The sequence below is a fragment of the Vanessa cardui genome, chromosome W (genome assembly GCF_905220365.1).
Source record: "Vanessa cardui chromosome W, ilVanCard2.1, whole genome shotgun sequence".
Classification (NCBI taxonomy): Eukaryota; Metazoa; Arthropoda; class Insecta; order Lepidoptera; family Nymphalidae; genus Vanessa; species Vanessa cardui.
In genome coordinates this window covers 1684618-1756706 of record NC_061153.1, presented here as the reverse complement: position 1 = coordinate 1756706, position 72089 = coordinate 1684618, and the positions used below count along the sequence as shown (strand labels likewise).

The 72089-nt window shown below is 33.6% G+C and overlaps 2 protein-coding genes and 3 pseudogenes across 6 annotated transcripts in view; 2 read left to right on the top strand and 3 right to left on the bottom strand.

The window, feature by feature from the left end:
- Positions 1-24650: 24650 nt before the first annotated feature.
- On the bottom strand, positions 24651-26195 carry LOC124542761 (annotated as a pseudogene).
- LOC124542763 lies at positions 25434-27397 on the bottom strand (annotated as a pseudogene).
- A 4525-nt stretch (positions 27398-31922) lies between these two features.
- On the bottom strand, positions 31923-34306 carry LOC124542378 (annotated as a pseudogene).
- Positions 34307-36859: 2553 nt separating this feature from the next.
- LOC124542379 (NADH-ubiquinone oxidoreductase chain 5-like) lies at positions 36860-37962 on the top strand. Its single transcript, XM_047120344.1, has one exon. It carries the CDS (start codon positions 37254-37256, stop codon positions 37950-37952), a length of 699 nt encoding a protein of 232 aa, XP_046976300.1. The 5' UTR covers positions 36860-37253; the 3' UTR covers positions 37953-37962.
- Positions 37963-66922: 28960 nt separating this feature from the next.
- The window catches only part of LOC124542830, an 8051-nt gene continuing 2884 nt past the window's right edge, over positions 66923-72089 (top strand). For 2 of the 5 annotated variants that reach the window (XR_006967395.1, XR_006967392.1), the window contains exons 1-2: positions 66923-67251; positions 68211-68281. Coding sequence is in view for 1 of the 5 variants with exons in the window: in XM_047120713.1 (XP_046976669.1) it covers positions 70128-70181 (54 nt within the window). In the remaining 4 variants the exon portion in view is untranslated. Of the gene's footprint in view, positions 67252-68210; positions 68282-70008; positions 70182-72089 lie in introns of those variants that run through there. The other 3 variants (XR_006967394.1, XR_006967393.1, XM_047120713.1) reach the window with 3 other exon arrangements.

Here is a 72089-nt window from a genome sequence, read left to right as displayed (position 1 = left end):
GTCAAATATTGACATCGACATAAAGAAGAGGGCTTCTCTCCTACACTTTGGCGGGTTAGGACTACAGGAAGTATTCTATAATATCCCTGGAGCAAATATCAAACCAAGCGAAAATGTAGATGTTTTCGAAGTAGCGATAGCCAAACTAGATGCTTATTTTGCACCTAAGCAAAGCAAATTATATGAAAGACATATATTTAGGCTTCTGAAGCAAGAACCCGACGAAAAATTTGAAAAATTTATATTAAGATTGCGACAACAAGCTAACAAATGTCAATTTTTACGGATAAGGACGAAAATATAATTGATCAGGTAACAGAAAAATGCTTTCTACCTGAATTACGGATACGGATATTATGCATTGGTGATGAAATTACACTCGATAGAATAATTACAGAAGCAAATACATTAGAGGCCGCAAATAAACAACTAGAAGAATTCAAAAATCCTACTAAAACTAATAAAAATATAGAAGTAAATAAACTTGAAACTAAGAGTAGAAGAAATTATAATAACCAAAAGAATGTGAAATCTGGATGTGGAAGATGTGGTAATCCTAGACATGCTGCTTATGATGTTAGATGCCCTGCTAGAGATAAGGATTGCTTAAAATGTGGTCTCAGAGGACATTTTAGACAATTTTGCAAAACAAAACAAGCTTTTAAAAGAAAGGAAGGAAAAGAACATAATTTTGAACAAAAGAATAGTCGATTTGATAAAGGTAAAACTGAAGTTAACCAAGTTATTGAAAAAATAACAAAAGTGAATGATATTGAATATGTTTTTCACTTTGATGATGATGTCGAAATAAATTGTACCATTGGAGGAGTGCAAACAAAGATGTTAATAGATTCTAGTTGCAAGCAGAATTTAATTACGGCAGCAACCTGGGAATCATTGAAGAGAAATAAAGTTAATCTGTATAATCAACAGGCAAAACCTAATGTAACTTTTATGGCTTACGGTAGTTCCACACCACTTAAGATAAAAGGATCATTTGAAGCTATAATAAAGATAGGACAGAGGTCGGAGAGATCAACTTTTTATGTTATCATAGATGGTTACGAGAAACCTTTTAGGGAAGACTACAACAATATCATTAGGAGTTTTGAGAATTGGATCAAGCTTAGGGGTAAATCAAGTAGAGACAGGAAAATTTCCCAAATTTAAAGATGTGCTTGTCCATTTAGCAATTGACGATTCCATTCCACCCGTATCACAGCCATACAGGAGGATTCCTATACCTTTAGAATCTAAAATTGAACAAAAAATCGAAGAACTTAAACAAAGGGACATAATAGAACCAGTCTTAGGTTCTTCTAGATGGGTATCAATAGATTTTTTCGCGGAATAGATTTTTTCGCGGGTAGGAGTGAAACTGACAACACAGCTGTTTTTGACACTCGTATTTATTTTTAAAAATTTAATTAATTTAATGCATAAATTACTTATGTGCATATAATCTTGCACCTTACTACCTACCAGCAAGTGTTTTCCTTTTGATTTACACTTTAATTCACAATAAAAGTTATTACCAACTAAAACCACCACATCACTCACAACAATGGACGCCATGAAGGACTCAATTTCTGCACTGTCAGACATGTTTAACGCCAGAATGTCTGAATTCCAAAGGGAGTTAAACAAAGGAAATTCACCAGCTTCCACTGCAACACTATCCTCAGATTTTTCAGCTTTTAAAACCTTTATCGTCACGGCACTGAACACACTTCAGCGTCAGGTTGAATTTCTTGGCAGAGAAATTGATCGGCTAGAGATGAGACGCAGAAGGAAGATGTTGTTACTCCATGGGCTGCCGGAAGACAAATCTGAGGACACTTCGGCTCGTGTTACCACCGTTGTAGCGGACCATCTCAACCTTGGAAATTTCTCTAGCAATAGCATCAAGGCATCTTATAGGTTGGGTCGCCCACTGGAAAATAAGCCTGGACCTATAGTAATAAAATTCACTGACGCTGCTAGTCGAGATAAGGTCTGGTTCGCCAAATCCAAACTTAAGGGTACTGGATTTACACAGTCAGAATTCTTGACAAAAATCCGACACCGAGTGTTCTTAGAGGCAAGACAGCGTTTCGGCGTAAGCAATTTCTGGACATGGGATGACTGCATCCACATTGTAATGGATGGTGTGCACCACAGGGCTGAGTGCATACCCGATCTTGATTGCATCTCCAATTCGTCATCCTCTCAAAAATCTCCACCACCAGTGAAGACTGCAGCATCCAGAGTTGATCAAAAAGTGATTGCTCCTCGTACCAAGCGAGTGGTAAAAAAATAAGTGATTACCATTTTATTTTAATCAGTTCTTATTTTAATTCTTATTAGTCGTTCCTCATGTATTCTTCATTTGTGATGGCACCTTATTAATTATTTGCCGATTACAACAATATTAATTAATTTCACAACGTACCCACATTTACTTTCTTAATATGTATGTTTTTGTTTTAATATAACTTTTTATTAGGTACATTATGCGAGAACATTGTTTATATCTTTGACAATGATAGCCTGACATGCAGAACGGGTTGCCAGTTGCTATACGTTCGGAAATAACTTACTTAGTATAAATAATAGATAGTTATTTAATTAGATTGTCTCATATTTATTTATTTATTTAATTAGATATCTATCTAGATATTTAATTAGATATTAGATTTTTTACATTAGATTTTATTATAGTGCAATTAATAATTATTCGGTTGCTTTTTTGACGTAGTGATTTTACTTTTTACTTTATGATTAGTTATTATCATTTTTTTTTTCTCAAAAATCAAAATCAAAATAAACTTTATTCAAGTAGGCTTTTATAAGCACTTTTGAATCGTCATTTTACAATTAAGTGAAGCTACCACCGGTTCGGAAAGTAGATTCTACCGAGAAGAACCGGCAAGAAACTCAGTAGTTACTCTTTTTTAACATTTAAAAAATACAACGTCATGTTAATTAAATACAATTATTTCAATTAATGTATCCTGCTTGGAAGTCAACAGGTATTAACTCCACGCTTTTTTATCATCCACAAAATCTTGTATCGAATAGTATGCTTTTTCTATCAATGTATTTTTAATAAACGATTTGAATTTACTAAACGGCAAAGTTAAAAATTTCTGCGGAATTTTATTATAGAAACGGATACCTTGCCCCAAGAAGGATCTATTGACTTTGCGGAGTCGGAAACTTGGCGTTATAAGTTTATCCTTACTTCTAGTGCATATACAATGATTATCACTGATTTTATCAAAGTGATCAATGTTACTGTGAATATACATGATATTGTTGTAAATATATTGCGACGCAACAGTAAGTATTCCTACTCTGTTAAAAACATCCCGAAGAGAGTCTCTAGCTCCAAGATTATAAATAAACCGAATTGCTCTCTTTTGTAAAATAAAGACAGATTCAATATCTGCAGCGTTACCCCAAAGTAATATGCCATATGACATAATACTGTGAAAATAACCAAAATAAACTAAACGAGCGGTATCAATATCAGTTAGTTGTCTAACTTTTCTAACCGCGTATGTTGCGGAGCTGAGTCTTCCTGTTAGGGATGATAAATGAGAAGTCCACTGAAGTCTGGAATCCAATTCTATTCCTAAAAACACCGTAGTATCAGCTACTTCAAGACCTTCACCACATTTTGTTTTTTGAGCATTCAAAACTAAATTATTTACTGTAAACCAATTGTGTATCTGTGATAATGCACCGTTCACATCGTCATAGTAATTTTTTTTCCTGTCAACCTTAAAAATCAGCGAAGTATCGTCAGCAAACAACACTATATCACAAATACCCTTAACATAGAAAGGAAGATCATTTATATATACTAGGAATAGAAAGGGACCCAAAATTGAACCTTGTGGAACTCCCATTTTTAACGTAGATCCAGAAGACTTTATTCCATTAATGAAAACTTGCTGGATTCTTTGACTTAAATATGAAGCGATGAGATCAAGAGCTTTACCTTTAACACCGTAATATTTGAGCTTATAAAGAAGCGTTTCGTGTTCTACACAATCGAATGCTTTAGTTAAATCACAGAATACTCCAATAGCGTTCTGTGATTTCTCCCAAGCATCGTAAATATGTTTGAGAAGCGCAATTCCCGCATCAGTTGTCGAGCGACCTCTTCTAAAACCGAATTGCCCACCATGAAAAATAGCATTTGTACCGAAATGGACGAGAAGTTGATTTAAAATAATTTTTTCGAAAATTTTACTTAAGGATGGGAGTATTGAAATAGGCCTGTAATTACCGGGATCGCTTCTGTTTCCAATTTTAAAAAGTGGTAAAACTTTACTACATTTTAACAAGTTAGGAAATGAACCCGTGTCCAAACTCTTGTTAAAAATTACTGCTATATACGGAGCAATATCGTATATCATGTTATTAAAAAATTTTACCGAAATGCCCCATATGTCGTTAGTTTTTTTAATATTTATAGTTTTAAATACTTTTATGACATCTATTGCAGAAACCGTTTCAAATGAAAAATCAATAACGCATTTAGAAACACTATTATTTAATAACCTAGCTGCATTTGATGTAGATGATTTTAAATGAAATGTTATTTTATGGGGTACTTTATCAAAAAATGATTCAAATAAATTAGCAACCTCTAATTCAGAACTCGTGTATCTACTACCTGTGTTCAATTCTATTGGTATCATTTCCTTTTTGGGTTTTCCACTAACACTACTAATAACATCCCATGTGGCTTTAATTCTATTATCAGAATTCAGGATTTTTTTCTTTAAATATAAGGACTTAGCAGAAATGCATACTTTTTTAAAAATTTTGGAATATTTAATGACGTATTCTAAAAAGGCTACGCTTCGATTCCACCGCCTCATATCATATAAGTCGTATAATTTATTTCTACTTTTATAAATACCAACAGTAGCCCAGTCACTAAACTTTAATTTTGTGTTACTATAACATGATTTCATTTTAAATATATTGTTAAATTCTTTTAGTATTACTTCAAAAAATGAATTATAAAGCTCATTTGGATCCTGTGTCGTAAGATCTAGATTAGACAATTTATACGCCACAATATCTTTAAAACAATGTAATTTGTTAGCCGTTATTGGCCTGTATGTTATTTTTTTTAAATGATTTATTTCTTTGTGTTTTAATGAAAACTTCTGACCACAATGGTCAGAAGTTAAATTATTTATAATTATCTCGTTGTAAGATTTTTGTAAGCTGTATTTGCTGTCATTGTCTTATTATAAATTGTTGGTTTTTTAGGGTATAAAGTGTAAAGCTTTCTTTTTTCATACGCTGGCGGGTGTATGGACGACATATAGATAAGACCTCATTTATATTAATCTTAGTTTATTTTCGTTTTAATTACATTTATATTTATTTATTCATTTTTTATTTTTTACATACATATTATATACTTTTATTTATATATATATATATATATATATATATATATATATATATATATATATATATATATATTTATATTTATTATGACAAGCGACAATAACGACATCTATCATTCTTTTTCTTCTTCGACTGGTGTGATCAGTGATGATTTAAGTTTTCACAGTATTCCTTCTCTCTCCGAAACTCTTGATTCCCAATTCCATGATCTACCAAAAACCTTTAACATCATCCATATCAATGCGCAAAGTATCCCTGCTCATTATCCCGATATGTTATCTTCATTCCATAATAAAAACATTCACGCTATTTTAGTATCAGAATCTTGGCTGAAACCTTGTCTACCCTCAACTTCCTACTCTCTTCCTGGTTTCCATCTTATCCGCAATGATCGTATTGGCCGAACAGGGGGTGGTGTTGCAATTTACTTGCGACCCCATATCCCCTTTACCATTATTAACACTTCCGTCTCATGTGACGGTCATGGCCCCGAACATCTTTTCATTGAGATCATATTCTCTCACACAAAACTTTTATTAGGTGTTTATTATAGCCCATCACTAACTGTTGACTATTTTGGTTCGTTTGAAAATCTTCTGGAATTATATACTCCCCAATATAGTCATACAGTGTTGATGGGCGATTTTAATACTTGCCTGCTCAAGCAAGACAGCAGGTCTTCACGCCTCTGCTCTCTTGTAAACTCGGCCAATATGCATATCCTCCCCCTAAATGCTACGCATTCCTTTCCTAACTCGACTCCTTCCCTTCTTGACCTTATTCTTGTTTCCTCGCCCGAACACGTTGAGAAACATGGACAATGTTCTGCCGATGCTTTTTCATATCACGACTTAATTTTCCTTTCTTACAAAATTAGACCCCCAAAAGCAAAGTCAAGAATTCTTCTGCAGCGCAATTTTGGTGGCATGGATCTGAACCGCTTACGTGATGATGCGGCTAAGATTGACTGGTCAGTGGTGTTTAGCACGTCTGCGGTGGATGAAAAGGTAGCTATATTTAATTCGCTTTTGACACAGCTATTTGATAAACATGCTCCGATACGACCTGTGCGTGTTAAGCATTTGCCTGCTCCTTGGCTAACCGCTGATATCAAGTTGTTACAAGACCTAAAAAATAAAGCTCGAGCAAAGTACAAACGAGATCCGACTTCAAGTAATAGGGAGATTTATAAAAAAATTCGGAATCGCTGCAACAAGGCATGTAGAGATGCACAACGACGCCATATTCACAAATCTGTCACTGAGGAAGAAGATTCCGCTAAAGTGTGGAAATTCCTTAAGTCTTTGGGAGTTGGCAAGGTTAAACAGAACCTTAATCTAAGCACGTTCGACCTTAACGAACTCAATAAATATTTCAACTCATCATCTACTATTGATAATACTACAAAATCTAATACTCTTAGTTTTCTTTCAGCCATAAATACTCCTATGACATATTCCCCTTTTAATTTCTCTCAATTATCTGAATGTGATGTTAAGAAGAACTTACTTGCTGTCAATTCTAATGCAGTGGGCTGTGACTGCCTCAGTCGTAACATGATCGTTCCCATTTGTGATCTTATTATTCCTATTCTAACCCACATTTTTAATCATTCCTTCTCATCCGGTACTTTTCCCTCCTGTTGGAAAGACGCCCAAATTATTCCTCTCCCTAAGAAGTCTAATCCATTAGCCTTTACTGATCTTCGTCCTATTTCAATTCTTCCTTTCCTGTCCAAAGTACTGGAGCGTCTTGTCCATCAACAATTATCCTTGTTCCTTTCATCGAATAATCTCCTAAATCCACTCCAATCCGGCTTCCGCAAGGGTCATAGTACGACCACTGCTCTTGTTAAAATTTCAGATGACATTAGACTTGCAATGGATAATCAAAGGCTTACGGTGTTAACATTGCTTGACTTTAGCAATGCCTTTAACACAGTGGACATTGATATTCTCTTGGCCATCCTACGTTCTCTTAACATATCTCCATCAGTAATTGATTGGTTTCGTAGTTACTTGTACGGGCGCCGGCAGCGGTTGCGTGTCCAGGATTCATATTCAAACTGGTCTTACGTAACTGCTGGCGTCCCACAAGGTGGCGTGTTGTCTCCCCTCCTGTTTTCTATTTTTATCAATTCAATAAGTCAACATATCTCTTCTCTCTACCACTTGTATGCAGACGATCTCCAAATTTACTCCCACACAAAACTAACTGACTTACCAACGGCCATAACAAATTTAAACAATGACTTGCAAGGCATTTACAAATGGAGTATCTCCTTTGGTTTAAATATCAACCCATCAAAAAGTCAAGTCACAATAATTGGAAGTCCCAAAATGGTCTGTCGTATAGATTGGTCACTTGTTCCACCAGTTAGATTTAACAACACGACTATTAATTTTAGCGATAAGGTAAAAAACCTTGGCGTCGTCTTTGACCGGTATCTCTCTTGGTCGCCGCAGGTAGGCGAGCTTAGTAGGAAAATATTTGCAGCCATGGGCTCTCTTCGCCGGCTGCAGTATTTTCTTCCATTGCCTACTAAAATTGCATTGGCACAAACTCTCCTATTACCCATTCTTGACTATGCTGATACTTGCTTTCTCGATCTTAAAGAGGAGCAATTAAATAAACTTGAGCGCCTTCAAAATCTTTGCATTCGGTTCATATTTGGTCTTCGCAAATATGACCACATCTCCGAACTTCGTAATAAGCTCAAGTGGCTTCCAATTCGCTTTCGCAGGAATACGCATATCCTTTCCTTACTTTACTGTGTACTTTTTCATCCTGACACACCTTTTTACCTTAAAGAGCGCTTTGAGTTCCTCTGTGATACCCACGAACGTTCCCTCCGATCCAACAATACCCTTACCTTAAAAACCCCCTCTCACTCATCTTCCTTCTATTCCAATTCCTTCACAGTAAAAGCAGTACGCCTTTGGAACTCCCTTCCTATTAGCATTAGAAAAGCGCAATCCCACACTCGTTTCAAAAAATACCTAAAAGAACATTACTTGTCGCTTAATACGTCATAACTTATTTTACACTTTTGTTAATATGTATGTATATGTATGTGTATATGTATATGTATGTATATATTTCATTTATATCTATTATTATATATTTATATATTCTTTCCATATTGATATATATTGATTTGTATGTAATATATTTTAGTCAATTAATTTATAACTTTTGTACGCCTCCAAACCGCTTCCATTTATTTTTTCAGTCCTATGCCCAAAGGTTGTCTGGAAGAAATTGCTACCGTAGCGATAAGACCGCCTTTGTACATCTACTCAACATGTTACCCATTTGCCTTGTTTTTTATTATTGGTGTACAATAAAGAGTATTTATTATTATTATTATTATTATGTAACATTTGTTATTTGTTTCATTTGTACCCCCATTTTGATAATTTTTTTAAAGTCTTTGTGTTTTTATAGAAAAATAGCTTGATTTTACTTAAAGTGAATAGTTTGAGTAATAAAACTTATAAATATTATGTAAACATAGTTTCCTTTTATAGCTCTAATTTAATAAAATCTCACACGTGCGTTAATTGTGCATAGTGTTTCTTTTGTGTTGTGTTCGTCAGCTGACATTACGCAGGTTACGCACTAACTTTTGAAAAAGTTTTCATGTTCGACTACTTCTTATCCCTTTAACTCACTTTAGAAACTCTTTTTAACATTTTTACATACTAAATACTATTAACCGATTGATCACACTGCTTACTTTCATATTATTGATCATATAACTTTTATTATTTAATCAAACATGATGACCCGTAGTATCAAGGCACGTCAGGCGGAGGAACAATTCCAGCTGACGCTCCAGGAACTAAAGGCATCCAGGACACAGTGTGATTTACTATTAAAAGAAAGGGATGATAACGAACAAGAATTTTTGTAAATTCTTAATAGAAATAATAGTCTAAAAACTGAGCTTTCTCAGTTACACTTGCAATACTTAGATATGGAAGAACAAAGAAATAATCTGCAACAAATAGTCAGTGGGTTTGATAATTGTAGAGTTGAGTATGAGCAAGCCCTCATGCTCACCAATGAGTCAAAAATTAAATTACATAAGGCCCAACTATATATATCTGAATTGGAAGATAATAGCTTTAACCTAAAGGCCTCTCAAACCCAGTGTCTATTTGATGAACTGGTGGGAAATACAGCCTCCTTAGTGGCCCCAATCACCAATACCATTGACATCACAACAATTGATCTGACTGGTGATGACTCGGGCTCTTCCAGTCTAGTAGTAGGTAAAAATAAATAAAATATATATGTTAAAATTAATAAATATATTAAGAAAACTCAAAAATTAATAAAATCAAGAAATAAGTGCTTAAATTATGAAAAAAATTATAAAGAAAGAAACACACTCAGACTAAAAATTATTGAATATTCTAAGAATGTTAAAGTGATGAGACAAGGTTATGAGGCTGACGTGAATGCTCTTCAGGCTGAGATAACATATTTACATAACTCCTTAGATATAATGTCAAAAAGAAATATCTAGTCATATTGCTGCCGTGAACAATCTACTAGACTTGAGTAAATACAATTCTGAATGCTTTGACTCTCTTATAAAAAACTATACTTGTGATTGGCAGGGCCGTTCTGTCTCTGGAGATGGTTCAGGGCTGCTCAATGATGTAGTGTCCTCGTCTCAGTCATCAGCTCATGACAGCGCCATATCCAACATAACACATCATGTTCCTACCAAAAATGTACTAAAATCTATAGTGATGAATTGGGAAGAAACATGGGTGTTTTGCTCAATGACATGTGTAAGGGACAATCAGTATCAAATTATTGTATGCCGGGTGCAAGTTATTCCCATATTATAAACAGTATTTTGAATAGTACTCATTGTCCCAATACTACACTAATTATATTAGTTGGGAGAAGGGGAAATGTGAGCAAAAAAAATCTTGAAAATTATTATTCTAAATTATCAAATTTAAATGTGGATAGATTATTAATGTTCACATTTCCTTATATTAAAGATGTGCCACAGGAAAATTCTATTAGATTTAAATTAAATAACATGTTACATATCATGTCAAATACTTATTATGTAACAAAAAAATGATATTTGTAATAAAATAAAACTAATTGACATTAATAACATAATTAATAATAATTCTTGTTTATTGACATGTGATAGGTTTAACCTATCTAATTTTTTCAAGAGACAGATAGCTAGTTTGCTATCATATTTTATTATTACAAAATGAACCAATTGTTTGGTTGACCAGACAACTGCTTCTATTGAGCAGTATATATATATATAATCTAAGACAATAGAGGTAGTCTCTGGCAATGATAATAACTATACTTGTGAAAAATTAGTCATTAAAGAAGCCAATAAAAATAATAAGAAAATATAGGATTTTAAATTAACATGGTTATTTTTATTATTAAAGTTATTAATTTCGGGATATTTACCATGTTTTTTAATTTTGTTCGATGGAGCTCGATATTTCGACATTGTCTACGAATGTCTTGTTCACGAGACTGAACTGACTGACTCGTGAACAAGACATTCGTAGACAATGTCGAAATATCGAGCTCCACCGAACAAAATTAAAAAACATGGTAAATATCCCGAAATTAATAACTTTAAAAATAAGAAAATAGTTAACAATACAATTGTAAATCTGGTGCACCAAAATATTCAAGGAATGTTAGGGAAAGACTTAGAAATTGAATTATTTTTGACCTGTAATGGCATTGATATTTTGTGTGTAACTGAACATTGGCTTCAAAATTTTCAGGTTATGTTTAACTTTAGTGGGCACCAGATTGCTAGTCTGTTCAGTAGAAATAAAGCTATACGTGGTGGCTTTAATACTTATGAGTAAAAATATTAAATTTAAAGAACGTAAAGATATTGTGAGCCTTTCTATTGAGCAAACTATTGAAATAGCCTGTGCAGAGCTTGAGCGTGTCATTGTTGTATGCGTATACAGGCCCCCCAGTGGATTATATGAATTATTTGAAAATATGTTGGACAATGTTTTATCGAAATTATCTGGATCTAATAAAGAAATTATAGTTTGTAGGGATTTTAATATAAATTTATTGCATAATTCAACCACAAGTATTAGATTCAGATCTTTGCTAAGTTCATATAATCTGGTAAATCTCTTCTTAGAGCCAACTAGAATAACAGATTCCACAGCAACTTGCATAGATAATATATTTGCTACCTACATTCCACAACACAAAATTATTATTAATAACTTAAGTTCAGATCATTGTGGACAACAAGCGTTATTTAATTTTCAAGTTAAAAAAGTAAGTACTTCTGAAAAGATAATATTTGTTCCTTTGACCACAAGTCGTATTGAGAAGTTTAGAAGTAATATTATGGCTAATCTCCCTAACCTATCTTTTAATGACAATCCTAATGTCTTGTATAACAATTTATTCAAATTAATTAGAAACAATTTTAAATCCATATTCACTTCTAAAACAGTTAATAAAAAAAACTTTTTAAAATTCAATGATTGGGCGACTATTGGAATACATAAAAGTAGGCAACGAATGTATGAGCTTTACAATGAAAGGACGTACAATCATAGTGCCACTTTTGCCAATTATGTAAGTAACTATTCAAAATTATTTAAAAAAGTGTGCTTTTTGGCAAAATCTTTAACTATAAAAAATAAAATTAAGAATGCACATGACAAGATAACAATGACCTGGAAAATTATTAATTGTGAAACTGGTAGAGTTGGCAGTTACAACTCCGAATTGAGCCTGAATTATAATAGTAAAGTAGTAAATAGTCAAAAGGAAGTTGCTACAGTTTTTGAAAAATTTTTTGCTGACATACCAGTTTTCACGACTAAGTTACTTATTTCTTCTCCTGATGTTGCCGAGTCATTGATGAAAGAAAATGTAAGAGCTTGCAAATCTAACTCTAACTTTACCCTTGTAAGCCCAACGACATAATACGCGCCTTTAAGTCACTAGACATCAAGAAAACGGCTGATTTATGGGGTATTTCTCTAAAGGTGATAAATTCGATTATTGATGTGATTGCACCTTATCTTGCTTTAATATTTAATAGTTGTGTCCAACGTGGCCACAACGTGGCAATATTTCCTGACCTCATGAAACATAGTAAAGTTATTCCAATATTTAAATCTGGTAGTTCTTCAGACCCCAACAACTATAGGCCAATTTCAATTCTACCTACCCTGAGCAAAATATTTAAGAAAATAATTCTAATTCAATTATTAGAACACTTTAACAAACATAATCTGCTTCAACATGAGACTTTGGCCAGGAAACTTTATCACTATGGAATTAGAGAATGTGCGCTCGACCTTCTGACTTCTTATCTTAACAATAGAATTCAGAGGGTTGACGTTAAAGGAAAAAGGTCTCTTGGGGTCTCAGTTGGTATGGGGTCCCTCAGGGATCAATTCTTGGACCTTTTCTGTTTCTCACATATATAAATTTTCTTTCTTGTTGGGAACAAACATGATATAGTATTGTTTGCTGATGACATCTCCTTAGTTTTTAAAATTAATAGAAAACAGGTACAGTACGACGACGTAAACAATGCTATAGCTGATATAGTACATTGGTTTAGCGTAAATAATCTTAGACTAAATGATAATAAAACTAAAATTGTGAAATTTAGTACACCAAATGTACAAAATGTAAAAGCCGATGTACTCATCAACGGGGAATCGATGGATCCAATTGATTCTGCTGAGTTTCTTGGCCTTACTGTTGATGCCAAGTTGCAATAGAGCCCCCATATTAACGGATTGACGAGTAGACTGAGTTCTGCGGCATTCGCGGTCAAAAAAATTAGATTATGTACCGATGTTGATACAGATCGCTTAGTATATTTCAGTTACTTTCATAGTATAATGTCATACGGTATTGTGCTGTGGGGCAATGCAGCCGCTATCCATACCATATTTGTGCTACAGAAGAGGGCTATTCGCGCAATCTATAACCTAGGAGCTAAAGAATCGTTAAGGAATAAATTTAAAGAAATCAAGATATTGACTGTTGTTTCTCAATATATATTCTCTAATGTTATGTATGTACGAAAAAATATTAATGATTTCATGAGAAAATGTGATACTCATAACATTGGTACAAGGAACAAACAGAAACTTGTTACTCCTGTTACTCGACTGCGTAGAGTCAGTAACTCATTTGTGGGGCAATGTATACGGTTTTACAACAGGATCCCAGAAAGCGTTCAAAATGCCTCTGTTGCCAAATTTAAAAAAATTATTAAGGAAGGCTTGTGTGCAAAAGGTTATTATACAATTAATGAGTTTATGATCGATAGCACACCTTGGGAATGAAACAATCGCCTCCTGGCTATTTCATCTCATATTAAATTGTTTATTTATATAATTCATAAGACAAACAAAAAAAAAAAAAACCCGCTGAGTTTCTTTCGCCGGTTCTTCTCAGGTCAGGGTATTTTCTTTCCGAACCGGTGGTAGTGTTTCAATTGACCATCAATAAGAAAGTGTAATGCTTCTATATTGAATAAAGTTATTTGAGTTTGAGTTTGAGTTTACATAGAGGCCAAACAAAGAGAAGTATCGGTACCAGGGTCAAGGAACATATAGGAGATGTCAAAAATAGGCGTTCTTCAAAGTCTGCAGTCTGTGAACATGCTCTGGATAAACCTAACTATTTTATTCGATTTGATAAACCACAGATCCTCGCTAAAGAACACAGATTCATTCCTAGAATGATACGCGATTGAAATTCAAAAACATCCGAACTTCAATAGAGAAGATGGTTGGAGACTTTCTAACACCTGGGATCCACTTAATAAAAATTTAAAATCCCAAATCCAACAGACTGCAAGACCTAAAGATACAGTCAGTGCCTTCTGCGTGCAAACGGAACGTTACTCAAGATACCAATTGAGAAATCGTTGGCGGTAGTTGTAAATAATATTTCTTTTGTTCTCCAATTAGACAAATGCCAACGCTGTAAAGTGCTCGAAACGTCGGGATGCCAAAAATAATTAATATACGTGATTCAAATCCGTTATAACTAGCTTTATTTAAATGCGTAATCGCGAAAATTTAAGACAAAACACATTTAGTCTTTTTGACATTTAGTACTAAATTATTTATGTTAAACCAACCGAGAACCCGCGACAGAGCACTGCTTACAACGTCATAGTTGTTTATTTTTCTGTCAAGTTTAAAAATAAGGGATGTGTCATCTGCAAACAGTACAATATCGCAAGTATTTTTTACAAAATAATATCTTGAAAAACTTGGAGTTGGTAAATCTCGTAATACCCCGATAAATATAGATACTGAACTCTTGAATAAACATTTATCTTCTTCTTGTACAACTGCAAATTTTAATAAACATTCTAGACTGAATTTTCTTTCATCGTTACCAACTTCTAACTTCCCTCTGTTTACCTTCTCCAATTTCACTGAATGTGATGTTAAAAGGGTCATATTGTCCGTGTCCTCAAATGCCCCTGTATAACCCGTAACATGATCATACCCATCCTAGATATTATTATCCATATCTTAGTCCATATTCTTAATTACTCCATCACCTGTAAAAAATTCCCGGACACATGGACAAATGCTCTAATCATCCCAATCCCGAAGAAGTCGAATGCAATTAACTATTGTGATTTCCAACTGATTTCCATCCTACCATTCCTATCTAAAGTCCTTGAAAAGCTAGTATTCCATCAATTAAACCTCTTCCTTAATCAACATTCACCTCTTAATCCTTCACAATCCAGCTTCCGTGCAGGTCATAGTACGGTCTCTGCTCTCATTAAAGTTACTGACGATATTCGGTTAGACATGGACAAAAAACAACTCACTATTTTAACACTTTTAGATTTTAGCAACGCATTCAACTGTGTTGATCATGATATTTTACTGAGTTTGTTAAGTTTCTTTAACATATCTTCATCAGTGATTGAGTGGTTTCTCAGTTACCTCAAAGGCCGCCAACAACCTATACGCCTTAATGAGACGTTTTCCTCATGGTGTAATATCCAGGCAGGGGTACCTCAAGGTGGCGTCTTATCTTCCTTGCTCTTTGCTATTGTCATTAATTCCATTTCTCAGTATATTTCTTCCTCCTACCATATGTATGCAGATGATATTCAAATTTATCGCCAAACTACGACCTACAGAAAATTCACCAATGGAGTAAACTGTACGGACTTAATGCTATAAACCCCGGTAAATCCCAAGTCATTATTATTGGTAGTCCGGGCATGGTCTCTAAGGCTAATTACACTGATATACCGTCTATTGAGTACAATGGTACTTGTTTACCTTACTGTTCCGTAGTGAAAAATCTAGGGGTGTATTTAGACCAAACATTATCTTGGTCAGATCACTTGAAAGAACTGAGCAGAAGAACCTACGCTTCACTGAACTTGCTACGACGGCTTCGATCCCTTCTACCAATTCCTACCAAAATTATGTTAGCAAATTCTCTCCTTCTACCTGTTCTTGATTATGCCGATGCAAGCTATACTAATCTGACCGAGGACCAACTTAATAGGCTTGAGCGACTTCAAAATCTCGCCATCAATAAAAACATGCGAATATTGGTTCCGACGTTTTAAAAATGGTGACTTTGACATCAGTGACAAAGAACGCGAAGGACGGCCAGTAAAGTTTGTAGGTGCTGAGTTAGAAGCATTACTGGACCAAGATTCATGCCAAACTCAAGAGGAACTTGCTAAAACCTTGGGAGTGACTCAACAAACGGTCTCAAGCCGGCTCAAGGCATTAGGTATGGTGCAAAAAGAAGGACATTGGGTTCCCCGCACGAACTCAAATCGAGAGACGTCGAACGCCATTTTTTCACGTGCGAACAACTGCTCCAAAAGCAAAACCGGAAGAGTTTTTTGCATCGAATAGTGACAGGAGACGAAAAGTGGATCAAGTAAGACAATCCAAAGCGCAGAAAATCCAGAGGTGAGCCCGGCCATACCTCAACATTAACGGCCAAACCCAATATTCATGGCAAGAAGATAATGCTGTGCATCTGGTGGGATCAACTTGGAGTTATCTACTATGAGCTACTCCAGCCTAACGAAACTATCACAGGGGAACGTAATCGACAGCAATTGATGCAATTGAGTCGAACATTAAAACTGAAACGCCCCCAATATGACAAAAGACATGACAAAGTCATCTTTCAGCACGATAACGCTCGGCCACATGTTGCTAAAGTTGTCAAGGAAACTTTAGAGGCACTGAACTGGGATGTCCTACCACACCCGCCATATTCGCCAGACATTGCTCCTTCGGATTACCACTTGTTCCGGTCCATGGCTCATGCACTGTCTGAGCAGCACTTTACTTCTCACGAAGATTTGAAAACTTGGCTTGATTATTGGATCGCCTCAAAAGATGAGGATTTTTTTTAGACGCGGTATCCGTATGCTGCCTGAAAGATGGGCAAATGTAATACAAAGCGACGGGCAATATTTTGAATAATATACACTGTACAAGTTCTTATAAATAAAAATTCAAAATTAAAAAAAAAAAACCCTTAAAACTTATTTGTACACATAATATAATACACATACACAATACACACAAACATTATATATTCATATATTTACTTTTATATCACATTAAATATTAATTCACAGGCATACTCGGGCGAAACCCGTAGTATGCGGCGGATCGACCGAGCGACGCATTTATTCCGCGTCTACCCGCCACCGCGATATAATTTTGTAAGCCGCGTACAAAATACGTACGAAGTTAGTCGATACCTCACACTCGATGCGATTTGTTTACTTTTTGCTAGCTGTACTGTCTAATCGTTTTCGTGTTTAGTTTTCGTAATTGATGTTAATACTTCTTCTATTAGAACTGTAAATTTCTTCCGTACTTTATTACCTTTTGACTTTTCTTGTTTTTGTGTGAGTGATATCTCAAATTGTGGACTTAGTTATTTTTACCACGTACACACCACGACGAAGATACCTATAGCGTGTAAATTAGCTTATTTAGATCTAACGACACAAGATCCAAATGAACTTTATATTTCATTTTTTTAATTAAAATTAATAGAATTTAATAAAATATTCAAAATGAAATCATTTTATAATAATACAAAATTGAAGTTTAGTGACTGGGCTACTATTGGTATATATAAAAGCAGAAATAAATTATACGACCTATATGGTATGAAGCAGTGGAATCAAAACGAAGCCTTTCTAGGATATGTCAATAAATATTCCAAAATATGTATGCTAAGTCTTTATACATAAAGAACAAAATTTTGACTTCCGATAATAGAATAAAGGCCACTTGGGACATTATTGGAAGTGTTAGTGGAAAACCTAAAAAGGAAAGTAAACCGATCAAATTAAACACAGGCAGTAAATACACAAATTCTGAATTGGAAGCTGCAAATTTATTTGAAATAGTTTTTGATAACATACCTAATAAAATAACATCTCATTTAAAATCATCTACATTAGATGCAGCTAGATTATTAAATAAACATGTTTCTAAATGCGTTATTGATTTTTCTTTTAAAATAGTTTCTGCAATAAAAGTATTTAAAACACTCAATATTAAAAAACTAACGACGTATGGGGCATTTCGGTAAAATTCATAAATAACACTCTTTTTAACAAGAGTTTGGACATGGGTTCTTTTCCTAACTTGTTAAAATGTAGTAAAGTCTTACCACTTTTTAAGAATGAAAATAGGAGCGATCCCAGTAATTACAGGCATATTTCAATACTCTCATCTTTAAGTAAAATTTTCGAAAAAAATATTTAAAAAATCAACTTCTTATCCATTTTGGTACAAATACATATTTCATAGTGAGCAATTTAGTTTTACAAGAGGTTAATCAACAACTGATGCGGGAATTGAATTGCTAAGCATATTTACAATGCTTGGGAGAAATCACAGAATGCTATTGGAGTATTCTGTGATTTATCTAAAGCATTTGATTGTGTAGAACACGAGACGCTTCTTTATAAGTTCAAATATCACGGCGTTAAAGGTAGGGCTCTTGATCTCATTGCTTCATACTTAAGTCAAAGAATCCAGCAAGTTTTCATTAAAGGAATAAAGTCTACTGGATCTACGCTAAAAATGGGTGTTCCACAAGGTTCCATTTTGGGTCCCTTTCCATTTCTAGTATATATAAATGACTTTTAGTATATATAAATGTCAAACGCGTTCATTGCCTATCGTACCTCGAGCATTTCGGTGGTCTGTCATAAATCATGTCCATGAGTCAATTATGCACTTAGGATGGGATAAAACTCTCGAAAAGGTTTACGAACATTATTGGTTTGATAAAATGGCTAAATATGTCCGAAAATTCGTAGAAAATTGTTTCACATGTAAGGTTTCCAAGTCTCATTCTGGAAGAGTTCAAGCAGAACTACATCCTATTTATTTATTTATTTTATTTGGTTCTTCAACAATGTGTACACTGTTTATAATAATAAAATATAACAAAAATAACATTATATTCTAAGTGTCACAATTACTTAAAGAAAGTAATTCCCAAAGTTAACATACCTTGGCACACAGTACATGTTGATTTCACAGGAAAGCTTAGTGGAAAGAGTGATCTTAAGGAGTATGTCATTGTTTTGATAGATTCTTTTACCAAATATGTCTTATATTTATGTATGTATATTATGTATCATAGCCTACAAATAGACTCATCAAGTTGCATTGAAGCCTTGATATCTAGTGTTTCCTTATTTGGTACACTTTTAAAAGTAATTGCTGATCAAGTTGCTAGTAAAAACTTCAAAGACTTTTGTGATCATTTGATAGCAACAGGCTCTTGCAGAGCCAATGGTCAGGTCGAACGGGTTATGCGAACTTAAAAAAGCATGCTTACTGCCATTGAAACCAGTGATCGTTCATGGCAAGACGCAATTGAGGAAGTTCAACTATCTCTTAATTGTACAACTCACCGCGTTACTAAGGCTAGTCCTTTAGAATTGATGATAGGGCGAGTAGCGAGACCTTTATCCTTAATGGCTGTAGAAGACGCTGAAATTCAAATTGATCTAACTACTGTGAAGACATGCTGCCCAGGCTATGAAAGAAAGTGCCGATTGTGATAAAGCTCGTTTTGACCAGTCTAAGGCTTTTCCAAATAAATTTAATGTTGGTGACTTTGTTCTTATTAAAAATGAAGAAAGAAACCAGACTAAATTAGATCCCAAATATAAAGGCCCATTTAAGATTGTAACTTTATTAGATGGTGACAGGTACATGTTGAAATCTCTTACTGGTAATAGAATTTACAAATATGCCCATGACCGTGTAAGAAAAATGCCCCAATGCCCCGTTGATTTAAATTATGATGATGATAGTGATGACAGCTGTTCCATCACAGACACGCAGTTGCCACATGACTAGATGTCTATTTTGACTCCTGGATATCTATTAGAATCTTACGCGGGATATCGATTTTGATTCCAATGCGAGATGTCTATCTTGACTCCTGGATGTCTATTTTGACTCTTGGATGTCTATCTTGACTCCTGGATGTCTATTTTGACTCTTGGATGTCTATCTTGACTCCTAGATGTCTATTTTGACTCCTGTATGTCTATTAGAATCTTATGCGGGATATCTATCTTTATTCCAATGCGAGATGTCTATCTTGACTACTGGATGTCTATTTTGACTCTTGGATGTCTATCTTGACTCCTAGATATCTATTTTGACTCCTGTATGTCAATTAGAATCTTATGCGGGATATCTATCTTGATTCCAATGCGAGATGTCTATCTTGACTACTGGATGTCTATTTTGACTCTTGGATGTCTATTTTTGACTCCTAGGTGTCTATTTGACTTTTTGTGATATATTGAGTGTCTGTGGCCAGCTGTACTACACTGTTTACTGTGTTGTTTTTGGGCAGGAGCAATGATGTTATAGTAAACAGATATGTTATTAACGCGCAAAAAGTGAAGACTAGAAAACGTCCTAATTGGGACGTTTGCCTTTAGTTGTTTTACGCAGTAATACGTTATAAGACATCATAATTACGTAGTAATACGTTTTGCGTAATTAAAACATCTAGTTATCTTTTACTTATTGTTTTTATCAAGCTATCCTTTTTACTTTTAACGAAATGTAAAAATAAACTAAAATAAACGGTCCCCGGCGCGGCACACTTTTTTCTGTTGCTTAGTATGGATATAACATATCTGTTTATTAGAATATCATTGGGCAGGAGTATATTTTCAGTCATGTTGTCATTTATTGGTCAGGAAGGCCGAACAATGTTTTACTTGGTCATATTTTGTTACAGAACTACACGAGGACGTGTGAATCGTCAGTTCTGTCCGTGTCGGAGTCAGCCGTCACATCAACGCAAAGATAAAAGTACCCAACTTGACTTGATTGATTTGTTGTTTACTCAATGATAATTACAATTAGCTAGATTTTTAATGCAAATCTTTTACGAAAATTCCTAATTATATCTGGTATGATTTACTAGCTACCTGCGATTGACTTATGACAACTAGTTTCGATTTCGGTAATTGTTAATAGCGTTACGAAACATTATAAACAATTATTTAATTCGTGTCACATAGAAATAACTCCAAATTGACTGTTCTTGATTAACGATAATTCATATTGCAATATTTTATGACTAAAAGTCATAAAAGCAGATTTAATTACTTTGTATTTTCATTTTGGTAAACACGTGGCTGGCGTTTCGCGCCACGGACAGAGTCGGACGTTCTGTTGGGAGTAGGGGCTAGGGCATAAATACCGTGTTCACTGGCAAGTCTTCAGTCGATTTCGAGGATCGACTCAAGCAAGAGCTCTAGCTCCCGACAAAACTGTCGGTTTACCCCTCAGGCCTGACTGCCTTTACTACGCTATTTAGTTAGCTGTACTTGTACGCGGTTACGCTGCCCTTCGGCATATTGCTTTCGCTGTATGTCTCTGGCTTATCTGTTTGCTTGTTTTTTTGATTGTTTAGATTGTGTGTAAATTATTTTAAGACATATTGTAATTATTATAAATAATAAATCTATTGTTATTTAAAACCTTGTTGTTGCTTAAAATGGGAGCCCGACCTCCTGACGATCCATCTAATACCGCCCTCGATCATATATATATATATATATATATATATAAATAAATAAATATTAAGAAATATTAATGATATTAATCACTATTAATTAAGTTAGCAGCTTAATTTATTATATTTCTAATTGGAATATTTATTCAATTTTATCATTAACAGTGATATACCTCTAATTTGGTTTCAATTAATAAATAAGGAGTAAATACTCTATCTTTTAAGTCGAAATTAAATGCAATATTGCTTCTTATTTAAGATAAATTGAATAACAATATTTTTTGAATGCAAATCAAATGTTTTATATAAACTATAATCCTTAATTAATTAATTCAATCTAATATATTTTGATTTCATTCATGATATGTTCCAATTAAAAGTATAATAATAAAAAAAAAATTAGTTTTATATCAAATAAAAAAGTTAACTATTTTAAATGTTGGAATTATAGGAAAAATTAAAACAATTTCTACATCAAAAATTAAGAAAATTACTGTAATTAAGAAAAAATGTAATGAAAAAGGAATTCGAGCTAAGCATATAGGGTCAAATCCACATTCAAAAGGAGAACATTTTTCACGATCAAGAAATGATTTTTTAGAAATAATAAATGAAATTATTATAAATAAATTAGAAATAATAATTGTAATTATAGATGTAAAAATTAAAATAATAATTATTTATATTAATTAAATATTAAACTTTTTGATTGGAAGTCAAATATACTAAATATATTATATAAATAATTAATTTCCTCATCAATAAATAGAAATATAAAGGAATAATCAAACAACATCTACAAAGTGTCAATATCATGCAGCAGCTTCAAATCCAAAGTGATGATTTTTTGAAAAGTGATTATTTAAATGACGAATAAAACATGTAATTAAAAAAAATGTTCCGATAATAACATGAAGACCATGAAATCCTGTTGCTATAAAGAAAATTGATCCATAAACTCTATCAGCAATAGAAAATGGGGCTTCAATATATTCATAAGCTTGTAGAATAGTAAAATAGATTCCTAAAATAATTGTAATAAATAATCTTTGTGATGTTTGAGTAAAATTATTTTCTATTAATGCATGGTGAGATCAAGTAATAGTAATTCCTGAGGTAATTAAAATAATAGTATTTAATAATGGAATTTGAAATGGATTAAAAGCTAAAATATTTAAAGGTGGTCATATTGCTCCAATTTCAATATTAGGTGCTAAACTTCTATGGAAAAAAGTTCAAAAAAATGAAATAAAAAAGAAAACTTCTGATACAATAAATAAGATTATTCCTCATCGAAGACCTTTTGATACTAAAATAGTATATTTACCTTGAAATGTTCCTTCTCGGCAAATATCACGTCATCATTGATATATTGTTAATAAAACAATTAGATAACCTAAAATAAGAAGATTTATATTAAAATTATGGAATCATTTTACTATTCCTGTAACTAAAGTTATAACTCCAATAGCTCCTGTTAATGGTCAAGGTCTATAATCAACTAAATGAAAAGGGTGATTTTGATTATTTGTCATTAATTAGTTTCTCTAGAATAAAGAGTTCTAAGAATAGTAATTACATAAGCTTGAATAATTGATACTGCTGATTCTAAGATTAATAATAAAATTTGAATAAAAACTAAAATAATTAATAAATAATTAGGTATATTAATACCTGTACTTCTTAATAATGTAATTAATAAATGTCCTGCAATTATATTAGCTGTTAAACGTACAGCTAAAGTTCCAGGTCGAATAATATTACTAATTGTTTCAATTAATACTATAAAAGGTATTAATACTATAGGAGTTCCTTGAGGAATTATATGGATAAATATATGTTGAGTATTATTAATTCATCCATAAAATATAAATCTTAATCATAAGGTTAATGATAATGATAAAGAAATAGTAAGATGACTAGTACTTGTAAAAATATAAGGGAAAAGACCTAGGAAATTATTAAAGAAGATAAAAAAAAAAGTGAAATAAAAATAAATGTTGATCCTTTTGAACCATTTGGTCCTAATAATGTTTTAAATTCATTATGAAGTTTATTTGAAATAAAATTTCATAATATAAAGTGTCGATTAGGAATGAATCAAAAAGAATATGGAATAAATATTAATCCAATAAATGTACTAATTCAATTTAAAGGTAAATTAAAAATGTTTGTTGAGGGGTCAAAAATTGAAAATAAATTATTTATCATTTTCAAGTTAAATTATTAAATTTTTTATTTATTTTTATTATATTATTATTATTAATATGTTTATAATTAAAAATATAAAAATTTATAATAATAAAAATAATAAAAATACAAATACGATTAATAAAGAAGCTAGTTTGATTTAATCGTCCAGGATTGGCATCAACTTTAATACCTAAGGATGGAACGGTTCATGAATGAATTACATCAGTAGCAGTAATTAAAATACGAATTTGATTATTTATAGGTAAAGTAATTCGATTGTCTACATCCAATAATCGAAAATTATCAATATTTTCTCTAGAATTAATTATATATGAATCAAATTCAACATTATTAAAATCTGAATATTCATAACTTCAGTATCATTGATGACCAATAGATTTTAATGTAATTAATGGATTATTAAGTTCATCTAATAAATATAATAATCGAAGGGAGGGAAGAGCAATAAAAATTAATGTAATTGCTGGTAAAATAGTTCAAATTAATTCAATTATTTGACCTTCTAATAAGAATCGATTAATATATGAATTAAAAAATAAATTTAATATTTAATATGCTACTATAATAGTAATTATAATTAAAATAACAAGAGTATGATCATGAAAAAAAATAATTTGTTCTATTAATGGGGAAGCTCTATTTTCAACCGACTTCCAAAAGGAGGAGGTTATCAATTCGTCTGTATTTTTTTTTTTTTTTTTTTTATGTTTGTTACCTCATAACTTTTCACTGGGTGGACCGATTTTGATAATTTTTTTGTTTGAAAGGTAGTGCTTCCCGTGGGGTCCCATTTTTATGATATGATATGATAATTAAGATTAGATCATGTTGCCATTTCTAAAAAAAGGATAATCCTTTATAAATGGGGTTTAAATCCATTACATATAATCTGCCATATTAGAAGTTACTTAAAATAGGTAATTCATTATAAGAATGTTCTGAAGGATTACCTCCTTCAGATATTTGATATTTTGATTTTGATATCATTCAATAGAAGAAGGTATATTTAATGAAAATAAAATAATTCGTTGATTAATTATAGATTCTCAAATAATAATAATAATTATTATTATAGATAATAAGGAAATATAAGATCCAAAAGATGAAATAATATTTCATGATATAAATCTATCTGGATAATCTGAGTATCGTCGAGGTATACCAGCTAATCCTAAAAAATGTTGAGGGAAAAATGTTAAATTAACTCCAATAAATATTGAAATAAATTGAATTTTTAATAAATAGTTATTTATTATTAATCCTGTAAATAAAGGATATCAGTGAATAAATCCACCTAAAATAGCAAATACAGCTCCTATAGATAGTACATAATGGAAATGAGCTACAACATAATAAGTATCATGAAGAGTAATATCAATAGATGAATTAGCTAAAATTACTCCTGTTAATCCTCCTACTGTAAATAAAAAAATAAATCCTAATCTTCATAATATAGAAGGTCTATAATTAATTTGAGTTCCATGTAATGTTGCTAATCAACTAAAAATTTTAATTCCTGTAGGTACAGCAATAATTATAGTTGCTGAAGTAAAATAAGCTCGAGTATCAATATCTATACCTACTGTAAATATATGATGTGCTCATACAATAAATCCTAATAATCCAATTGCTATTATAGCATAAATTATTCCTAAACATCCAAAGGTTTCCTTTTTTCCTCTTTCTTGAGAAATAATGTGTGAAATTATTCCGAAACCTGGTAAAATTAAAATATAAACTTCTGGATGACCAAAAAATCAAAATAAATGTTGATAAAGAATTGGATCTCCTCCTCCTGCTGGATCGAAAAATGATGTATTAATATTTCGATCTGTTAAAAGTATAGTAATAGCCCCAGCTAAAACAGGTAAAGAAAGTAATAAAAGTAATGCTGTAATACCCACTGCTCAAACAAATAAAGGTATTTGGTCAAAGGATATACTATTAACTCGTATATTAATAATAGTTGTAATAAAGTTAATTGCTCCTAGAATTGATGAAATACCAGCTAAATGAAGGGAAAAAATTGCTAAATCTACAGATGATCCTTTGTGTGCAATATTAGATGAAAGTGGGGGGTAAACTGTTCATCCTGTTTCTGCTCCGTTTTCGACAATTCTACTAGAAATTAATAATATTAGTGATGGGGGTAAAAGTCAAAATCTTATATTATTTATACGTGGAAAGGCTATATCAGGAGCTCCTAATATTAAAGGAACTAATCAATTACCAAATCCTCCAATTATAATTGGCATAACTATGAAAAAAATTATAATAAAAGCATGAGCTGTAACAATTGTATTATAAATTTGATCATCTCCAATTAAAGATCCTGGATTACCTAATTCAGTTCGAATTAATAAACTAAGTGAAGTTCCTACTATTCCTGCTCAAATTCCGAAAATAAAATATAATGTACCAATATCTTTATGATTTGTTGAAAATAGTCATTTTCGCTTAATAAAATGGCTGAGTTAAAAGCGATAAATTGTAAATTTATTTACGGGAAATTTCTCTTTTATTAGTCTTATATTCAATAATGATATAAAATTGCAAATTTTAAGGTGTAATATTTACTAAGGCTTAAAGATAGATTTCTTTATAAATAATTTTGAAGATTATTAGTTTAAATTAACTTAAAACCTTAAAAAAAAATAAAAGTTCTAAGAATTATTCCTAATAAAGAGATAAATCTAGTAATATTAATAAAAGTTAAATAATTATTTTTAATAAAAATTTTATTTCATTTTAATTTAATTGAAAAAAATATTAATGAATAATAAAGAATTCGAATATAAATAAATAATATAATTAATCTTGATATAACAAAAATAAATGAAGTAATAAATAAATTATTAATTAATAAATAATTAATAATTATTCATTTAGGGAAAAACCCTAAAAATGGAGGTAATCCCCCTAAAGAGAGAAAATTAATTAAAATTGAAATTTTAATAAAAACATTTAAATTAAAATTAAATAATTGATTAATATAATATACATTTAAAATATAAAATAAAAAGCATATAATTAAAATAAAAAAAGAATAAAATAAAATGTAAATTAATCATAAATTTTCTGTGATAGATAAAGCTGCTAATATTCAACCTAAATTATTAATTGATGAAAATGCTATTAATTTACGTAAAGAAGATTGATTAAATCTTCTAATTGTTCCAATTAATACATTAAGGATTATAACAAAAAATAATAAATTAAAATTTATGTAATATGAAATTAAAATTATTGGGGAAATTTTTTGTCATGTTATTAAAATGAAACAATTTAATCATGATAAACCTTCTATAATATTAGGAAATCAAAAATGAAAAGGTGCTGATCCTATTTTTATTAATAAAGATGAATTAATAAGGGTTGAAAATAAATTATCAATAAAAAAATTTTTAAAAGATAATATACATAATAAAATAGAAAATAAAAAATTAATTGATGCAATTGATTGGGTAAGAAAATATTTTAATGAAGCTTCAGAATTTAATAAATTATTGGGGTTTGAGATAAGGGGGATAAAGCTTAATAAATTAATTTCTAATCCAATTCAACATCCTAATCAAGAATTAGAAGAAATAGAAATTAAAGTTCTAAAAAATATAATAAATAAGAAAAATATTTTATTTGAATTAATTAAGAATAAAATTTAAAATAAGAAAAATCTTTAATGAATAAATTCATATTATGAAAATTATATTTTAATGTAAGATGCATGGTAATTTTTGAAATTGCAAGATATAGTTTAATTCTATAAAATATAATAAAGGTAAAAATTTACATTATTTATCCTATCAGAATAATCCTTTTAATCAGGCACTTTATTTTTAAAAAAAAGGGATTTCCTTTATATTTGGGGTATGAACCCAAAAGCTTAATTTAGCTTATTTTTAAAATATTTTTTTTATTTAATATAAAATTTATTAAGAATGGTTTAATTATAAATGTATACATATAATTTAACATATATATATATATATATATATATATATATATATATATATATATATATATATATATATATATATATAAATATTTAATAAATTTTAAATTTATATATAAATTAAATAATGTAATTAATTATATAAATTTATATTTATTAAATATTTATATATATATATATTTATATATATATATATATATATATTTATATATATATATATATATATATATATATATATATATATATATATATATATATATATATTAATAAATATATATATATATATATGTATATTAATAATTATTTGTTATTTAATTAGATCTGTATTCGGATTATATTGATATTAATTTTTAATATTAATATTATAAGAAAAAAAATAAGAGAAGTATTAAAAATTTATTAATTTATATTAAATGTATAATATATAAAAAAAAAAAAAATCTATGTGAAAAATATTCATATATAATAAAATAATTATGTTTTTAGTAATTTATTATGAATTTGTTTTACATATAAATTTTAGTATATAATTTTAATTATTTTAAAAATAATTAATTAATATAAGTAGTAATTAACATTAAAAATTTAAGAAATTAAGATTTAGCAATATAAAAATTAATAACTAATTTTGTGCCAGCAGTTGCGGTTAAACAAAAGTTAAATTAAATTATTTCAGTTTATAATAAATAAATAAATAATTAAAATAAATATTAAATTATTAGGTGAAATTTTAATTTAATTAAATTTTATTTAAAAATTATGATTTAATAAATTTTAATATAAACTAGGATTAGATACCCTATTATTAAAAATTTAATTTATAATACTAAAATAGTAAATAATAATTTATTGAAACTTAAATAATATGGCGGTATTTTAGTTCATTTAGAGGAATCTGTCTAATAATTGATAATCCACGAATAAATTTACTTAATTTACAATTTTGTATATCATTGTTAAAAAAATATTTTTTAGTAAAAATAATATTTAAAAATTAATATTAAAAATTAATTCAGATCAAGATGCAGAATATAATTAAGAATATGATGGATTACAATAAATATATTTAAATGAATAATTTTATTGTAATAAAAATTTGAAGGTGGATTTAAATGTAATTTTAATTAGTTTATTAAAATGATTATAAATTAAAATATGTACATATTGCCCGTCACTTTCATTTAAAAATTGAAATAAGTCGTAACAAAGTAGAGGTACTGGAAAGTGTTTCTAGAAAGAACAAATTAGAGCTTGTTAAAGTATTTCATTTACATTGAAAAGAAATTAAAAATTAATTAATTTGAGGGGTTAAATTAATAAATAAAAAATAATAAAAAAAAATTTAATATTAAAAAGAAAAAATGGGGGTTTAAGTATTTTTAATAGAAAAAATTAATAATTTTATAGTTAAATATTACTGTAAAGGAAATTATAAATAAATGAAATTTAATTAACTGAAAAGTAAATTTAAATTATTGTATCTTGTGTATCAGAGTTTATTAAATATTAATAATTTATTTAAATAAATCTCGAATTTAAAAGAGCTAATTAATTAAAAAAGTTAATGTTGTATAATTATTTTAAATAATTAATTAGAAATGAAATGTTAATCGTTTTTAAATATATCTAGTTTTTTTAGAAAAAAATTTAATTTTAAATTTAAATAATTTTATAATTATTTAATTATTTATAAAAATTTAAAATTTAATATTTTAAGGGATAAGCTTTAAATTAAAATGTTATAATTAAAAAAAAATAAAATTAAATTTTTTAAAATTTATATTGTTTAGAAATTATAATTTATTATAAAAAATTTTAATTAAAATAAAATTTAAATTAAATTTAATTTTTTATAAAAAAATAATTTTTAATAAAAAAAAATTAGTAATAATGATAAAATTAGTATATTATATTAATAAAATAAAAATTTAATTAAAATTAAATTAAAGGAATTCAGCAAAATTTTATATTCACTTGTTTATCAAAAACATGTCTTTTTGAAAATAATTTAAAGTCTAATCTGCCCACTGATATAATTATTAAAGGGCTGCAGTATATTGACTGTACAAAGGTAGCATAATCATTAGTCTTTTCAACCGACTTCCAAAAGGAGGAGGTTATCAATTCGTCTGTATTTTTTTTTTTTTTTTTTTTTTTTTTTTTTTTTTTTTTTTTTTTTTTTTATGTTTGTTACCTCATAACTTTTCACTGGGTGGACCGATTTTGATAATTTTTTTTTTGTTTGAAAGGTAGTGCTTCCCGTGGGGTCCCATTTTTTTTATTTTTTTTTCCGATGATGGTATCTATGTGAAAACGACATAAGTCTTAAATTTGCATTATGTATATGCGCGACAAATAGGTGAATAACTGAAAATCACGTTAACTAATTTTGATAATTCTTTTTTTATTATAAAATATATACTTCAAGGGTAATTTGGTGAAAGTTTGGTAAGGTTCTGAGCACAGGATCCATGACAAAGTAACGGAACGGAAGGGAACGGAACAATTCTGAGGAGCACGTTAGCGATACTCGGTCGAATCTTTTATTTATAGGTTATTTGAATATTTGAGTCACCTTCCGTAATGTGGTTATGTTTATGTCATTATCATAGTCGAATATTATAATCAACTAGCTACCCACCCCGGCTTCGCACGGGTGCAATAGTGATACTAAATATACTACAGAATTTGTTTATATACGACATCACACCGCAAACTTCTAAAATTATCAGTGTTTCTTTACTATATTGTTCATGTTATATATACAAAAACCTTCCCCTTGAATCACACTATCTTTTAAAAAAAAACCGCATCAAAATCCGTTGCGTAGATTTAAAGATATAGGGACAGAGAAAGCGACTTTGTTTTATACTATGTAGTGATGGAACTCCTATACGGCTCGCAGTTAGGGTGCGATATGGGACAGAATTTCTTAGTATCTTTAATCAAATTTTGTGTATGTGATGTGATGTCATATGATGTACGAAATATAGTTGGTCTTTTGCAAAGTTTTTTTGCTGAGTTCGATTACAGCTCATTCGAGGGATCCTTGTAGTTTACGCCGCGTGACGTATTAAATCCGCATTTTCGAAAGTCTATTTTTGCTTTATTCGCAAGTTTCCTTTGAAATTGTCCTCGAAGTAGTTTCTGACTCATATAAACGGAACGCTTAATCTATCCGTATTAAAAAAAAATAGTTAGTCAACATCAGCTTCACTTAAAATCAAAAAATAAATAAAATTTTAACAAAAAGAAAAACCGACTTCAAACAAAACACTATTTTAAAACAAATTAATATGCACGAAAAAGTAATAAAAATAATTGCGTATTCAACATATTTTTTAGAGTCTTCCTAAGTTAAATGAAATGAAAAATATTAGACTACTTAAAAGTCGATTAACGATTATATCATGTAGTTATAATTATTGTTATATTTGGAGTCGGTGTCAGCCAATAAAACCCTACAGTATATCTATCAAAAAACAATATGAGAATACTTTAACAAATATGTTTTTTACAAATTACCTTTTACACAATAATATACTGGATCAATCAAGGGGCTCGTATCGCTTCTTTCTTTTGATTGTTGGGGCAAGGGCACCGTGGCTGACACCGGCTCCAAATATACCAATAACTATAACTACATGATATAATCGTTAATCGACTTTTAAGTAGTCTAATATTTTTCATTTCATTTAACTTAGGAAGACTCTAAAAAATATGTTGAATACGCAATTATTTTTATTACTTTTTCGTGCATATTAATTTGTTTTAAAATAGTGTTTTGTTTGAAGTCGGTTTTTCTTTTTGTTAAAATTTTATTTATAATTGAAGACTTGTATGAAAGATTTGATGAAATATAAACTGTCTCTAATTTATTAAATAAAATTTAATTTTTTAGTTAAAAAGCTAAAATAAAATTAAAAGACGAGAAGACCCTATAGAGTTTTATAATTGAATTATTTAATATTAAATATATAAATATTAAATTAAAATTAATTTAATTATTTTATTGGGGTGATAGAAAAATTAAAAAAACTTTTTTTAAATAATAAACATAAATAACTGAATAAATGATCCATTAAATAATGATTATAAGAAAAAATTACCTTAGGGATAACAGCGTAATATTTTTTTTTAGTACAAATAAAAAAAAAAAGTTTGCGACCTCGATGTTGGATTAAGATAAAATTTAAATGCAAAAGTTTAAAATTTTGATCTGTTCGATCATTAAAATCTTACATGATCTGAGTTCAAACCGGTGTGAGCCAGGTTGGTTTCTATCTTTAGTAAAATAAAATATTTTAGTACGAAAGGATCAAATATTTAAAATAATTTTATATTTATGAATATTAATAATATAATTATAAGCTATTTTGGCAGATAAATGTAATGGTTTTAGAAGTCATATATATATATTATTTAAATATATAGATAGTATATGATAATAATTGATATATTAAATATTATAATTGGATTTTTAATTTTAGTTATTGGGGTTTTAATTGGGGTTGCTTTTTTAACTTTATTGGAGCGAAAAGTTTTAGGTTATATTCAAATTCGAAAAGGTCCTAATAAAATAGGTTATATAGGATTATTACAACCTTTTTGTGATGCTATTAAATTATTTTCTAAAGAACAAGTTTATTTAAATTATTCAAATTATTTAGTTTATTATTTTTCTCCTATTATAAGATTTATTTTATCTTTAATAATTTGAATAGTAATTCCTTATATATTTAATATAATTACTTTTAATTTAGGAATTTTATTTTTTTTATGTTGTACTAGAATTGGGGTTTATACTTTAATGATTGCTGGTTGATCTTCTAATTCAAATTATTCATTGTTAGGGGGGTTGCGTGCTGTAGCTCAAACTATTTCTTATGAAGTTAGAATTACTTTAATTATAATATCTAGAATTATTATAATTATAGATTTTAATTTAATAAAGTTTTTTGATTATCAGGTTTTAGTTTGATTTATTTTTATAATAATGCCTTTAAGTTTATGTTTTTTATCGTCATTAATAGCTGAAACTAATCGAACTCCTTATGATTTTGCTGAAGGTGAAAAAGAATTAGTTTCTGGATTTAATATTGAATATAGAAGAGGGGGATTTGCTTTAATTTTTTTAGCTGAATATTCAAGAATTTTATTTATAAGATTATTATTTGTTATTATTTATATAGGGGGTTATGATTTATCTTTATTTTTTTATTTAAAATTAGTTTTTTTTTTATTTGGGTTCGTGGGACATTACCTCGTTATCGATATGATAAATTAATATATTTATGTTGAAAAAGTTATTTACCAATTTCTTTAAATTTTTTAATATTTTATATAGGGTTAAAAATATTTTTAAGTTATTAAATGATTTTAGTATAAATAAATTAATAGAATAAACATTCTTTCTTAAGTTTTCAAAACAAATGCTTTAACAAGCTCATTAATTAATAATTGAAAATTAATTTATCTCAAAATCTATTTAAAATTGGGTTAACAATAAAATAAGAAAAATAAAGAATAGTTAATAATTGACCTGTAATAATATAAGGTGCTTCAACTGATCGTGCTCCAATTCAAGTTAATAAAATAATAATTGAAATTAAAGATCAAAATAATAATTGATTAATAGGATAAAATTGAATTCCTTGAATTTTTTTATTAAAAGTAAATGGTAAAATAATTAAAATTAAAATTGATATGACTAAAGCAATAACTCCTCCTAATTTATTAGGGATTGATCGTAAAATTGCATAGGCAAATAAGAAATATCATTCTGGTTGAATATGAATTGGAGTTACTAAAGGATTAGCAGGAATAAAATTATCAGGGTCTCCTAATAAATAAGGGTTAATATTGTTAATAAAAAAATTAAAATAATAAATCCAATTAAATCCTTAAATGAAAAAAATGGATGAAAGGGAATTTTATCTAAATTTCCATTAATACCTAGGGGATTATTTGAACCTGTTTGATGTAAAAATAATAAGTGAATTATTGTTAATATTAAAATAATAAATGGAAATAAAAAATGGAATGTATAGAATCGGGTAAGAGTTGCATTATCGACAGCAAATCCTCCTCAAATTCAATTTACTAATATTGTTCCTAAATATGGAATTGCTGATAATAGATTAGTAATAACTGTTGCTCCTCAAAATGATATTTGTCCTCAAGGTAGAACATATCCTATAAATGCTGTAGCTATTAATAAAAATAAAATAACTACACCTACTGATCAAGTATGTTTATAATTAAAAGATTCATAATTAATTCCTCGTCCAATATGTAAATAAATACAAATAAAAAAAAAATGATGCTCCATTTGCATGTAATGTACGGATTAATCAACCATAATTAACATTTCGACAAATGTAATTAACTCTATAAAAAGCTATTTCAATATTAGCTGTATAATATATAGTAAGAAATAATCCTGTGATAATTTGAATTATTAGACATAATCCTAAAAGTGATCCAAAATTTCATCATGTTGAAATATTAGAAGGTGTAGGTAAATCAATAAGAGAATTATTAATAATTTTAAAAATGGGATTAGTTTTTCGAATAGGTTTAAAAAAAGTTATCATTTGTGAAATTAATTATTTGAACGAAGAGGTCCAAAAAAAATATTAGTAATTTTTACAACAGCAACAAGGGTGATAAATAAATAAATAATTATTATTAAAGTTAATATATAAGTTTGTTCATTATATAATTTAGATAAATTAAAGTTTAATTCGTTATTAAAGAATAAAAATGAATTAAAAAAATTAGTTATTTCATCATTAAAAGAAAAATTTATTCAAAATAAATTATCCTTGAAAAAATATCTAATAATTAAAAATAATAAAATATATAAAAAGAATCTTTTATTAAAAAATGAAATTTTAAATAGTTCATTTGAAGCAATACTTGATACATAAATAAATAATCCTCCTAAAAAAATTAAAAATAAAATATAAGAAAATCAATATGTATTAATTAATATTCTTGATAATAAACATAATAATAATGTTTGAATTAAAATTAATAATCCTATGGAAAAAGGATGATTTATAAAAAATATAAAAATTGAAATAAAAATTAATAATAAAGATAAAAATATTTTTATGATTTCAAAGAATAGTTTAATTAAAATAATAATTTTGGAGATTATTGATAAAGATATTCTTTTTCTTTGAAGTTTTTAAAGAAAATTCTTATTTTTGATTTACAAGACCAAGGTTTTTTTTAAACTATAAAAACTACAAATGATAATAATAAATATATGATTAGTTATTTTTGTTATGTATTTATTTGGAAATATAATTTTTGTTTCTAAATATAAGCATTTATTAATTATTTTATTAAGACTTGAATTTATTGTTTTAAGAATTTTTTTTTTTTATATTGTTTTTAATAACAATAAATTATAATATGTATATATTAGTTGTATTTTTAGTATTTTCTGTTTGTGAGGGGGTTTTAGGTCTTTCTATTTTAGTTTCAATAATTCGAACTCATGGAAATGATTATTTTCAAAGTTATAATTTAATTTAAATGATAAAATTTTTAATGATAATAATATTTATAATTCCTTTATGTTTTAACAAAATATATTTTGAATGGTTCAATTAATAATAATAATAATAACTTTAATATTTTTAAATTTAACTTTAAATATTATAAATTTTTCTAACTTAAGTTATATAATAGGGTGTGATTTAATTTCTTATGGTTTAATTTTATTAAGAATTTGAATTAGAAGATTAATAATTATAGCTAGAGAAAATTTATATAAGGTAAATTTTTATGAAAAATATTTTTTATTAAATATTATTTTATTATTAGTAATATTATATTTAACTTTTAGAATTATGAATTTATTTTTATTTTATTTATTCTTTGAAGCTAGATTAATTCCTACTTTAATATTAATTATTGGATGGGGATATCAACCTGAACGAATTCAGGCTGGGATATATTTATTATTTTATACATTATTTGTATCTTTACCTTTATTATTAGGTATTTTTTTTCTTTATATAAAAATAAATACTTTAATAATATATTTTTTAAAATTTTATGATTTTAATTTATTATTATTATATTTTAGAATAGTAATAGCTTTTTTAGTAAAAATACCTATATATTTTACTCATTTATAACTACCTAAGGCTCATGTAGAAGCTCCTATTTCTGGTTCAATAATTTTAGCTGCTATTATATTAAAGTTAGGAGGTTATGGTTTATTACGTATTTTAATTGTAATACAAAAGATTAATTTAAAAATAGGTTTTGTTTGAATTGTAATTAGATTAGTAGGAGGTTTATTTATTAGATTAAAATGTTTTTGTCAAGTTGATATAAAGTCTTTAATTGCTTATTCTTCAGTGGCACATATAAGAATTGTAATTGGGGGTATTATAACAATAAATTATTGAGGTTTTATGGGTTCTTATATTTTAATAATTGGGCATGGGTTATGTTCATCTGGTATATTTTGTTTATCTAATATTAATTATGAGCGAGTTCATAGTCGAAGATTATTTTTAAATAAGGGTATAATAACTTTTATACCATCAATAAGTATGTGATGATTTTTATTTATATCTTCTAATATAGCAGCCCCTCCTTCATTAAATTTAATAGGGGAAATTAGTTTAATTAATAGATTAGTAAGTTGATCATGAATAAGAATATTTATATTAATGGGAATTTCTTTTTTTAGAGCTGGATATAGATTATATTTATATTCTTTCACTCAACATGGAAAATATAATATAAGAATATATAGTTTTTATAGAGGATTATCTCGTGAATATTTAATATTATTATTACATTGATTACCTTTAAATATTTTAGTTTTAAAGATTGATTATATAATAATTTGATTTTACTTAAATAATTTAAATATAAAATATTGATTTGTGGAGTCAAACATATGATTAAAATCATTTTAGGTTATTAATAAGCATTCTCTTTGTTTTATTAGATTTTTTTTTTATTTTTTTTTATGTTAATTAATTTTTTTATAATAATTTATTTTATTATAAATAATATAGTTATTTTTTTAGAGTGGGAAATTATTTCTATTTTATTAGATTGAATATCTTTATTATTTATAATATTTGTTTCCTTAATTTCTTCTTCTGTTATTTTTTATAGAAAAAGTTATATAAGTTCAGAATTAAATTTAAATCGTTTTATTATTTTAGTTTTATTATTTGTTTTTTCTATAATTTTATTAATTATTAGTCCTAATATAATTAGAATTTTTTTAGGTTGAGATGGATTGGGATTAGTTTCTTATTGTTTAATTATTTATTATCAAAATATTAAATCTTATAATGCTGGAATATTAACTGCTTTATCGAATCGAATTGGTGATGTAATAATTTTAATATTAATTTCATGAATAGTAAATTATGGAAGATGAAATTTTATTTTTTATTTAAATTTTATAAATAATGATTATTCTATAAAAATTGTTGGTATATTAGTAATTTTAGCTGCTATAACTAAGAGAGCTCAAATTCCTTTTAGTTCTTGATTACCTGCTGCTATGGCTGCTCCAACTCCTGTTTCTGCTTTAGTTCATTCTTCTACTTTAGTTACTGCTGGTGTTTATTTATTAATTCGTTTTAATAATTTATTAGTTGATATAATTTTTATAAAATTTTTATTATTAATATCTGGATTAACTATATTTATGGCTGGAATTTGTGCTAATTATGAATTTGATTTAAAAAAAATTATTGCTCTTTCTACTTTAAGACAATTAGGTTTAATAATAAGAATTTTAAGAATAGGTTATGGAGATTTAGCTTTTTTTCATTTATTAACTCATGCTATATTTAAGGCTTTATTATTTATATGTGCTGGTGTTATTATTCATATGATAAGTGATAATCAAGATATTCGTTTAATAGGTGGAATTAGATTATATATTCCTTTAACTTCTTTATGTATAAATATTTCAAATTTAGCTTTATGTGGTATTCCTTTTTTAGCTGGATTTTATTCAAAGGATATGATTTTAGAGTTAGTTAGAATAAGAAATTTAAATTTTTTAATTTTTTATTTATATTATGTTTCTACAGGATTAACTGTATTTTATACTATACGTTTATTAATATATTTAATAATTAATTATTTTAATTTATTATCAATTTATAATTTATATGATGAGGATTTTACTATATTAAAAAGTATATTTATGTTATTATTTATAAGTTTAGTTTCAGGTAGATTTTTAAGATGAATAATTTTTTCTTATCCTTATATAATTTATTTACCTTTTAATATAAAAATAATGGTTATTTATTTAACTTTAATTGGGGTTTTATTAGGATTTTAGGATAGTAACATAGGAATTTATTCTGTTAATAAATTTTTAAAAACTTATAATTTAAGTATATTTTTAACTTTAATATGATTTTTACCTAATTTATCAACTTATATATTAAATTATAGAATGTTAGTTTTTGGTCAAAATTTATTAAAAAATATTGATATGGTATATTTGGAGGCTGGCCGGTGTCAGCCACGGTCCCCTTGCCCCAACAATCAAAAGAAAGAAGCGATACGAGCCCCTTGATTGATCCAGTATATTATTGTGTAAAAGGTAATTTGTAAAAAACATATTTGTTAAAGTATTCTCGTATTGTTTTTTGATAGATATACTGTAGGGTTTTATTGGCTGACACCGACTCCAAATATAACAATAATTATAACTACATGATATAATCGTTAATCGACTTTTAAGTAGTCCAATATTTTTCATTTCATTTAACTTAGGAAGACTCTAAAAAATATGTTGAATACGCAATTATTTTTATTACTTTTTCGTGCATATTCATTTGTTTTAAAATAGTGTTTTGTTTGAAGTCGGTTTTTCTTTTTGTTAAAATTTTATTTATTTTTTGACTTTAAGTGAAGCTGATGTTGACTAACTAATTTTTTTAATATGGATAGATTAAGCGTTCCGTTTATATGAGTCAGAAACTACTTCGAGGACAATTTCAAAGGAAACTTGCGAATAAAGCAAAAATAGACTTTCGAAAATGCGGATTTAATACGTCACGCGGCGTAAACTACAAGGATCCCTCGAAAGAGCTGTAATCGAACTCAGCAAAAAAACTTTGAAAAAGACCAACTATATTTCGTACATCATATGACATCACATCACATACACAAAATTTGATTAAAGATAGCAAGAAATTCTGCCCCATATCGCACCCTAACTGCGAGCCGTATAGGAGTTCCATCACTACATAGTGTAAAACAAAGTCGCTTTCTCTGTCCCTATATCTTTAAATCTACGCAACGGATTTTGATGCGGTTTCTTTTAAAAGATAGTGTGATTCAAGGGGAAGGTTTGTGTATATAATACATGAACAATATAGTAAAGAAACACTGATAATTTTAGAAGTTTGCGATGTGATGTCGTATATAAACAAATTCTGTAGTATATTTATAGTATCAGTATTGCACCCGTGCGAAGCCGGGGTGGGTAGCTAGTTGATTATAATATTCGACTATGATAATTACATAAACATAACCACATTACGGAAGGTGACTCAAATATCCAAATAACTTATAAATAAAAGATTCGACCGAGTATCGCTAACGTGCTCCTCAGAATTGTTCCGTTCCCTTCCGTTCCGTTACTTTGTCATGGATCCTGTGCTCAGAACCTTACCAAACTTTCACCAAATTACCCTTGAAGTATATATTTTATAATAAAAAAAGAATTATCAAAATTGGTTAACGTGATTTTCAGTTATTCACCTATTTGTCGCGCATATACATAATGCAAATTTAAGACTTATGTCGTTTTCACATGGATACCATCATCGGAAAAAAAAATAAAAAAAATGGGACCCCACGGGAAGCACTACCTTTCAAACAAAAAAATTATCAAAATCGGTCCACCCAGTGAAAAGTTATGAGGTAACAAACATAAAAAAAAAAAAAAAAAAAATACAGACGAATTGATAACCTCCTCCTTTTGGAAGTCGGTTGAAAATAGAGCTTCCCCATTAATAGAACAAATTATTTTTTTTCATGATCATACTCTTGTTATTTTAATTATAATTACTATTATAGTAGCATATTTAATATTAAATTTATTTTTTAATTCATATATTAATCGATTCTTATTAGAAGGTCAAATAATTGAATTAATTTGGACTATTTTACCAGCAATTACATTAATTTTTATTGCTCTTCCCTCCCTTCGATTATTATATTTATTAGATGAACTTAATAATCCATTAATTACATTAAAATCTATTGGTCATCAATGATACTGAAGTTATGAATATTCAGATTTTAATAATGTTGAATTTGATTCATATATAATTAATTCTAGAGAAAATATTGATAATTTTCGATTATTGGATGTAGACAATCGAATTACTTTACCTATAAATAATCAAATTCGTATTTTAATTACTGCTACTGATGTAATTCATTCATGAACCGTTCCATCCTTAGGTATTAAAGTTGATGCCAATCCTGGACGATTAAATCAAACTAGCTTCTTTATTAATCGTATTTGTATTTTCATTATTTTCATTATTATAAATTTTTATATTTTTAATTATAAATATAATAATAATAATGAAATTAAAAAATTTAAAAAATTTAATAACTTAACTTGAAAATGATAAATAATTTATTTTCAATTTTTGACCCCTCAACAAACATTTTTAATTTACCTTTAAATTGAATTAGTACATTTATTGGATTAATATTTATTCCATATTCTTTTTGATTCATTCCTAATCGACACTTTATATTATGAAATTTTATTTCAAATAAACTTCATAATGAATTTAAAACATTATTAGGACCAAATGGTTCAAAAGGATCAACATTTATTTTTATTTCACTTTTTTTTTTTCATTTTATTTAATAATTTTTTAGGTCTTTTCCCTTATATTTTTACAAGTACTAGTCATCTTACTATTTCTTTATCATTATCATTAACCTTATGATTAAGATTTATATTTTATGGATGAATTAATAATACTCAACATATATTTATTCATATAATTCCTCAAGGAACTCCTATAGTATTAATACCTTTTATAGTATTAATTGAAACAATTAGTAATATTATTCGACCTGGAACTTTAGCTGTACGTTTAACAGCTAATATAATTGCAGGACATTTATTAATTACATTATTAAGAAGTACAGGTATTAATATACCTAATTATTTATTAATTATTTTAGTTTTTATTCAAATTTTATTATTAATCTTAGAATCAGCAGTATCAATTATTCAAGCTTATGTAATTACTATTCTTAGAACTCTTTATTCTAGTGAAACTAATTAATGACAAATAATCAAAATCACCCTTTTCATTTAGTTGATTATAGACCTTGACCATTAACAGGAGCTATTGGAGTTATAACTTTAGTTACAGGAATAGTAAAATGATTCCATAATTTTAATATAAATCTTCTTATTTTAGGTTATCTAATTGTTTTATTAACAATATATCAATGATGACGTGATATTTGCCGAGAAGGAACATTTCAAGGTAAATATACTATTTTAGTATCAAAAGGTCTTCGATGAGGAATAATCTTATTTATTGTATCAGAAGTTTTCTTTTTTATTTCATTTTTTTGAACTTTTTTCCATAGAAGTTTAGCACCTAATATTGAAATTGGAGCAATATGACCACCTTTAAATATTTTAGCTTTTAACCCATTTCAAATTCCATTATTAAATACTATTATTTTAATTACCTCAGGAATTACTATTACTTGATCTCACCATGCATTAATAGAAAATAATTTTACTCAAACATCACAAAGATTATTTATTACAATTATTTTAGGAATCTATTTTACTATTCTACAAGCTTATGAATATATTGAAGCCCCATTTTCTATTGCTGATAGAGTTTATGGATCAATTTTCTTTATAGCAACAGGATTTCATGGTCTTCATGTTATTATCGGAACATTTTTTTTAATTACATGTTTTATTCGTCATTTAAATAATCACTTTTCAAAAAATCATCACTTTGGATTTGAAGCTGCTGCATGATATTGACACTTTGTAGATGTTGTTTGATTATTCCTTTATATTTCTATTTATTGATGAGGAAATTAATTATTTATATAATATATTTAGTATATTTGACTTCCAATCAAAAAGTTTAATATTTAATTAATATAAATAATTATTATTTTAATTTTTACATCTATAATTACAATTATTATTTCTAATTTATTTATAATAATTTCATTTATTATTTCTAAAAAATCATTTCTTGATCGTGAAAAATGTTCTCCTTTTGAATGTGGATTTGACCCTATATGCTTAGCTCGAATTCCTTTTTCATTACATTTTTTCTTAATTACAGTAATTTTCTTAATTTTTGATGTAGAAATTGTTTTAATTTTTCCTATAATTCCAACATTTAAAATAGTTAACTTTTTTATTTGATATAAAACTAATTTTTTTTTTATTATTATACTTTTAATTGGAACATATCATGAATGAAATCAAAATATATTAGATTGAATTAATTAATTAAGGATTATAGTTTATATAAAACATTTGATTTGCATTCAAAAAATATTGTTATTCAATTTATCTTAAATAAGAAGCAATATTGCATTTAATTTCGACTTAAAAGATAGAGTATTTACTCCTTATTTATTAATTGAAACCAAATTAGAGGTATATCACTGTTAATGATAAAATTGAATAAATATTCCAATTAGAAATATAATAAATTAAGCTGCTAACTTAATTAATAGTGATTAATATCATTAATATTTCTTAATATTTATTTATTTATATATATATATATATATATATATATATATATATATATATATATGATCGAGGGCGGTATTAGATGGATCGTCAGGAGGTCGGGCTCCCATTTTAAGCAACAACAAGGTTTTAAATAACAATAGATTTATTATTTATAATAATTACAATATGTCTTAAAATAATTTACACACAATCTAAACAATCAAAAAAACAAGCAAACAGATAAGCCAGAGACATACAGCGAAAGCAATATGCCGAAGGGCAGCGTAACCGCGTACAAGTACAGCTAACTAAATAGCGTAGTAAAGGCAGTCAGGCCTGAGGGGTAAACCGACAGTTTTGTCGGGAGCTAGAGCTCTTGCTTGAGTCGATCCTCGAAATCGACTGAAGACTTGCCAGTGAACACGGTATTTATGCCCTAGCCCCTACTCCCAACAGAACGTCCGACTCTGTCCGTGGCGCGAAACGCCAGCCACGTGTTTACCAAAATGAAAATACAAAGTAATTAAATCTGCTTTTATGACTTTTAGTCATAAAATATTGCAATATGAATTATCGTTAATCAAGAACAGTCAATTTGGAGTTATTTCTATGTGACACGAATTAAATAATTGTTTATAATGTTTCGTAACGCTATTAACAATTACCGAAATCGAAACTAGTTGTCATAAGTCAATCGCAGGTAGCTAGTAAATCATACCAGATATAATTAGGAATTTTCGTAAAAGATTTGCATTAAAAATCTAGCTAATTGTAATTATCATTGAGTAAACAACAAATCAATCAAGTCAAGTTGGGTACTTTTATCTTTGCGTTGATGTGACGGCTGACTCCGACACGGACAGAACTGACGATTCACACGTCCTCGTGTAGTTCTGTAACAAAATATGACCAAGTAAAACATTGTTCGGCCTTCCTGACCAATAAATGACAACATGACTGAAAATATACTCCTGCCCAATGATATTCTAATAAACAGATATGTTATATCCATACTAAGCAACAGAAAAAAGTGTGCCGCGCCGGGGACCGTTTATTTTAGTTTATTTTTACATTTCGTTAAAAGTAAAAAGGATAGCTTGATAAAAACAATAAGTAAAAGATAACTAGATGTTTTAATTACGCAAAACGTATTACTACGTAATTATGATGTCTTATAACGTATTACTGCGTAAAACAACTAAAGGCAAACGTCCCAATTAGGACGTTTTCTAGTCTTCACTTTTTGCGCGTTAATAACATATCTGTTTACTATAACATCATTGCTCCTGCCCAAAAACAACACAGTAAACAGTGTAGTACAGCTGGCCACAGACACTCAATATATCACAAAAAGTCAAATAGACACCTAGGAGTCAAAAATAGACATCCAAGAGTCAAAATAGACATCCAGTAGTCAAGATAGACATCTCGCATTGGAATCAAGATAGATATCCCGCATAAGATTCTAATTGACATACAGGAGTCAAAATAGATATCTAGGAGTCAAGATAGACATCCAAGAGTCAAAATAGACATCCAGTAGTCAAGATAGACATCTCGCATTGGAATAAAGATAGATATCCCGCATAAGATTCTAATAGACATACAGGAGTCAAAATAGACATCTAGGAGTCAAGATAGACATCCAAGAGTCAAAATAGACATCCAGGAGTCAAGATAGACATCCAAGAGTCAAAATAGACATCCAGGAGTCAAGATAGACATCTCGCATTGGAATCAAAATCGATATCCCGCGTAAGATTCTAATAGATATCCAGGAGTCAAAATAGACATCTAGTCATGTGGCAACTGCGTGTCTGTGATGGAACAGCTGTCATCACTATCATCATCATAATTTAAATCAACGGGGCATTGGGGCATTTTTCTTACACGGTCATGGGCATATTTGTAAATTCTATTACCAGTAAGAGATTTCAACATGTACCTGTCACCATCTAATAAAGTTACAATCTTAAATGGGCCTTTATATTTGGGATCTAATTTAGTCTGGTTTCTTTCTTCATTTTTAATAAGAACAAAGTCACCAACATTAAATTTATTTGGAAAAGCCTTAGACTGGTCAAAACGAGCTTTATCACAATCGGCACTTTCTTTCATAGCCTGGGCAGCATGTCTTCACAGTAGTTAGATCAATTTGAATTTCAGCGTCTTCTACAGCCATTAAGGATAAAGGTCTCGCTACTCGCCCTATCATCAATTCTAAAGGACTAGCCTTAGTAACGCGGTGAGTTGTACAATTAAGAGATAGTTGAACTTCCTCAATTGCGTCTTGCCATGAACGATCACTGGTTTCAATGGCAGTAAGCATGCTTTTTTAAGTTCGCATAACCCGTTCGACCTGACCATTGGCTCTGCAAGAGCCTGTTGCTATCAAATGATCACAAAAGTCTTTGAAGTTTTTACTAGCAACTTGATCAGCAATTACTTTTAAAAGTGTACCAAATAAGGAAACACTAGATATCAAGGCTTCAATGCAACTTGATGAGTCTATTTGTAGGCTATGATACATAATATACATACATAAATATAAGACATATTTGGTAAAAGAATCTATCAAAACAATGACATACTCCTTAAGATCACTCTTTCCACTAAGCTTTCCTGTGAAATCAACATGTACTGTGTGCCAAGGTATGTTAACTTTGGGAATTACTTTCTTTAAGTAATTGTGACACTTAGAATATAATGTTATTTTTGTTATATTTTATTATTATAAACAGTGTACACATTGTTGAAGAACCAAATAAAATAAATAAATAAATAGGATGTAGTTCTGCTTGAACTCTTCCAGAATGAGACTTGGAAACCTTACATGTGAAACAATTTTCTACGAATTTTCGGACATATTTAGCCATTTTATCAAACCAATAATGTTCGTAAACCTTTTCGAGAGTTTTATCCCATCCTAAGTGCATAATTGACTCATGGACATGATTTATGACAGACCACCGAAATGCTCGAGGTACGATAGGCAATGAACGCGTTTGACATTTATATATACTAAAAGTCATTTATATATACTAGAAATGGAAAGGGACCCAAAATGGAACCTTGTGGAACACCCATTTTTAGCGTAGATCCAGTAGACTTTATTCCTTTAATGAAAACTTGCTGGATTCTTTGACTTAAGTATGAAGCAATGAGATCAAGAGCCCTACCTTTAACGCCGTGATATTTGAACTTATAAAGAAGCGTCTCGTGTTCTACACAATCAAATGCTTTAGATAAATCACAGAATACTCCAATAGCATTCTGTGATTTCTCCCAAGCATTGTAAATATGCTTAGCAATTCAATTCCCGCATCAGTTGTTGATTAACCTCTTGTAAAACTAAATTGCTCACTATGAAATATGTATTTGTACCAAAATGGATAAGAAGTTGATTTTTTAAATATTTTTTTCGAAAATTTTACTTAAAGATGAGAGTATTGAAATATGCCTGTAATTACTGGGATCGCTCCTATTTTCATTCTTAAAAAGTGGTAAGACTTTACTACATTTTAACAAGTTAGGAAAAGAACCCATGTCCAAACTCTTGTTAAAAAGAGTGTTATTTATGAATTTTACCGAAATGCCCCATACGTCGTTAGTTTTTTAATATTGAGTGTTTTAAATACTTTTATTGCAGAAACTATTTTAAAAGAAAAATCAATAACGCATTTAGAAACATGTTTATTTAATAATCTAGCTGCATCTAATGTAGATGATTTTAAATGAGATGTTATTTTATTAGGTATGTTATCAAAAACTATTTCAAATAAATTTGCAGCTTCCAATTCAGAATTTGTGTATTTACTGCCTGTGTTTAATTTGATCGGTTTACTTTCCTTTTTAGGTTTTCCACTAACACTTCCAATAATGTCCCAAGTGGCCTTTATTCTATTATCGGAAATCAAAATTTTGTTCTTTATGTATAAAGACTTAGCATAAATATTTTGGAATATTTATTGACATATCCTAGAAAGGCTTCGTTTTGATTCCACTGCTTCATACCATATAGGTCGTATAATTTATTTCTGCTTTTATATATACCAATAGTAGCCCAGTCACTAAACTTCAATTTTGTATTATTATAAAATGATTTCATTTTGAATATTTTATTAAATTCTATTAATTTTAATTAAAAAAATGAAATATAAAGTTCATTTGGATCTTGTGTCGTTAGATCTAAATAAGCTAATTTACACGCTATAGGTGTCTTCGTCGTGGTGTGTACGTGGTAAAAATAACTAAGTCCACAATTTGAGATATCACTCACACAAAAACAAGAAAAGTCAAAAGGTAATAAAGTACGGAAGAAATTTACAGTTCTAATAGAAGAAGTATTAACATCAATTACGAAAACTAAACACGAAAACGATTAGACAGTACAGCTAGCAAAAAGTAAACAAATCGCATCGAGTGTGAGGTATCGACTAACTTCGTACGTATTTTGTACGCGGCTTACAAAATTATATCGCGGTGGCGGGTAGACGCGGAATAAATGCGTCGCTCGGTCGATCCGCCGCATACTACGGGTTTCGCCCGAGTATGCCTGTGAATTAATATTTAATGTGATATAAAAGTAAATATATGAAATATAATGTTGGTGTGTATTGTGTATGTGTATTATATTATGTGTACAAATAAGTTTTAAGGGTTTTTTTTTTTAATTTTGAATTTTTATTTATAAGAACTTGTACAGTGTATATTATTCAAAATATTGCCCGTCGCTTTGTATTACATTTGCCCATCTTTCAGGCAGCATACGGATACCGCGTCTAAAAAAAATCCTCATCTTTTGAGGCGATCCAATAATCAAGCCAAGTTTTCAAATCTTCGTGAGAAGTAAAGTGCTGCTCAGACAGTGCATGAGCCATGGACCGGAACAAGTGGTAATCCGAAGGAGCAATGTCTGGCGAATATGGCGGGTGTGGTAGGACATCCCAGTTCAGTGCCTCTAAAGTTTCCTTGACAACTTTAGCAACATGTGGCCGAGCGTTATCGTGCTGAAAGATGACTTTGTCATGTCTTTTGTCATATTGGGGGCGTTTCAGTTTTAATGTTCGACTCAATTGCATCAATTGCTGTCGATTACGTTCCCCTGTGATAGTTTCGTTAGGCTGGAGTAGCTCATAGTAGATAACTCCAAGTTGATCCCACCAGATGCACAGCATTATCTTCTTGCCATGAATATTGGGTTTGGCCGTTAATGTTGAGGTATGGCCGGGCTCACCTCTGGATTTTCTGCGCTTTGGATTGTCGTACTTGATCCACTTTTCGTCTCCTGTCACTATTCGATGCAAAAAACTCTTCCGGTTTTGCTTTTGGAGCAGTTGTTCGCACGTGAAAAAACGGCGTTCGACGTCTCTCGATTTGAGTTCGTGCGGAACCCAATGTCCTTCTTTTTGCACCATACCTAATGCCTTGAGCCGGCTTGAGACCGTTTGTTGAGTCACTCCCAAGGTTTTAGCAAGTTCCTCTTGAGTTTGGCATGAATCTTGGTCCAGTAATGCTTCTAACTCAGCACCTACAAACTTTACTGGCCGTCCTTCGCGTTCTTTGTCACTGATGTCAAAGTCACCATTTTTAAAACGTCGGAACCAATATTCGCATGTTTTTACTGATGGAGCATACTCTCCATACGCTTCACATAGCTGTCGATGCCCTTCAGCTGCACTTTTCTTTAAGTTGAAACAAAAAAGCAGCGCTTCCCGCAAATGCTGTTTAGTTGGCACAAAAGTTGACTTTGTTGGGGCTCAAAAATGCCTGTCGTTTATACTTCAACGAAGTAAATGTTCATAGTATAGGAAAATGGACATGTTTTAACATGAATACACAAGTTTCAAGATAGTTCAATGCGATGTAGTACTAGTTATACCATCTTTTGTAAACCCCTCAAAACTTATTTGTACACCTATTATTATTACATAAATAAATATAGAATAGAATATTATTATATATTTTATTTGTGTAATTGTGAAGTGTAATAAATAAATATTATAAATTAATAAACTAATTATGAATATAATAATGATTCGCCTACATCACTCCCCTCCAGATGCCGTGTCTACGGACGATAGTAGTCCGGGAAGCGAACTCGTCTGTTGGAACGCGTGGTTTTGGGGTTAGGTGAGTCTATCTGTCTGTCACTATGTTGTTGGAACGAATACGGAGATGGTGAGGGAAGGCTTAAATCGTCAGACAGTATATAGGCTGGCTTAATGCGGTCTATAGATACTGTGACGTCCTTACCCTTGAAGTCAATTTTAAAATATTTAGCACCTCTCCGCAAAACTTTATGTGACCCAGAGTAGGCGGGCTGTAAAGAGCCGCGTAGCGCGTCTTTTCTCAGAAATACGTGACTACACGAACTAAGCTCTTTAAAGATAAATGTTTTGCGTGAGGAGTGGTGCTGTGTCGGGACTCGTCGTAAATTCTCGACAAAGGACTTCATTCGAGCTGAGAATTCGGTGATGTCGGTGGTATAGCCTGGTACATTATGGCCGAAAAATTCTCCGGGTAGGCGGAGAGGCTCACCATGCCCCACCAGCTCAGCCGATGAAGCCTGGAGGTCTTCTTTGAAGGAGCTCTTTATGCCGAGAAGTACCAAGGATAAAGACTCCGTCCAGTTCGTATCACCATGGCACATGAACATGTTTGAATCGCGCTGAAGGTAAGGCAAGCGTGCCTAAGGGTGATGTAACGTGTTACCTTCGATGTGCCGGGTTACCTTCGTGCGCTGGCAGGTCAAACATGCCTTAGACCATTCACGGCAGTTTTTCCTCATGAGTGGCCAAACGAAGCGTTGTGCAACGAGTTTAGCTGTGGCGTTAGGACCGGGATGGCTAAGGGAGTGTAGGCAGTTAAAGACTTGTTCGCGACAGTTTGCAGGGACAGATGGCCTGGGAGTCGGAGTACTGACGTCGCAGTACAATCCAGTACGACTACCAGGAATTGTCATCTTTTCCAACCGGAGAGAAGTTTCGCCTCTAAGAACCCTTGCGAGGTCAGGGTCAGTGGTTTGGGACTTGGCAAGGACGTCCAAGTCAACTGGCATTTGCAATTCATCGACGCGGGAAAGTGTATCGGCGACTACATTGTCCTTCCCTGAAATGTGCCGAATATCTATCGTGAATAGCGAGATGAAGTCCAGGTGTCTATACTGACGTGGGGAACAGTTACTTTTCCTATCATGGAATGCATAACTGAGCGATTTGTGGTCAGTATAGACTGTGAAGTGGTTAGCCTCTAGCATGTGGCGAAAGTACCTGATGCTCTGGTAAATTGCAAGGATTTCGCGGTCATATGGTGAATATTTTACCTGCGAAGAACTCAACTTGCGCGAGAAGAATTCTAGAGGCTGCCAAGCACCGCCCAGGTATTGTTGGAGGACTCCACCTATAGTCGTGTCTGAGGCATCCGTAACAAGTCCCAACTTAGCGTCAAGATGAGCTAGCAGTGCTGCCTCACAAAGGCTAGATTTACAGGCTTCGAAAGCTTTTAAAGAATCTCCCTTTATGTCACACGGATGGGAAGCCTTCACAGAACCTGTCAGTAAGGCGTTCAGAGGAGCCTGGATACGAGCAGCGTTAGGCAGAAATTTGCGATAGTAATTTATCATACCTAAAAATCTACGGAGTTCCCTAACGATTTTAGGTATGGGAAAGTCCAAAATGGCCTTGACTTTGCCATCCAAGGGCTTAGTACCGCTTTTCGATATACAGTAGCCCAGGAATGTTACCTCAGGCGCTCCGAAGACACACTTAGCCGTGTTGACAAGAACGCCGTAACTTTGCATACGGGTAAAAAGTTGACGGAGGTGGTCTTCGTGTTCTTCCTGGGTCCTGGAGTAAACTAAAAAGTCGTCAAGTTACGGATACCAAAAGTCAAGTCCACGTGTTAGCTCGTCCACGAACCTCTGAAATGTCTGCACCAGCATTCCTTAATCCGAACGTCATAAAAGGAAACTCGTATAACTGTGTCCTCCTCGGCGACTGGAATCTGATTGTAAGCCTTAACCAAATCAATAACAGAAAAGTACTTACAACCAGCCAAACTATGCGAAAAGTCATTAATATGACGTATGGGATACTTATCTGGTATGGTTTTCGCATTAAGCAACCTATAGTCGCCGCAGGGACGCCAATCGTTATCCTTTTTCAACACAAGGTGTAAAGGCGACGACCAAGGGCTGTCAGAAGGACGTGCCGTACCGTTTGCTAGCATTGTGTCGAATTCCGATGCGATTTTGAGCTTGTCAGGAGCGAGTCTCCTAGGTGAACATGACACTGGTGGGCCTGGTGTAGTACGAATGTGGTGTACAGTGTGATGTTTGACGACACCCGGAATACCGGCGGGGCGAGTTATTTATAATATTAATAATAATAATAATAAATATTTATTGAGCAAATTACACTACTTGTTACACATGGCCAGTAGATCGCTGCATCAGCATGCTTGCCTAATGCACACGGCACCTACGACCTACATAGACTCCACGTTTTACAAGCGCAGCAACTACAAGCAGCATTGACGTCAATCGAAAATTTCCTTCGAAGCCTAAAATGTGGAAGCGGGACTCTTGGTACAAACATCGACCAATTGGCATTAATTAAATTTAGTCATAGTCAATATATTAATTTTAAATTTAATTTGCATTTTCTTTGGATCCTCCGGTTGCACCCAACGTAATTGGCGCAGCCGGTAGGATAGTCCAGTAAATTCAGTGAATCGATCACCGAGAAGAGCTATTCTACGAACCTACGGGTGTGCGGCTAAGGAGGAGTATCCGAATATCGATACTCAGAGAAATGCAGATTTGGTGAGTACCTAGATCTTACTAGAGTTGCTCTCCTTCCTATACTTTAATTATCCTTTATTTTAATTTTCCTTAGTGTATTTTTCTAGTGTTAATTTCCTCAGTGGTTCTATTAATTTTTCAACATTTTTCACCCACGTAAATCGCAGACCTCTGGGTCAAATAATATTAACAGAATCTCGCAAATCGATGCGAATAGGAATTTAGAGAGTATTTTAGAAAATAGTGATAGTGTAGAATCTAGTAATTTAATTTTTGAGTGTAATTTATTTTCAAAAATGAGCGTTGATTTGGTAGATCAAGTCTATAAGGCCTTACGCCCTTTACCCGAGTTCGACGGGAACCCGAATGTGCTCACACGTTTTGTTCATTTATGCGACCAACTGGTTACGCAATTTGTTCGGGCGGAGCCAGGTTTTGAGCTTAGCAACTTAGCCTTATTAAACGGCATTTTAAATAAAATTACCGGACATGCTGCTCGCACAATTAATTCAAACGGCATCCCTGAAACCTGGCAGGGTATAAGAAATGCTTTAATCAATAATTTCTCGGACCAACGAGATGAGACCGCTTTATACAACGATTTGGCTTTGCTTACTCAGAAACATTTAACACCGCAAGAGTTCTATGAGAAGTGTCAAAGTTTATTCAGTACGATAATGACGTATGTGACTTTACACGAGTCTATACCTACCACTATCGAGGCAAAACGCGCTCTATACAAAAAGTTAACCCTACAAGCATATGTTCGGGGTCTTAAAGAACCATTAGGCTCACGTATTAGGTGTATGCGACCCGAGACAATTGAAAAGGCTCTTGAGTTTGTTCATGAGGAAGTTAACACCTTGTACCTACAGCAGCGTAACGACCAGTTACCGGAGCGCAGAGCTGTGCAGTCCACGTCTTCCTTTAACCCTAATAATATTCAAGGTAAGTTATTTAATTTGCCTGCGCAGCGACCTTTTACTTTTCCAAATCTATTAAATCAGCCCGGTCAATCGAAACCTTTTTATCAGCCACAACCGCCAAGGCCAATGCAAGCTTGGAGACCCCAAGTGCCTTTTAACCGCGGTCCCTCGCGAACCCAACAAATGTTCAGCGCACCCCCGCCTAACTATAGGCCACAGAGTAACGTGTTCCGAGTGCCTCAACAAAAGCCAGGTTACACGGCCCTTAATAACGGCTCTAAGCCTATGAGTGGTGTAAGCCATTTTGTTCCTAAACCTATGCCTAGGCCCCTGACAGAACATGACTGGACGAAACACGGAAATCCGCCCCCGTCTAATTATATCAATTCTAGAGAGATGAATGTGAACGAAGTAGATTGCTATAACTATTATGAATACCCCGACTATGCCTATGACAGTTATTACGATCAGTCGTACCCCGAACCTTGCATCTACGAGCCTTCAGCTTATTACACTGATATTGTCCCCGCGTACGTAGAGGAACATCAGGACGCGCCCGAAGGTACATCCGCTGTAGATCAGGATTTTCAGTTAGCCCCGAAGTCAGACAAGCCAAAATAGAGATTAACTTACAAACTCAGAGACAACTTCCTTATATTCAGATTAGTAATCCACCTATTAAATTATTAGTAGATATCGGCGCGAATCAGTCGTTTATTAGCCCCGAAATAGTAGACAGATTTTACCCTCATATTCACTGTAACTATGACCCCTTTCAACCCTTATACCCAAGGAAACAGCTTAGGCGACAAAGGGTCTCCTTGTCTTACACCTCTGTTTATTGGAAAGGGTTCTCCTTTTGACTCTAGTTTAACACTGCTTTTGCTTTCTTTGTATATGGACTTGATTAGTTCTATGTAGACCTCTTCCACGCCTTGTTCCTTTAGACTCTGCCAGATAAATGTATGTTTTAAGCTATCAAATGCTTTGGAGTAGTCTATGAAACAGATATACAGTGTCTTCTGGTATTCATTGTATTTTTCCAAGACTTGTTTGATTGTGTGGATATGGTCTATAGTACTGTAGTTCTTTCTGAATCCTGCCTGCTCAATCGGTTGGTTTTCATCTAAGACATTTGTTATCCTTTCTAAAATTATTTTTGCGAAGACTTTGTACACATTTGATATTAGGCTGATTGGTCTATAGTTGCCGATGTCATCTTTATTCCCTTTCTTATGAAGGAGAATTATATGTGATTCATTCCATTGTTGTGGGATGACGCCTGTTGTTATTATGTCATTGAATAGCTTGGTTAGGATTGGAGCTATTTCTTCTTCGGTGCCTCTGATTAGCTCATTTGTAATATTGTCGGGACCTGGAGCTTTATCTAGCTTCTGTGACGCTATGGCCTTTTGTACTTCCTGCACTAGTAATGGTGGAGCTGTTGTGTAGCTTGTATGGGGTTCATTTTTCGCATTATTTTCTTGATCAGTGTTATTATGCGAGTAAAGGTTCCGATAGAAGTCTGTGGCAAGGATCTGGATTCTTCGGCGATTTGTCACTAGTTTGGCTCCATTGCTTTTTAGTTTTGTTATCCACTCCTTTCCGTATTCCCTCAGTTCCTTGATAGCTTTTCTTGTTCCTCCTGTCTTTTGGATTTCTTCTTCTAGTTTTCTCATCCTCTTTACTTTCCTGTCCTTTCTTAAATTTACTCGAATCTGTTTGCTTAGGCTAGATATAATGCTGCGGTTCTCTACAGTTTTTGATTTATCTGTCATTAATGATTTTCTTTCTTCTAGGAGCTCCATTGTCTTTTCACTAAACTCTACACCTTTACTTACATTGACTTTCCTCAATTTTGACAATTGTTTGTTTATGAGGTCGTATTTTTCTGTGACACTTCTTTCCGAGTCTACTATTACTTTCAGTGTTGTGATGAACGAAGAGTCCATATTTTCTCTAAGTTGTTCTAAGGTCATATTATTTTTAATATTATTTCTGCTTTTTTTTGTTGGATACTTTTTTAGACGACAGCGTACCATGCGGTGGTCGGTATTAAAATTTAAATTTTGGATAACGTGTGTGTCTTGAAAATATTTTGGTTTATTAGTTATTATCAAATCGATTTCATTTTTATGTTTACCATCAGGTGATATCCAGGTCCACTTGGTTTTGGGGTGCTTTTTGAAAACCGAATTGAGTAATGTTAAGTTGTTTTGTAGTAGAAACTCAGTTAGCCGACGACCATTTTCACTTCTCTTTCCATGTCCATGCATGCCCATTATCAGTTCTTCACCTGGTTCTCGACAACCAACTTGTGCATTGAAGTCACCCATGACTACGAGGAAGTTATTGTGGTATGTTTTTACAACATCAGACAAAGCGCAGTAAAAGCTATCACTTTCACTTTGCCGAGCTAATTCTGTGGGTGCGTATGCTTGTATTATTGTCCATGGTTTTTTGTATCTTGGAATATTGATGTTCAGTATTGCTATCCTGTCTGAAACGCCTATCAATTCTTGTATATATTTTTTCAATGATTTTTTGATTAAGAAGCCAACTCCATTTATGCCTGCTGTTTCACCTTTCTGGTATAATATGTAATCGTTTCGTTCTGTTATTTTTTCGTGTGGTCTTCTCATTTCGCATATGCCTAGGATATCAAATTTTATACTTTGTAGCGCCATGTCCAATTCGAGTAAACTTTCTTCTGTTCGCAGAGTTCTTGTGTTCAATGTTGCAATGTTAAATGTTTCAGTTCTTTTTGCTGGAGGGGTTTGGTCTAGTGCTCCCGCGGAGACCAACCGTCCTGGGAGACAGTGTATTTGTTGTTTTTGTTTTGTTCTAATTGATGTAGTTGTTTCTGTTTGTTTCAGGTTTTCAGGGGCTGTAGCTAGTTTTTTTGGGAATTTGAGTAGAGGTCAGATCTTGTTTTTTCTACATAATTTAGTAAGTTTGGCCTAATAATATCGTTTTTCTGTATTTTGAGACGTGGATGGGTTGCTTTTTTTGCTGGATCACCTTTATGCTGTGTTGTTTGGTTCGGAGAATCTGATGGTTCTCTCCTTCTTTTATCTCTGCTGTTGTCCCCCGGTTTTTTTACAATGAGTTTATCATGTTTTAGATAGGCAATATGGGAAATATTGCCTATCTAAAACTTCTTCTTTTTTTCTTCCTCCACTTGAGACATTAGTTGTTTACGTTTTTCCAGAGTTTCTTTGGAGTAATCTTCTTTAACATACATGTTTGATCGGAACTTCGACTTGTTTTGAAGTATGAGGTGTTTCTTCCATTGGGTTGTGAAGGAGACTACTACTGGTTCATAAGGTAATGCACCATAAAATACTTGCACATTCCCCTAATGACAATGGCATTGTAGAGAGATTTCATTCTACAATCCTTGAACATCTTAGAATACTAAAGTTAGAGAAACGAAATGAACCGGTAGTTAATCTCATGCCTTATGCTATCCTAGCGTATATTAGTTCTATCCATAGTTTTACCAGATTTTATTAGCATATTTATTATAAAATGATAAGGCCACTAAATTTAAAAATTGGTTTCCTAAGCCCGGGTTCCCTTGGAACTAATCACGAATAGCTAATAGTCGCTGTACAAAGGCGTGTGTGTGGACATTCTAGGCCTTAATGAGACTTGACTGAGAGCTGGTGAAGAGGGACGTGCGCCCAGTATAACAGGATACAGCTTACGTCATATACCGCGGCCACCAGAGTTGCGTATACGCGGTGGCAGGGTAGGTTTCTACGTCAGGAAAGGTCTAAATGTTTGTACGGGATAATGCACACCTAAGAGCTCGTAAAACGAAAGTAGATGCCCACATTAATCATTATAAAGACTTAAAAAGCTTTGTACTCTTATCAATCAAAAATGAGAAAATAGCTTATTTTGAAACTTATGTTAATAAAAAGCTTATTTTGAAACTTATGTTAGAAATTGAATACTATCAATAAAATAAATTTAGTGATGCAAATTTAAGCTTAAAGGTAGTATCACAGTCTGAGATCTTTAAAAATATTAAAACTTTGACTACAAATGCCATTGGTGCAGGTGGCATCTCTCTCGATATGATATTGCCCACTCTTCAATATACCTTAAAGTTGATAACAAAAATAGTCAACACCTCTATTATGACAGGTATATACCCAAATCTCTGGCGTAGGGCTATTGTCAGACCTATACCTAAGGTCGATGCTCCTTTAGAGTTTAAGGATTTGCGTCCTATAAGCATTCTCCCGTGTCTGTCTAAGATTCTTGAAAAAGTAGTATGTAATCAACTCAGGGGCTATTTAGAATTCAACAATATTTTGCCAGACAAACAATCTGGGTTCAGAAAAAGAAGGGGAACTACGACAGCATTACCAAACGTTGTAGATGATATCCTATCTGCTCGAGACAGGGGGGAGGGTACTATCCTGGTGCTTCTGGACTACTCTCGTGCGTTTGACACTATAAATATTCCACTGTTAATTTACAAGCTGTCATATTATGGTTTCGACGACAAAGCAGTACAATGGTTTCAAAGTTACATGACTGACCGCAGCCAATCTGTTGAGATAACGTTAGAGGATGGCAATGTTGCTAAATCGGATGTACGTCAGGTTACAAGAGGAGTTCCGCAAGGCTCAATCTTGGGACCGATTTTGTACACGATCTATATAGAAGATATTATTAAGCAAATAAAATACTGCAACTACCATTTGTATGCTGATGATCTGCAGTTATATATCTCTTTTAGACCATGCAACACACAAACGGCTCTACAACAACTTAATCATGACTTGGACCAAATTGCACGCTGGTCACACTCAAACACGCTATCAATTAATTCTAATAAAACTAAGTACATGATTTTTGGTACAGAGCGTCAAACTCAAATAATAAGCAGCTATGATCCTGTTATGGAGATAAACGGCGAACGCATCCTCAGAGTGTCCGAAGCGCGAAACCTAGGTGTTCTATTTGATGAGGACCTTCGATTTGAGAAACATGTAAACTATATTGCAAAAAATTGCTTTTATAGATTAAAAATACTTTATAACATCAGGGATTCTATTAGAACTAAAGTTCGTATAAGATTATGTGAGGCACTAGTTTTGTCAAAATTTAATTATGCTGATGCTGTTATTGGGCCACGTTTACTCTCCCGTACTATAAAACCCATCCAACGAGTACAGAACGCCTGCGCTTGTTACTGTTTCAATATTCAGCCGCGTACACATGTCACACCATATTTAAACACTGCTAATATCTTAAAAATGAATTACCGTATGCAAGCACATTTCGCTACATTACTTTTTGGTGTTATAAAATATCAGATTCCACCTTACCTCTATCATAAGCTACAATGGTTAAAAAATAACAATAGTGAGCATGTTACAAGAGCGTCATTGTTTAAGCTGAAAATGCCAATCCATAAAACAGCGGCATTCCGAGGAAGATTCAGGTACTGCGCCACCAGGTGCTGGAATGACCTGCCTCCTCCTATTCGTGACCTGAAATCGTTAGGAAATTTTCGCTATAAGTATAGATTATATTTATTAGATAAACAAAAAAATTCTTAAACTAGACATAATTAAGCAATACCTATTGATTATTATCTTTTTCACATTAATTTTATTCATTTAATTAAATCGCAGTTATTTTTATTTATTTATTTATTTTATATATTTATATTTGTATTTATACAGATGGGTATGTAAATTTATATACAAAATTAATTTATATGTCGTTGACACACGAACCCTATTGCGGAACTGACAGCGGTAAAAGCCAACCCTTTTTTTTTTTTTTTTTTTTTTTTTTTTATTGCGCTGGAAAAACGCTTTACGCGCTTCCCCCACGTGATGGAAAGTGGGGGGGTGTGTGGGACTCCCCGGAGCCCTGAACGCCGAGTGCGCCCAAGCACACCGGGTTAACCCACTAAAAAACCAGCGGTACCCTCTCCGTCTTTCGGCGGACGCCACGGGATCGCTTACGCATGCTACCGTGACGCCCTGACGGTCGGCCCGCTTATACGGGCCTTCAACAGCTAGGGGGGATTCCCAGGGTACTGGGACCCCCCCTGGTCCCTACGGCGCCTATTGAGGCGGAGGGAGAAGATGCGCGTAGCGCCTTTTCCTTCTCCCCGGTCGTCTTCTGCGGAGCGAGTCAGCGGCGGCATTTTTTTCCCGCTCCCGCTCCGCTGCTTCCTTCTGCGACATGACACTTTCGCAGAAGGAGCGCATCTCTGACCAGCACACCTCGCTACCGAGCATGGTGTTGATAACGCTCGGTAGCGAGAGGTCTCCGCCCATAGTCGCCGCAAGGATGTGCCTCTGGGGCCCCCACGCAGCACACTCGTACAGGGTGTGGTACGCCGTGTCCACTGGCGCACCACACTCGTGGCAGGAGGGTGACTCCTCCCGCCGCGCTATCCCGTGCAGGTACTTACCGAAGCATCCGTGTCCGGTAAGTACCTGCGTCATTCTGTACGACAGTGTGCCGTGCTTCCTCTCGACCCAGCGACTCAAGTGGGGACGGATCGCCTCCACTGTCGCTAGGCCCGCCGTGGGAGTCCCCAGATCCTCCTGCCATCGGGCGATCAGGGCTTGCTGGGCTAGAGCCCTGATCCGCCCGATCTCCGCCGACCCTGGACGGTCGCCGCGGTCCCTCGCCTCGACCCGGAACCGGTACACTTCCGCGAGCACCTCCGCCTGGAGCTCCCAGGGCGGATCGCCCGCGAGAAGTGTCGCCGCAGTCCACGACACCGTACGGTACCCTCTGATGCCTCTCACCGCTATGACCCTCTGTGGCTTTCGCAGCAGGGCCCGATTTTTAGCGGTGAGGGCGTCTATCCAGATCGGGGCACCGTACAGCGCCATCGACCTCACTACGCCGGAATAAAGACGCCGGCATAGCGACCCCGGCCCTCCCACATTCGGAAGGAGGCGACCAAGAGCGGCAGCGGCGTTGATGAGCCTTGGGCCGAGATGAACAAAATGCTGCCCAAAGCTCCATCGTCCGTCCAGGATCAGGCCCAGATACTTCATCTGGGCCTGCACCTTGATCACCGTCCCCTGGACGGTGATACTCGCCCCTCGTGGGGGTCCTTTTCGTGGACCGTGAAAGAGGAGGGCCTCCGTTTTGGTTATGGAGACCCTCAAGCCCAGCATTCCCATGCGGTTCATGGTGAGAGCCGTTCCGACTTCGGCAAGGCGAGCCGCCTCCCGGAAGTCCCGTCCAATCGCCGTGACGAGAGTGTCGTCAGCATAACACAACACCCCCATCCCGGGAAGGACGGGAGCCCGCAGGAGCCAGTCGAAACCGACGTTCCATAGAATTGGGCCGAGGACCGACCCCTGTGGAACGCCGCAGCCCACTCGATGCCGGACGATCCTCCCATCGACCCCCGCCCAGAGGATCTCCCTGTCCTGGAGGTACGCCTCCAGCAGTCTCCTCAGATAGGTCGGCACCCCATGGTATCGGAGTGCCTCCCGTATCGTCTCGAAAGGGAGACTGTTGAAGGCGTTCGCCACGTCAAGCGACACAGCCAGGACGACCTGCCCCCGGGCCACCGCTTCCGTCGTCCGAGTCTTCAGGGCATTCAGGGCGTCGACCGTTGATCGGCCCGCCCTGAATCCGTACTGCGCCTCCGAGAGACCCGGACCGACCTCCTCGAGGTGCTGAATGAGACGGGCTGCGAGGACCTTCTCGAAGAGTTTTCCCGTCTCGTTCAGCAGCACAATTGGCCTGTATGCCGAAGGGGAATCCAACGGCCGACCTTCCTTCGGCAACAGGACCAACTTCCCTTCTTTCCAAGGCTTCGGAAACTGCCCGCTGCACAGACACTCGTCGAATAGCTCCCGAAGCCTTGTACCTAGGTATTCCAGGGCGTCGCACAAAATACGCCCTGGAACCCCGTCCGGACCCGGCGCCGTCTTCCTGGCCCTCAAGCGACCGAGGGCCATCTCCATCTCCCGCTCCGTAATCAGTGGTGAAACCACTGGGTCTTCGGTCACGGAGCGGGGCGCCATCTGCGGAGGGACGTGCTCGCTTGGATGGGGGAAGAGTTCCCCAACCAGGCGAAGGAGGAGTTCCGGTGGCATCGTCTCGATGACGGGGGCGCCTTGGGTGCGGAACTTCCCGCGTACACCGCGGTACGGGCGCCCCCACGGGTCTCGATTGAGGCCCGCCAGTAGTTCCTCCCTAGCCTTCTCCTTGGCCTTGCGTATCGCCAGCTGCAGCTCTTTTTTCAGCTGGCGATAGGCGTTCAGCAACTGTCCCTCCAAATCCGTGTCGAGGCCGTTGCGTCTTCGACAGCGGACGTAGGCCCTCCGTGCCCGACAGCACGTCGCCCGAAGGTCGGCGATTACGGGCGACCACCAGTATACGTGTCGGCGCGGAACTCTGCGCCGGGTCCGAGGCATGGCCGCATCGCAGACTTCCTTGAGTGAACTGCGCATCCGGCCTGCCAGCTCCTCTGCGCTGGCGCCCTCCCTCCACGCTGCGGAACCCCACCGCTGCACGATTGCGGCCTCCTTGACCAGCTCTCGATCGACCTGGCCGAGAGTCCACCTCGGCAACGTGGTCGGCACCCTCTGGGGTTCCGCCGGCCTGCGAGAAGTGGAGATCTCAAATCGGATGTACCGGTGATCCGATAGAGTCTCCACCTCCTCCTCCACTCTCCAATCAACCACTCTGCGTGCTACGACAGCAGTGGCGAACGAAACGTCCACCACGGAACCCCCGTGATGGCGAACGCAGGTGTGAACCTGTCCCCTGTTGAGAAGGGACAGGTTGGAGAGCAAGGCCCACACTTGGACGGCCCTCCCTCGCGGATTCGTGACAGGGTTACCCCAGGCACGCGACTTCGCGTTTAAGTCGCCGAGAACCATTATCGGTTTCGGCGACTGCCTGGCCACCGCAGCTCTGACCAAGCCGAGATAGGTCTCGAACTCAGCCAGGCTGCGGTTAGGGGAGAAGTACGTCCCGACGACGACGTACTCCCCCCACCCCACGACTACGTAGCCCGAACCCCTTTCGATGAGTGAGAGGGGGGGGCCCGTTCCGCTCCTCGTGAGGACCGCTACGGTGTCGTCCAAGTCTCCCAGCCAGTGAGGTAGGGGAGGGACGTAGTAGGGTTCACAGGCCACCGCCAGGTCTACCTGCCACTCCGCCATGGACTGCAGTAGAAGATCCTGAGCCCCGGCGCAGTGGTTGATATTCGTCTGAAGGAAGCTGAAGTCTGCGCTCATGTTGACATTGCAGCTTCCTCCTCAGCCTGGCGTCGTCCGACGTTATTGGTAGTCTGAGTAGCGAGGGCCACCTTACCTTTCGTGATGGGGGGGGCTACATTCTTTAGACCCCATCACGTGCCCGGAGGGCTTGCCGGCGTCTGCGCATACTACGCAGCGCAGCTTCCCGGTACATGTAGACGATTTGTGTCCATCAACGCCGCACCGGTAGCAAAGGCTTCCTCGTTCCGCACTGAATGGGCAGAGCAACCTTGTATGGCCTAGACCCATGCACTTGTAGCAGCGCAGAGGGCGCTGCTCCATCACGTACACTCTGGCCGAGCTCCACCCAACCAAAAGACGACCGGTGTCGGCCAGCTTTTTTGCCGCAGTTATTGGACAAGACACGAAGACCATACCCATGGAACCAGGTCCTCGTGAAATATCCCCGCACCTTACCGTTTCAGCGGGGCAACTCCCCTCGCGAACGACTGCGGCAATAATTTTATCATTAGTGACGGAGTCGTCTAACCCTGTCACCTTGATGTCCACCTTTCTTATGGGGCGAGCAACGTTGGCCACTCCATCCAGCACCGTACGGAGCTTGTCGGCTAGTTTCTCTGCCTGTTCCGTCTGTGCTTTCGGCAGCTCCAACACTCTGGCCCCCGTCGCTGAGCGTCGAACTTTGAGCCCACCATTGATCCCAAGGTCTTGGAGTTTCACGCTCTGCTCAGCGCGCTCCAAGACCTGAGCATACGTGATGCCTTTCTTCTCCACTTCCGGCTGCAGAGTTAATACCACTGCAGCTGTACGAGGCGCGGACAGCTTAGGCTTAGTTGCTTGTCCTGCCTTAGGCACCATAGGCGCAACTGTGGTGGTTGCAACAGTCGGGAGGGAAGCCTGCTTTCCCTTCTTTCCCTTTTTAACCACAGTGGACCAGGACACCTCCTGGACGATCTGTGGCGGAGTTATCTCCGACGTAGGCTGGACGCCTGAGGGACCAGCAATAGATGCCGTCGGAACAGCAGGTGGCGCCCGTTTTGGCGCGTGTGCAGCTTTCGGCAGTGGAGCAGGCTGGACAGCCTGCGTGTAGGGCGTAGCAATCTGCTGCGCCACCTCCCGCCTCTTATCCGCAGCTAACGGAGGGCGATGTATTTTTGCGGGAGGCAACCGTTCCTCTAGTGCGGCAAACCGTGCGTTGATCATGTCGCCGACCGAAGAAATTATGGAGGCTTTAAATCTCTCCATTTGAGCATCCTGTGCCGAGCCGGAAGCATCACTTGCCCCTGCCACCTTGGTCCGCATTTCCGCAAACTCGCGGCGGTGAGCCTTTACCTCGGCCTTTAGGCTGTCCACCTCTTTGCGCAGGCGGCCATTATCGGCACGGAGCTTTTGCGTCTCCTCCGCTTCTGTCCGAGCTGCTAAGGCATCTACAATGCCCTGTAGTGCAGCCGCCGACTCCTTCAGCCTCTTTGCAAAGCCACCTTTTAAATTGGTGGACTTTTGGGCCACCTCCAAAATTAGGGCTGCGCTTCGGCCAGCTTGTGCCCGGAGTTCCTCTGCTCCCATCTTCGTGGGATCTTCAGTGTGTACATCCGAGGATGAGGATTCCTCGGAGTCCACGACAACCTGTGGAGCGTCCTTACGAAACGCCCGACTACGCAGAGACCGCTCGAAAGCCTCCTCTCTGGCCTCGCTGGCCTTGGCTTTCAGCTCAGCCTTTGCCCGAGCGAGGCCACTACCCCGTCCTTTCGCGGTTTTGCCGCGAATCGCAGGCTTGCTCTTCGCAGCCAACCTCATCTCCGTCTCCGTTTCAGAGTCGGAGTTATAAATAGCAAGGCCCCCATAAGGCCGTTTTCTACGAACCAGGGCGTCGGACGACAACTCAGTGTCGACGTCCATCGCCGAAAACGAAAAACATCTATAAACAAAACAATAAAACAAACGAAAATATTTATATACAATAATAAATATTAAACTGAAACAATTAAGATCTAAAAAGATCTATTCCACAACAACAATAGAACCAATCCTTAAACAAAACAAGTGTCCGATAAACAAAGACAATAGTCCAGATGTTACGCGTCAGAGATAACGAAAACCGGCAAGCAGGTGTCGTTTTAAATCTTCAATCGTAAAATCTTATCGCACTATTCAACACAACCTCAGTCGACGACGTCCGAACGTTGAATCGGTAAAAGCCAACCCTATACTATACCAAACAAAAAACAATACGCGAATACTTTAAGAAATGTTTCTTACAAATTACCTTTTATACGATATTATACTGGGTCAATCAAGAGGCTCGTATCGCTTCTTTCTTTTGATTGTTGAAGCGTGTGCCTGTGGCTGACACCGGCTCCAAATATAACAATAACTATAACTACGTTATATAATCGTAAATCGACTTTTAAGTAGTCTAATATTTTTCATTTAATTTTACCTAGGAGAACTCTCAAAAATATGTTAAATATGCAATTATTTTTATTACTTTTTAGTGCATTTTAATTTGTTTTAAAATACTGTTTTGTTTGAAGTCGGTTTTTCTTTTTGTTAAAATTTTATTTATAGAATCTGTTAAAATAACGTATTTCCCATCCTCCAAAGAATTAATATAAGAGATAGCTTCCGCAATAGCAATCAATTCTGTATACATTATTGAAATATTAGCATTAACACTTAACTGAATGTTTGTATTTTTCTGAGAGTCATAGATCGCAACCCCACTACCAAGATTTTAATTTTAGATCCGTCCGTGTAAAGCTTATGGAAATCATAATAAATCAAATCTAAAAAACTTTCACAAATTTGCTTAAGTTGCGTTAATTCATACTTCTTTTTATTCTTATTAATTCCTTGTATTTCTGGTTCCACTACACCTGAAAGATCCACATTGCTGACCCATGTCTGTAAAGTATACATTTCCAATTGTTTATTGGAGTGAAAGGACATATTTCTTAATTTATTATGAGTGAAAGCAAGTAGGGGCATATTCCTATGTCTCCAATAACTACTACCCTGACACAAAGTACCTAATTTTTCCATTATTTCAACAATTCCATTGTCATTAAAAGATTTGCTTTTTAGCCAAAACTTTCCAGCTAAATACAGCCTACGAAATTGTAATGGTTCTAGTGAGAGTTCATTTTCCATTATGTGTATAGCAGTAGTTTTTATAAATCCTCCGATTATACGCATACATTGATTTTGGATCTTATCTAGCATATCTAAGTGAGTTTTGCAACTATTTCCATACAAAAAGGAAGCATAATCTAATTTGCTTCTTATCATAGCGATGTAAATTCTTCTTAAATGAACCGGATGAATGCCCCAGTCCGAGCCTGCTAATATTTTAAACAAATTTATTAATCTAAGACAGTTATTTTATAGTTCTTTAATATGTTTAGACCATCGTAGTGATCTATCTAGCCATAGTCCTAAATACTTCACATAATCAACAGTTTGCATCTGAATTCCATTGATAGATACACATACCGATTGTCTGCGATAACCTCTTTTAAAAACACATAATTTGCTTTTTTCTGTGGAAATTTCTAAACCAATAAATGCAAGTAATTCAGTAAATCTATTAATTGCTATTTGTAATTGTAGTCTTCCTTCGTGTACGTTATCACACATAATATATAGAACGAAATCGTCTGCATATTGCGAGATAAATACATTATTTATAATTTTGCAGATGTTACTGGTAGCGACATTGAAAAGGAGAGGTGAAAGGGGATCTCGCTGTGCCAAACCGCAACAAGTATTTCTACAATAAGTAGAAGTACCTACTATAATTTTTACATGTCTCTCTTTTAAAAAATTCCATACATACTTACAAATTTTAGTATTAATGCCAAGTTGCTGCATAATATGAATTAAACTAATCACATCGACATTATTGTAGGCATTGTTAATATCAATAAACTTACTGAGGTTATCTAAAGTAGAACGACATCTTCTAAAGCCAACGGTATCCGGAGACAGTAGTTTATTCCTTTCTATGTACCACTCCAGTCGTCTAATTAAAATACTATGGAATACTTTACATATACATGACATGAGGGATATGGGACGTAAAGAGCCAAAAGACTCTGGATTTCTTCCCGGCTTTGGGATTGCAACGATGGTAACATCTTGCCACTGTGGTACAAAGCTAATTGAATAAAAATAATTAAAAATTTTTAGCAAAATGGATTTTCCATTGAAAGGTAAATGAGCCAACATCGAATAAGAAATATTATCACTTCCGGGAGATGTATCTTTGTGAAGCAAGCAATGTTCTAACTCTTGTCTAGAGATTTGTATGTCTAAATTATTTTTAATAACTTTAAAATAAGGTTCCTTTGGAGATACAAAATCAGGAGTTAAACTATGCAAAAGCTCAGTGGCAGCTGATTTACCCACAAAAGATCTTGGTGTTGAGTCATCCACTCAACATGGAGCGAGTGAGCGAGAGTGCACGCGTACTACAGAAAGGGACGCAGCGGTCATTGCCCGAGCGGCAGGGGGGGGGCACCGCGACGGCCAAAGCCCGTCTAGTAGTCAGCTGAAACATCGCTCGACGCGCACACGCATCACGTTCCCATCTTTCTTCACTTGTACTACGTTGATCGCGAATTACAACATTTTATACAGGCCACTTTCTTTTATTCTTCTCCACCGAGCTATCGACTCCAACATTGGTCCATCGAGCCTCAAAATTGGATAGCTGCCGTAGGTCAAGATCGTCAAGAAGTCGAACTTTGAACGGCCACCGTTAGGGCGCGGTCATCGGGTTCAAGACATCGTCATCGAAGTCTCGCTTCAGTTTTCTGCTTTTAGACGTCGTGGAAGACTACACGGATTTATATCAACCGTCTTGGAGGATTTCACGTCGTTGGGCGCAGTAAGAAATAGGATCATTAGGACAACGAGAACAAAGACCATCAGAAAAGAAGCAATTTTACGACATTGGTTTGTCATCGTGTACAGAAGATTGACATAGTTCTACACGCCGCAGTCATCAGTGGATTGCAAAGAAAACCCGTGAGATTGTTCCATATATTTCCTTTTATTTTCTCATAATCATCCATTTTCATTCCCATAATCATTTTCATATCTTCAATCCATTTACATTACATTCCATATCATTATTGTCACATTTTATATTTTTTCTTTGTTTTTCATTTTATTTATATTCATTTTTCTTCATATTTTTTCGCATTTTCATCTCTTCATCCATCCCATAAAAAAGCTTATTTAATTGTTTTCATCAGAATACGCAATCATTTTTTTGTTTATTTTAAGTTGTGTTTGCATTAGATAAACTTCATAACATTACTAAGCACTTTTGATTGACACGCTTTGGGCCTGAAAAAAATTTATAGCGATATCTTCATTGCACATTTCATTGCTAAGCTTCGCAGGATAGTGACTTTGCTTAATAGGCTAGTTAAGCTTTGCTTATTTTTATTTTTGCTCAGATTTTCTAAAAAAAAATGTCTGATTTTAAAAGCTTAATTAAGAAGCGTGCATCAATAAAAGCTAAGCTTACTCAGTTTGCATCTTATATCAATTTTTCAAAATCTTGTGAAAAGTTAAGTGAATTGCAAGTCATTGAAATTGAATATCGACTTAACATTTTCGAAGGCTTATACGAAAAATACGACGCACTACAGAATGACTTGGAAACGTTGGCGGACGTTCTTGAAGAACAATATACGGAGCGTGAAGAATTTGAGACTCAGTTCTACAACTTGGTGGCCTCTGCGCGCCAGCTGATAAGCAGTTCTCGACAATTTCTCAAGGCGGATGCCAATTCCGAGGTGGGTTCTTGTGCTAATAACACACAAACACAAAGCTCAGTACGTTTACCTTAGATTGATTTGCCAAAATTTTCCGGTAGCTATCATGATTGGTTGGAATTTAGAGATACTTTTATTTCAATAATTCACAATAATAATAACATTGATAAAATAAATAAGTTACATTATCTTCGAGCTTCATTAATGGGTAGTGCATTATTAGTTATAGACAATTTACACTTTAAATCAGATAACTATGACGCTGCCTGGCGGTTACTCTGTGAGAGGTTTGACAATAAAAGATTACTTGTCAACAACCATGTGCAAGCACTCTTTAATGTGGACGCAATCAGCAGAGAGTCCAGTAAGTGTTTACGTCATATTATCGACACAACAAATAAAAATCTGAGAGCCCTTTTAACACTCGATCAACCTGTTTAGTACTGGGACACACTAGTAATACACATTATGGCATCCAAGTTAGACCAAGTAACGAGTCGTGAGTGGGAAGAGCACAGAAATACCTTGTCTGAGCCTCCTACACTTTCACTATTTATTTCATTTTTAAGTAATAGACTTGCTAGAGACTCTAGAGGAGTCAAATTCATTAAAATTGAAAAGCGAATTTAAGAATAACATTAATAATAGATCTAAAAGTTTCGTAGTATCAACTGAAAATAAAATAAAAAATATATCATGTCCTCTATGTCATCAAAATCATTTTATTTTTGCATGTGAAAAATTTAAAAACTTATCTGTACAATCACGCATTAAAAAAGCTCACGAAGTCAAAGTATGTCTTAATTGTCTTCGTCCAGGTCACAATGCCTCGAAGTGCAAATTAGGCCATTGCAAATATTGTCGTGAAAAACATAACACTTTACTTCATATAGAGAATAGTGCAATTTCTCACGACACACCAAACATTTCTCTTTCTGTAAATAACTCGTCTAATTCGTCTGTTGTTCTCCTTTCCACAGCGCTCGTGAAGGTGGTGGACGCCAAGGGCAACCTCCATACTGCGAGAGTCTTATTGGATAATGGAAGCACGGTTAATTTCATTTCCGATGACTTAATTCGTAAGCTTCATATTTCTACTTATTATAATCCTTCTAGGGTTATTGGTATTAATCAACAAACATCTGATAGTTCGCAAACTTGTTCAATCTCCATTCAATCTTTCAAGGGAGATTTCACAATTAAAATTAATTGCCTAGTTCTCTCAAAAATTTCATCTTCAATTCGTAATTCGTATATCGACGTAAGTAGTATACCTATACCTACGAACATTCTTCTTGCCGATCCTAACTACCATGTTCCGTCGTCAATAGACATACATACTTGTTGGCGCGGAAGTCTTTTGGAGCATAATAGGCGCGAATCGTATTGCATTAGGTAAACATTTGCCCACTTTGCTAGAGTCAAAATTTGGTTGGCTCATTTCGGGTTCAGTCGCTCATTATAATTCGTCTTCTGAGTTATGTATGCTTGTTGATCATATGCAACCCGACTTAAGCCGTTTTTGGGAGTTAGATTCTGTATCTATGAAACATAATTTAACCTCTGAAGAACGATCATTCGAACAATTATTTAAAGATACTGCTTATCGTAATCCAGATGGACGTTTCGTCGTAAGTATACCCTTTAAAGAGTCGCCTGATGTGCTCGGGGATTCAAAAGCCATGGCCAAACGTCGATTTTTATCACTCGAGCGTCGTCTGGAGCGAGATAGTCATCTTAAAAATCTCTACATAAACTTCATGAGAGAATACATCGACTTAGGGCACATGAGCGAGAATATAGAGCAGGTAAGCGGCTCTACATCTGAGCCTTCATATTATTTGCTTCATCACGGTGTCTTAGAAGAGTTGCGCTCTACCACAAAATTAAGAGTCGTGTTTGATGCCTCCGCGAAGACAACTACAGGTAAATTATTAAACGACATTCAAATGATTGGCCCTACTTTACAAGATGATTTGCTAACAATTCTCCTTCGTTTCCGTCAGCATAAAATTGTAGTCAGCGCGGACATCGAGAAGATGTATCTTCAAACACTTGTAAGTAGTAGCCAGCGTTCCTTACAACAAGTATTTTGGAGAGAGAGCCCTATGCATCCTTTGAAAACATACACTTTAAACACTGTGACGTATGGCACTGCTTCAGCGCCTTTCTTAGCCACTAGATGCTTAATTCAACTCGCTGAAGAAAGTAGAGATCAAGCAAATAAATTTACCATAGCTCTTGACTTCTATGTTGATGATTACTTATCTGGTGCTTCGTCTGTTACAGCTACCGTAAATCAATGTCGCCAAATCATCGCTGTTCTTCAGACAGCTGGATATAATTTACGGAAATGGTAGTCTAACTCAAACGAAGTACTAGTGTCTCTATACGGTAATCATGGTATATCAGATATCGTAGATCTTAGCAACAACGAGATGTCTAAGACATTAGGTCTTAACTGGCAGTGTTCTCGTGACACATTTTCATTTTTTATTAATTTAACTTCCACTGAGAAGGTCACAAAACGTCAAATATTATCAGTCATCGTACAAATTTTTGACCCCATCGGTCTTGTGGTTCCCTGCATAGCTGAAGCAAAAATACTTATGCAACAACTTTGGCTTGCTAAATGTTCATGGGACGAGCCTGTTCCAGCTAACATTCAAAGTATTTGGTGCGACTTTCAAAAAAGTTTACCCCTTTTAAATGCCATACAAATACCTAGATGGGTGGTTTGTGACTCGCCAAAAACTATACAACTCCATGTGTTTTCAGATGCCTCTGAAAAGGCTTATGGTGCATGTGTATATGTTCGCAGCGAGTCATTGGATGGCAGAGTTCACGTGCATCTTCTTACTGCTAAGATTAAGGTGGCTCCAATCAAGCCAACCACGATGCCTCGGCTGGAACTTTGCGCTGCATTATTAGGGTCACGCTTACATACAAAGGTATGTCAATCATTGACTCTACATATCGACGAGTCCATATTTTGGTGTGACTCTACAATCGTCTTGGGTTGGCTATCTACATCGCCAACTCAACTTAAAGCCTTTGTTCGTCATCGCGTTTGTGAAATTCAAGACATGTCCCATGTTCATGGCGTTACGTTCCGTCTCTTGAGAACCCCGCAGACCTCGCTTCGCGCGGACTTAGAGCTGACAAGTTGTCATCATCTTCTTTGTGGTGGTCAGGTCCACAGTTTTTACAAAAAAGTCCATCTTCTTGGCCTAACTTCCCTCATCAATTATAAAATAATACATCTGAAATTGTAGTTTCTCATCATGTTGACATTAAACAAGAAAACATGTTTTTAAATTTTTATTCTAATTATTCAGCTTTAATAAATTACAGAGAGTCGTTTCATATATCTTGCGTTTTATAAATAAATGTAAAAAACAGTCATCTGAATGCGGAATTAAAGTAATTTGAATTAAATTTATCTTTAAATCAAATATTAAAACATAGTCAACGGGAGTCATTTCCCGAAGAATACAAATTGTTAATTTCAGGTAAACCGTTACCTGCAAAAAATAAATTGTTATCCCTATCGCCGTTCTTAGACATGGATACAAAATTAATTCGCATAGGAGGCAGACTTAAAAATTCATTTTACGATTATAACGTTAAGCACCCCATTCTTTTATCAAGCTCTCACCACATTTGTAAATTATTATTTAACATGTACCATATCAAACTAATGCACGCCGAACCTCAATTGCTACTTGCCAGTATTCGTCATCACTATTGGCCTATTGGGAGACGAAACTTAGCAAAAAGGGTTACACATCATTGCGTTAGGTGTTGTAGGATTAAGGCTAATACAATTCGACCGATTATGGGTAACCTACCAGAGCAGCGCCTTCACCTAGAGTTTAACCTTACCCCTTTGACTCCTTCACACTTTCTCATTGGGCGATCTTTAATCATGCTGCCACATTCACAAGTCCACAGCTCCAACGTCTCCAACTTGCAACGGTTTCGTCGTATAGAAGGGAGTAGGGATATTTAGTGGAACAAATATCTTCCTTTTTAAGTTTCAAATTTACTTCCATTGGTGTATTTATTGGATTACAATTTTCCATGTTAAATCTCCTTAACAACTGTTCAACAAATTGTTCTTGGTCTACAATCAAAACATTGTTTTCTTTTCTAACCCTCATGCCTAAACATTGTCGGATTTCTCCTAAATCTTTTAACTTAAATTTTGAATTTAATTCAGTTTTTAGACATTCAGTTTCAATTTTACAGTTAGAAAAAATAAAAAAGTCATCAACAAACAGAGCTATAAATGTTTTAGATTTCTCGTTCTGCTTAACAAACAAGCACGGCTCATACAAAGACTTTTTATAACCTAATCCTTGCAAACAATCATCTACTCGTTTATACCATGCCCGAGCAGATTGCTTCAAGCCATAGATTGCCCTATTCAACTTTAGTAGTTTATTTTCTCTATTCTGACAAACAAAATTTTCTGGTAATTTCATATAGACAGTTTCATCCAAATAGCCATTTAAAAATGCTGTGGTAACATCTAGGTGAGTTATATCTAGGTCATATTTGACACTCAATGCAAATAAAAGTCTTAGAGTAGAGTATCGAAGCACAGGGGAAAATGTCTCTTTGTAGTCTATACCTGCTTTTTGGATGAAGCCCTTCGCCACCAAACGCGCACGATATCTCACTTTTTCACACTTGTCTAATTTCTTTTTAAACACCCACTTACACTGAACCACTGTAGCTTTATTTGGCTTATCCACCACTTCCCATGCCTTGTTATCTTGGAATGACTTGAGCTCCTCCTTCATAGCCTGACACCATTCTTCTGCCTCTGGACCGCTTATAGCCTCTTCATATGT

Coding starts and splice junctions, on each gene's coding strand:
- LOC124542379 (XM_047120344.1), top strand. CDS start 37,254: ATGGCTGCTCCAACTCCTGTTTCTGCTTTAGTTCATTCTTCTACTTTA.